Source organism: Ranitomeya imitator, chromosome 2, assembly GCF_032444005.1.
Source record: "Ranitomeya imitator isolate aRanImi1 chromosome 2, aRanImi1.pri, whole genome shotgun sequence".
Lineage (NCBI taxonomy): Eukaryota > Metazoa > Chordata > Amphibia > Anura > Dendrobatidae > Ranitomeya > Ranitomeya imitator.
In genome coordinates, this window is record NC_091283.1 from 36,891,752 (window position 1) to 36,963,840 (window position 72,089).

Here is a 72,089-nt window from a genome sequence, read left to right on the forward strand (position 1 = left end):
CAGGGCATCCGCCACCTTATCTGCCCTAGTTGACGACAGAGCTACTGCCTCTGGGTACCGGGTAGCGTAGTCTACCACAGTAAGGATGTATTGCTTTCCAGAGCTGCTGGGGACGGCCAGCGGGCCCACAATGTCCACCGCGATCCTCTGGAAAGGTTCCTCTATCACTGGCAAAGGGATCAGGGGAGCCTTAATAGCAGGCCCCGCTTTCCCCACCCTTTGACAGGTGACACAGGAGCGGCAGTAGTTTGACACATCTGTCCCCATCTTAGGCCAATAGAAGTGTTGAGACAGCCGGGCCTTAGTTTTGCTGATCCCCAAGTGTCCAGCTAGCGGGATCTCATGGGCAATCCGCAACAACTCACCCCGGAATTGCTGTGGACCGACCAGCTGTCTTTCCCTCAACCACTCCTTTTGTGATTCTCCGGGTACTGTCTCCCGGTACAACCTTCCTTGTTCCCAGAACACCTTCTCCTTATCAGTCTCGGAGAAGGGCGTCCCGGCAAGTTGTCTCAAACTCTCTAGGCTCGCATCTGTGTGCAGAGCGGCCTGAAACTCCTGGCTAGGGGAAGCCAGAAGCGACGTCAGGGTCCCTTCCCCACGGGAACCCTCTTGGACCTGCTCTGGGTCCACCTCTGGTTCAGTCACCGTGATGACTGAGGAGGGTCCGGAAGGCAGACAGTTATCTGCGTTCCGGGCACTCTGACTGCGGGTGACAGCAGCTACGTAGGCTGTCTCCCCGGGGGTTTCTACAGGCCCATCAGCCGGCGCTGCTATGGGCTCTACCTCCCCATCCACCCCCAACACTCCAGGGGCAGTGCTACTTATGGGCCAGTTACCTTCCTCGGTGGCACTGGTCACTTTCATGGCATCACCTTCCTCACGGTTCCCATGCATCTCCCCATTTCCTGTAGCACCGACACTTGCCCCTGTTAGGGGTTCCTCAGCCGTCTCACTCCACAGAGCGACGTGGCTGGGCACGCCTGTACCTATGGACACATTAACCTTCACAGAAAAATCATTATCAGGTTCCGCTGGCACAGGTACAACATTTTCACCATCAATCCTAGGGAAAAAAGGGTTATTAGATGCATCATTACAAGATAAAGCATGGTCAGGTAACACATGTGATTTCCCATCATCATCATCATCATCAGGGTTAACGTTACCCTTATTAGTAGATTGGGGAGGGGTGTCAGGGACGTAGTATGCAAACATCCTCCCCAAATCAGTTCCCAACAAAACATCAGTGGGCAAATTATCCGACAGCCCCACTTCCTTCACCCCGCTCCCAGCACCCCAATCAATAAAAACCCGGGCCATCGGTAAGGGACAGCTGATGCCCCCAATCCCAGTGACAGTTAGGGTTTTCCCCGGAATGATTTCTTCAGGGGCCGCCAGTTCGGGTCGGATGAGGGTTCGTTCAGCCCCGGTGTCCTTGAGGCCTGTAGCAACATGGCCCCCCACAGTGACGGGCTGTACATTGTCACACACCCTCCCAACCACACCACCCACCAAAAGAACTGCTGCATTAGGTCCTGGGGCCTTGGCTGGGGGGTTCTTCGGCCTGTCTGGACAGAAGGTACTGATATGCCCAGGCCGCTTGCAGGTGTAACACGCGCGAGGTTCGGTGGTAGGTCTGGTGCTGTTGGCCACAGGGCCAGGACCTCGGGTATGTTGGCTGGCAGGGGTACTGGCGTTGGTTGCAGGCTTACCCCCTCTCCAGCTGGTGGTGACTGGCTTCCGCACTTCCGATCTACGGTTGGCCTCATAGGCATCGGCAATCTGCGCTGCTTTCGTCACGTCTTTGGGTTCTCTGTCCATCACGAACTCTCGCACCTCAGCTGGGCAAAGATGAAAGAACTGGTCTTTGATCATCAGGTCTCGCAGCTGCGCAAAGGTGGTCACTGACAGTCCTTGGGTCCACTGGTCAAAGTGGGTCCCCAGTCCATGCACCACATCACTGTAACTGTCGTGTGGGCCACGTTGGAGGGTCCGGAACTTTCTACGGTACACCTCGGGTGTAAGCTGGTACTTGGCTATCAGAGCCTTTTTGATGGCCTCATAGTCATCATCTTGTTCTTGAGGGAGGGCAGCAAACGCCTCCAGAGCTTTACCTCTCAGCCCTGGTGTCAGGTATCGGGCCCATTCATCTGTAGGCAGCCGGTACTGTCTGCAGGCTTTCTCAAAGGCCCGCAGAAAAGTGTCCAAGTCTCCGTCCTTCTCCATAACAGGGAAGTGATCGGGCCGGGGTTTAGGCATCTGAGCGCTGCTGGGCTCACGGCTGGACTGGGACGACCCCTGCATTTGCAGTCGGGCCATCTGCAGCTGGTACTCCCGCTCCGCTTGCTGGGCCTGGGCCTCTCGCTCAGCTCGGGCCTCTCGCTCAGCTCGGGCCTCTTGCCGGTATTGCTGAATCAGCTGCCGACGTCCCTCATGGTCGTCAGTGGGGAATTCTTTCAAGGCCGCCTGCAGGTGGGGGTCCAATTCGCCCGGATTGCTAACAGGGCCAGCATTCAGTGGTTGGACCTCTGCTGCAGCACCATGTTCGCTGGTGCTGGCTTCTGCGGCCTCTGAGCTCTGAGATTGGTCTCGAGCGGCTTCCCATTGCACCAGATCTGCGACCAGTTGGGCTTTGTTTTTGCTTGCAAAGTCAATGTGCTGTGACTTGCATAAGGCGACAAGGGTGTCTCTGGTCTGCTGCTCATAGAAGGTTTCTCCCAGCACAACCATGGTTGCCAAATAAAAGATAGGATAGAAAAACGAAGAGAAAGGGAGGGGATAATTACCAGTACGCAATTGTCTCACCACTAAAAAGCACTGAGTTCGTTCTCCAAACTTATTTGCGCAGAGTCCTCGCAAGAACTTTCTGCAAGTTTTTAGTGAGAGGAATGATTACTCAAACCAAATCACTAATGCTCTAAGATATCCCACCGCCTTGCCACCAATTGTCACGATTCCCCCTGACCGCTGTCACCAATGGGTCAGGATTCACACCGTGACCGTCACCCCTACGTCACGGATTGAGGTGACTTTAGGCCAACAGACGGCTATCACATGTGCAGGGGGCTTATCTTAGTTATCCCTCCACTCCACGATGTGATGAAAAAAACCACACACAAGGCTATTGACCTCTTAGTTTACAGCAGGGGCTTATTCTAGGTATCCCACTGCTTTTCTATATACCACGAACTGCAGGGATTTATGTATATCCCGCTTACAGTTCCACTTAACACTTGCAGCTCTCTGGCGCCCCCTTACTCTCAGGTCAGATTAGGTACTGCACCCTGGGTAATTAGTCGCCAGAAAGGCTGCCTGCTATGTACTGGCTATTGGGCACGCTGCAGCGACGCGATAACTACTCCCACTCAGGCAGGAACAATAATTATTAACGTCGCAGCCGCTACAACATAACCCAAAAGTCTGCACACTTCTCGCTGCCACCAGCTTCGATTAAACGGGTCCGAAGCTAACCCAACACAACAGTAACAGTAGCGTATTTCACTTCAGAAGACAGGGTAAGTTTAGAGCATGGATGAACGAACTAATATATAATAGTATATTCCATTGAAATTAATTAGGCAGTGCTTTATGAAAAATATTTTATAAAGAAGTTACAAAGGAGACAATTGCCAATATGTACAAGGGTAATTATAACATAAAGGGAATAAATGAGAAAAAGCAACACTTACAAGTTCAAAGCATGACAGGCATCCAGGCTAGTGGAGTTTCCATATATCCCAGTCCATGGGATGCTGCTGGCTTCAGGAGAGGACAAGAAGTCAGGAAGAAATCTAGCAGAGACACAGCTGGGGATGTGTGCAGCCAGTTATACTTTCCAGGCTGTGACATCACAGAAAGGCTGGCTTATCCAGACCCTCCTCTCTCTACATTCTGCCTAAACTTTAAACTATTCTCTCTGATTTCTATAACTTCACTACAAAACATGTCAGAGTCAGACCAAACTCCTCATTCATCTCAGATTAACATGAGCATTCTAATGAGATCAAATATGTCCTAACTGGGATACATATTTACAGAGAAATCCCTACTTCTTTACCAGATGGAGTTAGAAACCCGAGTTTAAAGGGATGGGTACCTACACCGAGTGAGACTACAAATATATATTTTCGTATTTCTAGCTTAAATCGTTTGCCTAATATCTAACAAAAACTAAACAAAGAATCTTTCATGAATTTTTGGAGCCACTTTTCCTTATAGCTGAACAAGAGCTTACACAGGAAATGCTAGTCGTAAATTCCGTTCGGCAATAAAACCTCTCTTCCCCCATACTCTCAGAGAAGGAAAGCCAGGAATTTGCAGCTACAAACTGTTGCTCCAAGAAGGGGGGCTTAGCCCACACAGGCTAGAGAACTACTTATGATATTTCATACCATATCGTGACAGAGGACTATTCCGAATGCTCAGCAGGGTAGGACTACAACACACAGGCGCTAGTGGTAGGCAACGATTTCCATCTGCAAAGGAAACTCTGGAAGTGCTCATCGGACCGGCCGGTCTCTGGTAGCCCTGTTAAACGTGCTCTGGATTGAGGATCCTGAAGTCTTCAGTAAAGAGGTAAAGAGACTGCAACCTAGTGTCCTCATTATTGTCTGCACCTCACACCATCACCATCCACCTTACTGGGAAGCCCTGGGGACATACTTCACCTGTGGGAAGGTATACCATCCAGCTGCCATTCCATCACCCCAGCGGACCCCACAGCAGCGTCGGTCACCCTGACCGAACACCACAGGTGGCGTCACGAACCCCTTACAGACTGCACCAACTTTATTGGACGCCCCTTAGCAGGGTCGCGGACCGGGTCTAGCCACCGTGACAGCCTCAGAACCGAACCAGAGAGGCCCGGTACCGAGAACTTGTGGCCCTGTGTCTGGGGGTGCTCCAACTTGGCGTCACGAACAGGATCCTACTTAAGCCTGAGAAGCAGGTCATGTGTGCCTTGGAACTGTGACTGAAACGTGTTGGACTGTGATTTATTGCAAGGACTGTGTATTGCTATCTGCCGCAAGATTCCCGGCAAAACTGCCACCATTGCTGCGCCACGAGGAACGCAGGGGAAGAAGGAGGACGTGCCATGGGAGGAGACTATCAAAGTGGCGCCAGAAGTGCTGACCGCCCCCTCCGATTACTGTTGCGGGAGGACGATCTGCCCCAAAGCAGAGGAGAACCGCCCCCTGATTTGCAACGGTGGGAACCACGACAAGAAGGAGCCCCACCCCGAGAAAATGGAGGAGCAGCGTGTGAGTGCCATCGCAGATCCCGGAGTGGGGATCACGACCAGCGGGTGCTCGAACGACGAAGGAGTGATCCTGGCCTGTCCCCGCCGACCGGAGGAGGATCCGGACTCGAATCTGCCGCGGCTGGAGGACTCGGACTTCTTGGAGCCGCGGGCGGAGGAGCCGAGTCGGCCTATCCTGAGTGTGGAGCCAGGCGATGTGAAGCAATGGAGGTCGGAGCCGTCAGCGAGGGCCGCATCGGGAGAACCGCGGTTCGAGCCGCAGCCAACTCTAGTGTCCTCATCAATGGAACCGATCGGCATCGGTGGAACCACATCAGACGGAGGTATGGAAAACGCCCCTGCCCTCCTGACCGATCCGGCTCCCGTGACCGCCCCCCATCCTGAAAGTGACCGAGTCCCTGCTCCTGAACTGGTGGTTATAGCCCCCGGCACCATGGAGAAGCTGGTGCCTCCGCTACCGACGACTATGGGGATACCGCTGAATGTAAGCTCAGAGGGGGTAATCTTCCAGTGGGACACCCCAAGGATTGGGTCAGACAGAACCAGGCAGGAGGGCCTCAGCATCGCTGCGCTCACTTGGGAACAATATAAACAATGCCTAATTTTACACTGGAAAGACCGAAAAGAGACAGAACAAAGTGACCCACTGAAAGTACAAAGACCAAAGGCAGAACGCAGTAAAGGAAGTCTGGTAAAGCGGGGAACTGTGCTAGCCTTTCACCCGAAGCGGGGTTGAGGCTACATACAGGAACCGGGGCTACCGACGGAAATCTTCTTTACTAGCTACAATGTAAAGACCCCGCGCCACGATAGATGTGATGATCGGCTGTTATACAGAGGGGACCAGGTGACGTACACCCGCTATCGGAGTGCTGTTGTGAATTCTGTGATCAAGCTCCCTCCTGTGGTCACGAGTGGTACTGCGGCTTCTGAGTTTCCTTCCTCAGGTGGGAGGTTAAGTCGTTAGGTGCTGCTCTATTTAACTCCACCTAGTGCTTTGATCCTGGCCTCCAGTCAATGTTCTAGTATTGGTCTTGCTTCCTCCTGGATCGTTCCTGTGGCCTGTCTGCTCAGCATAAGCTAAGTTCTGCTTGTGTTACTTTTGTTGCTATATTTTCTGTCCAGCTTGCTTTTTTGGTTTTGCTTGCTTGCTGGAAGCTCTGAGACGCAGAGGGAGCACCTCCGTACCGTTAGTCGGTGCGGAGGGTCTTTTTGCCCCTCTGCGTGGTTGTTTGTAGGTTTTTGTGTTGACCGCAAAGCTATCTTTCCTATCCTCGGTCTATTCAGTAAGTCGGGCCTCACTTTGCTAAATCTATTTCATCTCTGTGTTTGTATTTTCATCTTAACTCACAGTCATTATATGTGGGGGGCTGCCTTTTCCTTTGGGGAATTTCTCTGAGGCAAGGTAGGCTTATTTTTCTATCTTCAGGCTAGCTAGTTTCTCAGGCTGTGCCGAGTTGCATAGGGAGCGTTAGGCGCAATCCACGGCTACCTCTAGTGTGGTTTGATAGGTTTAGGGATTGCGGTCAGCAGAGTTCCCACGTCTCAGAGCTCGTCCTATGTTTTGTGGTTTTTGTCAGGTCACTTGTGTGCTCTGAACTTCAAGGTCCACTGTGGTTCTGAATTACCTATTCATAAAAGAGTGCGCAAGGGTGGTGCGCTCGGAACGTCTACCGATGCGAGCCGGTAATGGCGCCACCTGCTGCCCTGACTACGACTAACCCTGATTTGATGAATTCCACCCCTGTCACCACAGTGTGCATTATCGCCGCTACTGAACTTGCAACCAAAGCTGACATTCTAATCCAGACACCGGGTGACCTGGCCGCACCTGAGAGACGAACCCATGATACTGACACTGCATCAGGCGAGAACACGGAACCAGAGCTTCCACGGCTGGGAAGTGTTCGCTACCGACTGATGCCTTGCAACCTACTATAGAACTAAACCTCGAAGACCCGAAAATGTAAATAGTTAACTGTTTCTTGCTGCTGCTTAAACCCGTAGGGGTTAGAGAGGGAGTCCTCCTGAGAACTGTAGAAAGATGGTCAGCACAATGACAGTAGGCCCAGCCAAGGAGCTAGGCAGTCCTGCATTGGGGAAGTTAGAACAGAAAGAAAAGTTGAGTTATTTATATAGTGTTTTATAGTAGGCCTTTAGTGGGTTCAGCTTATACGCCCTTAAAGGAAAAAGTTAAATTATTGTTCAAAGTTTGCACTTGGTAGAATACCCGGCTGGGTACTGAGAGTTATTTATAGTCAACCTGTTATTTAAAAATATATTTAATTTTGTTTGTAACGTTCAAGTGTCCTCACCTCCCATAAAGGGAAGCATTGTTCTATTTACATGTTTTAGCATTTCAAAATTTTGTATGTCTTTTGCTGCTATGTATTGTTGTTCTTCTTCCCAGTCCAGGAGTACTGGATTTAACCGGGGGGGGGGGGGGGGGGGGGAGTGCAGCGCCCCAGAGATCAGGTCGTTGCAGTATGACACTCTGCCACTAAGGGGAGTGATGGTACATCTGATGGCACTGAAGGAATTCTCCTGACCAGGTATCACCAGAACACATTACACTTCACACTCTGGCCACTAGGGGGAGAAAAAGGCTTTATTTATTGGGCCACTCCTCACACTGGTAAAACTAGGGGTTGGGGAGGAAGTTAGTCAGAAGCTGACTGGGTTGGATTCAGGCAACATCCCGTGTCAGGGGGTGTTGCAGGGAGAAGACACAGGGGGGTCCCTGTCAGGCGTGGGAACCTGGCAGGTGCCTAGCGTACAGAATGTTACGGAACCGCGCCTGCACTACCTTGCGGCGGTATCCTAAGAAAGAGATACGAAGGGAAGGATATTGTGGAACAGTGTAAACGAGATCAAGCAAAAAGGAGTACCAGTAGGAGTCGTGCCGTGAGACCGAGGCATCATCCTACTGAGGCGCGTAGCCGGTGGCTGGAACACCGCGGGAGTAACTGACTCTGGGCCTTACTTCGAATTCCGCAGGACAGTTAATTATAGGTTGGCTGTCTACCTTAAATTTCCTAAGAAGACATAGGGGGCAACAGTGGGAGAGGGGCGTCTCTAGGGTCCCAGAAGACCTCCAGGCCTTTCCGTCATACGGGTGCGTCCTAGCCAAAACATACTGGGGGACGAAAAACTAGCAACATCTGGAACTAAAGAGAGAGAGAGCTGTAGAGAACAATGAACGAGAACAGCAGTTGTGAGGACTATTCCGAATGCTCAGCAGGGTAGGACTACAACACACAGGCGCTAGTGGTAGGCAACGATTTCCATATGCGAAGGAAACTCTGGATGTGCCCATCAGGCCGGCCGGTCTCTGATAGCCCTGTTAAATGTGCTCTGGATTGAGGATCCTGAAGTCTACAGTAAAGAGGTAAAGAGACTGCAACCTTGTGTCCTCGTTATTGTCTGCACCTCACACCATCACCATCCACCTTACTGGGAAGCCCTGGGGACATACTTCACCTGTGGGAAGGTATACCATCCAGCTGCCATTCCATCACCCCAGCGGACCCCACAGCAGTGTCGGTCACCCTGACCGAACACCACAGGTGGCGTCACGAACCCCTGACAGACTGCACCAACTTTATTGGACGCCCCTTAGCAGGGTCACGGACCGGGTCTAGCCACCGTGACAGCCTCAGAACCGAACCAGAGAGGCACGGTACCGAGAACTCGTGGCCCTGTGTCTGGGGGCGCTCCAGAAACACTCCTCACCGTCTTTTTCCCATTTATTACTGTAATAATAAATAATGAAACACCATATTCCTCATCTGTCTGACGATAATCTATTTGCTCACGAAGAAACCAAATCTGCTTCATCTGGACTGCGTGGCTGAGCGGTGGCATGATGCAACCACTCAGCTGGTAATCCGGGAGATGCTGAGCGTCAGAGAGTAGCTTCAGTGACCTGGGGTGACGTCATTGAGGTTAGCGCAGGTCACAGTTGTTCCCATTGTCAGTTCAGGGTGAGCCGGCCGTTGAACTGCCATGTCACTGCTAGCAACGTGAGAAATATCATGGGTCATTTCAGAGCCACGTTCTTGAGATCATTTAGGATCCTAGTGGTTAGACCCCATTTCTTGTGAATAAGTGATGATAACTTGTTAATATGGGAACATCAATAGACTTGCACAACTGAAGAAAAAAAAAAGAAAAATAAATTGGTCAAGATGGTGTAAGATTCTGGTAAAGGAAGGAAAGAGTTACAAACTCAGAGGAAATTACAGGTTTAACTGACTCGGTTTCAACATTGTGCAAATTTGGGCCCCTTCTCCGAGCTCAACAACAGAGCACCGTCTCCTAGCCCCACAGAGTACAGTCTCCTAGCCCTACAGAGTACAGTCTCCTAGCCCCACAGAGTACAGTCTCCTAGCCCCACAGAGTACAGTCTACTAGCCCCACAGAGTACAGTCTCCTAGCCCCACAGAGTACAGTCTCCTAGCCCCACAGAGTACAGTCTCCTAGCCCCACAGAGTACAGTCTACTAGTCCCACAGAGTACAGTTTCCTAGCCCCACAGAGTACAGTCTCCTAGCCCCACAGAGTAGTCTACTAGCCCCACAGAGTACAGTTTCCTAGCCCCACAGAGTACAGTCTCCTAGCCCCACAGAGTACAGTCTCCTAGCCCCACAGAGTACAGTCTCCTAGCCCTACAGAGTACAGTCTCCTAGCCCCACAGAGTACAGTCTCCTAGCCCCACAGAGTACAGTCTCCTAGCCCCACAGAGTACAGTCACCTAGCCCCACAGAGTACAGTCTCCTAGCCCCACAGAGTACAGTCTCCTAGCCCCACAGAGTACAGTCTCCTAGCCCCACAGAGTACAGTCTCCTAGCCCCACAGAGTACAGTCTACTAGCCCCACAGAGTACAGTCTCCTAGCCCCACAGAGTACAGTCTCCTAGCCCCACAGAGTACAGTCTCCTAGCCCCACAGAGTACAGTCTACTAGTCCCACAGAGTACAGTTTCCTAGCCCCACAGAGTACAGTCTCCTAGCCCCACAGAGTACAGTCTACTAGCCCCACAGAGTACAGTTTCCTAGCCCCACAGAGTACAGTTTCCTAGCCCCACAGAGTACAGTTTCCTAGCCCCACAGAGTACAGTTTCCTAGCCCCACAGAGTACAGTCTCCTAGCCCCACAGAGTACAGTCTACTAGCCCCACAGAGTACAGTCTCCTAGCCTCACAGAGTACAGTTTCCAAGCCCCACAGAGTACAGTCTCCTAGCCCACAGAGTACAGTCTACTAGCCCCACAGAGTACAGTTTCCTAGCCCCACAGAGTACAGTCTCCAAGCCCCACAGAGTACAGTTTCCTAGCCCCACAGAGTACAGTCTCCTAGCCCCACAGAGTACAGTCTACTAGCCCCACAGAGTACAGTTTCCTAGCCCCACAGAGTACAGTCACCTAGCCCCACAGAGTACAGTCTCCTAGCCCCACAGAGTACAGTCTCCTAGCCCCACAGAGTACAGTCTCCTAGCCCCACAGAGTACAGTCTCCTAGCCCCACAGAGTACAGTCTCCTAGCCCCACAGAGTACAGTCTCCTAGCCCCACAGAGTACAGTCTCCTAGCCCCACAGAGTACAATCTACTAGCCCCACAGAGTACAGTCTCCTAGCCCCACAGAGTACAGTCTCCTAGCCCCACAGAGTACAGTCTCCTAGCCTCACAGAGTACAGTCACCTAGCCCCACAGAGTACAGTTTCCTAGCCCCACAGAGTACAGTCTCCTAGCCCCACAGAGTACAGTCTCCTAGCCCCACAGAGTACAGTCTCCTAGCCCCACAGAGTACAGTCTCCTAGCCCCACAGAGTACAGTCTCCTAGCCCCACAGAGTACAGTCTCCTAGCCCCACAGAGTACAGTCTCCTAGCCCCACAGAGTACAGTCTCCTAGCCTCACAGAGTACAGTCACCTAGCCCCACAGAGTACAGTTTCCTAGCCCCACAGAGTACAGTCTCCTAGCCCCACAGAGTACAGTCTCCTAGCCCCACAGAGTACAGTCTACTAGTCCCACAGAGTACAGTTTCCTAGCCCCACAGAGTACAGTCTCCTAGCCCCACAGAGTACAGTCTACTAGCCCCACAGAGTACAGTTTCCTAGCCCCACAGAGTACAGTTTCCTAGCCCCACAGAGTACAGTTTCCTAGCCCCACAGAGTACAGTTTCCTAGCCCCACAGAGTACAGTCTCCTAGCCCCACAGAGTACAGTCTACTAGCCCCACAGAGTACAGTCTCCTAGCCTCACAGAGTACAGTTTCCAAGCCCCACAGAGTACAGTCTCCTAGCCCACAGAGTACAGTCTACTAGCCCCACAGAGTACAGTTTCCTAGCCCCACAGAGTACAGTCTCCAAGCCCCACAGAGTACAGTTTCCTAGCCCCACAGAGTACAGTCTCCTAGCCCCACAGAGTACAGTCTACTAGCCCCACAGAGTACAGTTTCCTAGCCCCACAGAGTACAGTCACCTAGCCCCACAGAGTACAGTCTCCTAGCCCCACAGAGTACAGTCTCCTAGCCCCACAGAGTACAGTCTCCTAGCCCCACAGAGTACAGTCTCCTAGCCCCACAGAGTACAGTCTCCTAGCCCCACAGAGTACAGTCTCCTAGCCCCACAGAGTACAGTCTCCTAGCCCCACAGAGTACAATCTACTAGCCCCACAGAGTACAGTCTCCTAGCCCCACAGAGTACAGTCTCCTAGCCCCACAGAGTACAGTCTCCTAGCCTCACAGAGTACAGTCACCTAGCCCCACAGAGTACAGTTTCCTAGCCCCACAGAGTACAGTCTCCTAGCCCCACAGAGTACAGTCTCCTAGCCCCACAGAGTACAGTCTCCTAGCCCCACAGAGTACAGTCTCCTAGCCCCACAGAGTACAGTCTCCTAGCCCCACAGAGTACAGTCTCCTAGCCCCACAGAGTACAGTCTCCTAGCCCCACAGAGTACAGTCTCCTAGCCCCACAGAGTACAGTCTCCTAGCCCCACAGAGTACAGTCTACTTGCCCCACAGAGTACAGTTTCCTAGCCCCACAGAGTACAGTCTCCAAGCCCCACAGAGTACAGTTTCCTAGCCCCACAGAGTACAGTCTCCTAGCCCCACAGAGTACAGTCTACTAGCCCCACAGAGTACAGTTTCCTAGCCCCACAGAGTACAGTCACCTAGCCCCACAGAGTACAGTCTCCTAGCCCCACAGAGTACAGTCTCCTAGCCCCACAGAGTACAGTCTCCTAGCCCCACAGAGTACAGTCTCCTAGCCCCACAGAGTACAGTCTCCTAGCCCCACAGAGTACAGTCTCCTAGCCTCACAGAGTACAGTCACCTAGCCCCACAGAGTACAGTTTCCTAGCCCCACAGAGTACAGTCTCCTAGCCCCACAGAGTACAGTCTACTAGTCCCACAGAGTACAGTTTCCTAGCCCCACAGAGTACAGTCTCCTAGCCCCACAGAGTACAGTCTCCTAGCCCCACAGAGTACAGTCTCCTAGCCCCACAGAGTACAGTCTCCTAGCCCCACAGAGTACAGTCTCCTAGCCCCACAGAGTACAGTCTCCTAGCCCCACAGAGTACAGTCTACTAGCCCCACAGAGTACAGTCTCCTAGCCTCACAGAGTACAGTCTCCTAGCCCCACAGAGTACAGTCTCCTAGTCCCACAGAGTACAGTCTCCTAGCCCCACAGAGTACAGTCTACTAGCCCCACAGAGTACAGTTTCCTAGCCCCACAGAGTACAGTTTCCTAGCCCCACAGAGTACAGTCTCCCAGCCCCACAGAGTACAGTCTCCTAGCCCCACAGAGTACAGTTTCCTAGCCCCACAGAGTACAGTCTCCTAGCCCCACAGAGTAGTCTCCTAGCCCCACAGAGTACAGTCTCCTAGCCCCACAGAGTACAGTCTCCTAGCCCCACAGAGTACAGTCTCCTAGCTCCACAGAGTACAGTCTCCTAGCCCCACAGAGTACAGTCTCCAAGCCCCACAGAGTACAGTCTCCTAGCCCCACAGAGTACAGTCTCCTAGCCCCACAGAGTACAGTTTCCTAGCCCCATAGAGTACAGTCTCCTAGCCCCACAGAGTACAGTTTCCTAGCCCCACAGAGTACAGTCTCTGTAAAGCAGGATGGCACCATTGAAGCTCTAAAAAACTATAGGGAGAAAAATACTTTATCTAAAAAACTAATTAAAGCTGCCAAAAAGGAAACAGAGAAGCACATTGCTAAGGAGAGTAAAACTAATCCCAAACTGTTCTTCAACTATATCAATAGTAAAAGAATAAAAACTGAAAATGTAGGCCCCTTAAAAAATAGTGAGGAAAGAATGGTTGTAGATGACGAGGAAAAAGCTAACATATTAAACACCTTCTTCTCCACGGTATTCACGGTGGAAAATGAAATGCTAGGTGAAATCCCAAGAAACAATGAAAACCCTATATTAAGGGTCACCAATCTAACCCAAGAAGAGGTGCGAAACCGGCTAAATAAGATTAAAATAGATAAATCTCCGGGTCCGGATGGCATACACCCACGAGTACTAAGAGAACTAAGTAATGTAATAGATAAACCATTATTTCTTATTTTTAGGGACTCTATAGAGACAGGGTCTGTTCCGCAGGATTGGCGCATAGCAAATGTGGTGCCAATATTCAAAAAGGGCTCTAAAAGTGAACCTGGAAATTATAGGCCAGTAAGTCTAACCTCTATTGTTGGTAAAATATCTGAAGGGTTTCTGAGGGATGTTATTCTGGATTATCTCAATGAGAATAACTGTTTAACTCCATATCAGCATGGGTTTATGAGAAATCGCTCCTGTCAAACCAATCTAATCAGTTTTTATGAAGAGGTAAGCTATAGACTGGACCACGGTGAGTCATTGGACGTGGTATATCTCGATTTTTCCAAAGCGTTTGATACCGTGCCGCACAAGAGGTTGGTACACAAAATGAGAATGCTTGGTCTGGGGGAAAATGTGTGTAAATGGGTTAGTAACTGGCTTAGTGATAGAAAGCAGAGGGTGGTTATAAATGGTATAGTCTCTAACTGGGTCGCTGTGACCAGTGGGGTACCGCAGGGGTCAGTATTGGGACCTGTTCTCTTCAACATATTCATTAATGATCTGGTAGAAGGTTTACACAGTAAAATATCGATATTTGCAGATGATACAAAACTATGTAAAGCAGTTAATACAAGAGAAGATAGTATTCTGCTACAGATGGATCTGGATAAGTTGGAAACTTGGGCTGAAAGGTGGCAGATGAGGTTTAACAATGATAAATGTAAGGTTATACACATGGGAAGAGGGAATCAATATCACCATTACACACTGAACGGGAAACCACTGGGTAAATCTGACAGGGAGAAGGACTTGGGGATCCTAGTTAATGATAAACTTACCTGGAGCAGCCAGTGCCAGGCAGCAGCTGCCAAGGCAAACAGGATCATGGGGTGCATTAAAAGAGGTCTGGATACACATGATGAGAGCATTATACTGCCTCTGTACAAATCCCTAGTTAGACCGCACATGGAGTACTGTGTCCAGTTTTGGGCACCGGTGCTCAGGAAGGATATAATGGAACTAGAGAGAGTACAAAGGAGGGCAACAAAATTAATAAAGGGGATGGGAGAACTACAATACCCAGATAGATTAGCGAAATTAGGATTATTTAGTCTAGAAAAAAGACGACTGAGGGGCGATCTAATAACCATGTATAAGTATATAAGGGGACAATACAAATATCTCGCTGAGGATCTGTTTATACCAAGGAAGGTGAGGGGCACAAGGGGGCATTCTTTGCGTCTGGAGGAGAGAAGGTTTTTCCACCAACATAGAAGAGGATTCTTTACTGTTAGGGCAGTGAGAATCTGGAATTGCTTGCCTGAGGAGGTGGTGATGGCGAACTCAGTCGAGGGGTTCAAGAGAGGCCTGGATGTCTTCCTGGAGCAGAACAATATTGTATCATACAATTATTAGGTTCTGTAGAAGGACGTAGATCTGGGTATTTATTATGATGGAATATAGGCTGAACTGGATGGACAAATGTCTTTTTTCGGCCTTACTAACTATGTTACTATGTTACTATGTCTCCTAGCCTCACAGAGTACAGTTTCCAAGCCCCACAGAGTACAGTCTCCTAGCCCCACAGAGTACAGTTTCCTAGCCCCACAGAGTACAGTCTCCTAGCCCCACAGAGTACAGTCTCCTAGCCCCACAGAGTACAGTCTCCTAGCCCCACAGAGTACAGTCTCCTAGCCCCACAGAGTACAGTCTCCTAGCCCCACAGAGTACAGTCTACTAGTCCCACAGAGTACAGTTTCCTAGCCCCACAGAGTACAGTCTCCTAGCCCCACAGAGTACAGTCTCCTAGCCCCACAGAGTACAGTCTACTAGTCCCACAGAGTACAGTTTCCTAGCCCCACAGAGTACAGTCTCCTAGCCCCACAGAGTACAGTCTCCTAGCCCCACAGAGTACAGTCTCCAAGCCCCACAGAGTACAGTTTCCTAGCCCCACAGAGTACAGTCTCCTAGCCCCACAGAGTACAGTCTACTAGCCCCACAGAGTACAGTTTCCTAGCCCCACAGAGTACAGTCACCTAGCCCCACAGAGTACAGTCTCCTAGCCCCACAGAGTACAGTCTCCTAGCCCCACAGAGTACAGTCTCCTAGCCCCACAGAGTACAGTCTCCTAGCCCCACAGAGTACAGTCTCCTAGCCCCACAGAGTACAGTCTACTAGCCCCACAGAGTACAGTTTCCTAGCCCCACAGAGTACAGTCTCCTAGCCCCACAGAGTACAGTCACCTAGCCCCACAGACTACAGTCTCCTAGCCCCACAGAGTACAGTCTCCTAGCCCCACAGAGTAGTCTACTAGCCCCACAGAGTATAGTTTCCTAGCCCCACAGAGTACAGTCTACTAGCCCCACAGAGTACAGTCACCTAGCCCCACAGAGTACAGTCTCCTAGACCCACAGAGCACCGTCTCCTAGCCCCACAGAGTACAGTTTCCTAGCCCCACAGAGTACAGTCTCCTAGCCCCACAGAGTACAGTCTCCTAGCCCCACAGAGTACAGTCTCCTAGACCCACAGAGCACCGTCTCCTAGCCCCACAGAGTACAGTTTCCTAGCCCCACAGAGTACAGTCTCCTAGCCCCACAGAGTACAGTCTCCTAGCCCCACAGAGTACAGTCTCCTAGCCTCACAGAGTACAGTCTCCTAGCCCCACAGAGTACAGTTTCCTAGCCCCACAGAGTACAGTCTCCTAGCCCCACAGAGTACAGTCTCCTAGCCCCACAGAGTACAGTCTCCTAGCCTCACAGAGTACAGTCTCCTAGCCCCACAGAGTACAGTCTCCTAGCCTCACAGAGTACAGTCTCCTAGCCCCACAGAGTACAGTTTCCTAGCCCCACAGAGTACAGTCTCCTAGCCCCACAGAGTACAGTCTCCTAGCCCCACAGAGTACAGTCTCCTAGCCCCACAGAGTACAGTCTCCTAGCCCCACAGAGTACAGTCACCTAGCCCCACAGAGTACAGTCTACTAGCCCCACAGAGTACAGTCACCTAGCCCCACAGAGTACAGTCTCCTAGCCCCACAGAGTACAGTCTACTAGCCCCACAGAGTACAGTCTCCTAGCCTCACAGAGTACAGTCTCCTAGCCCCACAGAGTACAGTTTCCTAGCCCCACAGAGTACAGTCTCCTAGCCCCACAGAGTACAGTCTCCTAGCCCCACAGAGTACAGTCACCTAGCCCCACAGAGTACAGTCTCCTAGCCTCACAGAGTACAGTCTCCTAGCCCCACAGAGTACAGTCTCCTAGACCCACAGAGTAGTCTCCTAGCCTCACAGAGTACAGTCTCCTAGCCCCACAGAGTACAGTTTCCTAGCCCCACAGAGTACAGTCTCCTAGCCCCACAGAGTACAGTCTCCTAGCCTCACAGAGTACAGTCTCCTAGCCCCACAGAGTACAGTCTCCTAGCCCCACAGAGTACAGTCTCGTAGCCCCACAGAGTACAGTCACCTAGCCCCACAGAGTACAGTCTCCTAGCCTCACAGAGTACAGTCTCCTAGCCCCACAGAGTACAGTCTCCTAGCCCCACAGAGTACAGTCTACTAGCCCCACAGAGTACAGTCTCCTAGCCCCACAGAGTACAGTCTCCTAGCCCCACAGAGTACAGTCTCCTAGCCTCACAGAGCACCGTCTCCTAGCCCCACAGAGTACAGTTTCCTAGCCCCACAGAGTACAGTCTCCTAGCCCCACAGAGTACAGTCTCCTAGCCCCACAGAGTACAGTCTCCTAGCCTCACAGAGTACAGTCTCCTAGCCCCACAGAGTACAGTCTGCTAGCCCCACAGAGTACAGTCTCCTAGCCCCACAGAGTACAGTCTCCTAGCCCCACAGAGTACAGTCACCTAGCCCCACAGAGTACAGTCTCCTAGCCTCACAGAGTACAGTCTCCTAGCCCCACAGAGTACAGTCTCCTAGCCCCACAGAGTACAGTCACCTAGCCCCACAGAGTACAGTCTCCTAGCCTCACAGAGTACAGTCTCCTAGCCCCACAGAGTACAGTCTCTTAGCCCCACAGAGTACAGTCTCCTAGACCCACAGAGCACCGTCTCCTAGACCCACAGAGCACCGTCTCCTAGCCCCACAGAGTACAGTTTCCTAGCCCCACAGAGTACAGTCTCCTAGCCCCACAGAGTACAGTCTCCTAGCCCCACAGAGTACAGTCTCCTAGCCTCACAGAGTACAGTCTCCTAGCCCCACAGAGTACAGTTTCCTAGCCCCACAGAGTACAGTCTCCTAGCCCCACAGAGTACAGTCTCCTAGCCCCACAGAGTACAGTCTCCTAGCCTCACAGAGTACAGTCTCCTAGCCCCACAGAGTAGTCTCCTAGCCTCACAGAGTACAGTCTCCTAGCCCCACAGATTACAGTTTCCTAGCCCCACAGAGTAGTCTCCTAGCCTCACAGAGTACAGTCTCCTAGCCCCACAGAGTACAGTCTCCTAGCCCCACAGAGTAGTCTCCTAGCCTCACAGAGTACAGTCTCCTAGCCCCACAGATTACAGTTTCCTAGCCCCACAGAGTACAGTCTCCTAGCCCCACAGAGTACAGTCTCCTAGCCCCACAGAGTACAGTCTCCTAGCCCCACATATATACACATACAGCGGTATAATTTTTTGCACTGAGGCACTTTATTGTGTGTTTTTGCATACATTTTTATATTATATTTTCTCTGATGATTTTATATCACGTACATATGTATATTGTTACATTGTGTATATAAATTGTTAGTAATTTGCACTTGGTTTATATGCCCTGTAGTACATAGGTTTTATATTTCAGGCTTCCTCTGCATTTATATGCATGTGTGGGTCTTTACATACACCTTTGCATGCCATGAGGTCCAAGTAATGAAGCGGTCTTTTATTAGTATTTGAATTTTACCTTCTGTTGTGTCCGTTCACTGCTTTGTGCTATAGGTATCAGAATATTTTCCTTTTTATAGGCTATTTTTATAGCACATATTTATTGTGTCTCCAAGCACAGGCACATCTTTGTAGTGCCGCCTTGTTATGATTTAATAAAGATATAATTTGGTTATACCATATTTGCCTTTCTTCATTCTTGATATACAATAATATATATTTGATTTTCATTTTGGGGTCTTGTTTCTTATAGTTGATAATATGTATCTAGATAGTGATAGAATGTTAATAACGTACTTTAGATAAAAGTAAGGTTTTAGGAAGAAAAATGCAGTAGGCCCGTAGGGGTAGACAGATAGTCCTGCATGTTAAGAAGAAGAATAAAGAAAAGGTTAAAATTGCACCTTAAAGGGACACTGTCACCTGAATTTGGAGGGAACAATCTTCAGCCATGGAGGCGGGGTTTTGGGGTTTTTGATTCACCCTTTCCTTACCCGCTGGCTGCATGCTGGCTGCAATATTGGATTGAAGTTCATTCTCTGTCCTCCGTAGTACATGCCTGCACAGTGCAATCTTGCCTTGCGCAGGCGTGTACTATGGAGGACAGAGAATGAACTTCAATCCAATATTGCAGCCAGCATGCAGCCAGCGGGTAAGGAAAGGGTGAATCAAAAACCCCAAAACCCCGCCTCCATGGCTGAACATTGTTCCCTCCAAATTCAGGTGACAGTGTCCCTTTAAGGGTTAATGATAGTATTCCCTTAGAGGGTACTTGCACTTAGTAAGATAGAATACCTGTATTTCATAGTAAGTTAGTAATTGTTCTCTTTTATAATATGCATAATGTGAATATGTTTTTGTTTGCAACGTTCAAGTGTTCTCACCTCCCATAAATGGAAGCACTGTTAATTTATTTATTTAAAGCATTTCAAAAATTTTGCATGTCTTTTGCTAACCTGTAATTGTTGTGTTCTTTTCCCAGCCCGTGATTGCTTGATTTAACGGAGGGGGGGAGGGGGGAGGGGGGGGGGACAGCCTAGGATACTCCCCAATATATATAAAACAAAAATACGGAGTATATAGATTCCAACACACATATTTAAAAATATATAGAGCACCGTCTCCTTGTCCCACAGAGCACCGTCTCCTAGACCCATAGAGCACCTTCTCCTAGACCCACAGAGCACCATCTCCTAGACCCACAGAGCACCGTCTCCTAGACCCATAGAGCACCATCTCCTAGACCCACAGAGCACCATCTCCTAGACCCACAGAGCACCGTCTCCTTGTCCCACAGAGCACCGTCTCCTAGACCCACAGAGCACCATCTCCTTGTCCCACAGAGCACCGTCTCCTTGTCCCACAGCAGAGCACCATCTCCTAGACCCACAGAGCACCGTCTCCTAGACCCATAGAGCACCTTCTCCTAGACCCACAGAGCACCATCTCCTAGTCCCACAGAGCACCATCTCCTAGTCCCACAGAGCACCGTCTCCTTGTCCCACAGAGCACCGTCTCCTAGACCCACAGAGCACCGTCTCCTTGTCCCACAGCAGAGCACCATCTCCTAGACCCACAGAGCACCATCTCCTAGACCCACAGAGCACCGTCTCCTTGTCCCACAGAGCACCGTCTCCTTGTCCCACAGAGCACAGTCTCCTTGTCCCACAGAGCACCGTCTCCTAGACCCACAGAGCACCGTCTCCTTGTCCCACAGAGCACCGTCTCCTAGACCCACAGAGCACCGTCTCCTAGACCCACAGAGCACCGTCTCCTTGTCCCACAGAGCACCGTCTCCTTGTCCCACAGAGCACAGTCTCCTTGTCCCACAGAGCACCGTCTCCTAGACCCACAGAGCACCGTCTCCTAGACCCACAGAGCACCGTCTCCTTGTCCCACAGAGCACCGTCTCCTAGACCCACAGAGCACCGTCTCCTAGACCCACAGAGCACCATCTCCTTGTCCCACAGAGCACCGTCTCCTTGTCCCACAGAGCACCGTCTCCTTGTCCCACAGAGCACCGTCTCCTAGACCCACAGAGCACCGTCTCCTAGACCCACAGAGCACCGTCTCCTAGATCCACAGAGCACCGTCTCCTTGTCCCACAGAGCACCATCTCCAAGACCCACAGAGCACCGTCTCCTTGTCCCACAGAGCACCGTCTCCTAGACCCACAGAGCACCATCTCCTAGACCCACAGAGCACCGTCTCCTAGACCCACAGAGCACCGTCTCCTAGACCCACAGAGCACCATCTCCTAGACCCACAGAGCACCGTCTCCTTGTCCCACAGAGCACCGTCTCCTTGTCCCACAGAGCACCGTCTCCTTGTCCCACAGAGCTCCGTCTCCTAGACCCATAGAGCACCTTCTCCTAGACCCACAGAGCACCATCTCCTAGACACACAGAGCACCGTCTCCTTGTCCCACAGAGCACCGTCTCCTTGTCCCACAGAGCACCATCTCCTTGTCCCACAGAGCACCGTCTCCTAGACCCATAGAGCACCTTCTCCTAGACCCACAGAGCACCATCTCCTAGACCCACAGAGCACCGTCTCCTTGTCCCACAGAGCACCGTCTCCTTGTCCCACAGAGCACCGTCTCCTTGTCCCACAGAGCACCGTCTCCTTGTCCCACAGAGCACCATCTCCTTGTCCCACAGAGCACCGTCTCCTAGACCCATAGAGCACCTTCTCCTAGACCCACAGAGCACCATCTCCTAGACCCACAGAGCACCGTCTCCTTGTCCCACAGAGCACCGTCTCCTTGTCCCACAGAGCACCGTCTCCTTGTCCCACAGAGCACCGTCTCCTTGTCCCACAGAGCACCGTCTCCTAGACCCACAGAGCACCTTCTCCTAGACCCACAGAGCACAGTCTCATAGCCCCACAGCAGAACACTGTCTCTTAGCCATAAAGCTAAGCACCATCTTCTACCCCACAGAGCACAGCCTCACATTAGAGCACCATCTCCTAGCCCCACAGCAGAGTACAGTTTCCTATCCCTACAACCAGGGGTGGATTAAGGGTAGCCAGGGCCCCGGGCTGTTCAGACACTGTGGGCCCCCCCCGGTCATGTGACGGGGGTCATGTGACGGGGGTCATGTGACGGGGGTCATGTGACGGGGGTCATGTGACGGGGGTCATGTGACGGGGGTCATGATATACCCGAACCAGATTATTCCAGAAAAATGGCCGGGCCCTACTCTACTGTAACCTATTAAATATTTGTTAGAATCTGCAATACAATTTAGGTATATTTTGACCAATAATATCACATACAAGGAACAAATACCACCGCACCGTGACCAGACCACAAATTACAACCACAGTGATCGAATAATATCACATACAAGGATCAAATACCACCGCGCCATGACCAGACCACAAATTACAACCACAGTGATCGAATAATATCACATACAAGGATCAAATACCACCGCACCATGACCAGACCACAAATTACAACCACAGTGATCGAATAATATTACATACAAGGATCAAATACCACCGCGCCATGACCAGACCACAAATTACAACCACAGTGATCGAATAATATCACATACAAGGGACAAATACCACAACACCATTTCCAGACCACATATTACCACCACATAGTGACTGAATACTACAATACTGATCAGTAAAAAACAACAACACAATACTATCACCATAAGTGCCAGTATTCACAGGAGATCTGTACTGAGTATGCAGTGTCTGTGTAGAGGTAATACAGAGATCACTGGTGGTATTATACACAGGAGCTCAATATAGTATACATTGTATAGTGTCAGTGTATAGGTAACACTGACTCACCAGTGACGTCTCTAGGTGAAGTCCTTCATCTTTCAGCCAGCACAGACCGCCATCATTTCTTCCAGCCAGGACTCGTTTCTGCAGGAAATAACACAGTTATCTCGAGCTCCGCTTGCAGAACACATTACTTAATTTTCACAACTTCTACATTACACCACATGAAGAAAAAAAGGTGATATAGTGTCACTCTGCACAGTAACAGGACCGCCCCCCATTTAAAACAGTATACTCAAAAAATAAAATAAATACATCACTGCAGTAATAATATCCCTAAATTAGCCCCTATGGTAATAATATTCCACATCCTGGCCCCGTGTGTCTCATTCCTGGCTCCAGCCATATGTTCTCGCATCCTGCCCTCATGAGTATCCATTCTACCCCATATGATCTCCACATCCTGCCCCATATGTCTCCATCGTATCCATCCTGCCACATGATCCAATCCTGCCCCATGTCTTTAATTCTGCCCCGTGTCTCCAATCATGCCCCGTGTCTACATTCTGCCCATGCCTCCAGTCCTGCCCCCATTGTGTCCAGCAATCTGCCCCAGTATGTCCAGCATATTGCCCCAGTGTCCAGCAATCTGCCCCAGTGTCTCCAGCATATTGCCCCCAGTGTGTCCAGCATTGCCCCCAGACAGTGTGTCCAGCAATCTGCCCCAGTGCGTCCAGCATTGCCCCCAGACAGTGTGTCCAGAATATTACCACCAGTGTGTCCAGAAATCTGCCCCAGTAAGTCCAGCATTTCCCCCAGTGTCTCCAGCATTGCCCCAGTGTCCTCCAGCTCCAGCAATCTGCCCCAATGTCCTCCAGCATTGCCCCAGTGTCCTCCAGCATTGCCCCAGTGTCCTCCAGCATTGCCCCAGTGTCCTCCGGCAATCTGCCCCAGTGTCATCCAGCAATCTGTCCCAGTGTCATCCAGCAATCTGCCCCAGTGTCATCCAGCATTGCCCCAGTGTCATCCAGCCATCTGCCCGTGTCCTCCAGCATTGCCCCAGTGTCTTCCAGCATTGCCCCAGTGTCCTCCAACAATCTGCCCCAGTGTCTTCCAGCCATCTGCCCCAGTGTCCTCCAGCCATCTGCCCCAGTGTCCTCCAGCCATCTGCCCCAGTGTCCTCCAGCATTGCCCCAGTGTCCTCCAGCATTGCCCCAGTGTCCTCCAGCATTGCCCCAGTGACTGTCCTCCAGCAATCTGCCCCAGTGTCTTCCAGCCATCTGCCCCAGTGTCCTCCAGCATTGCCCCAGTGTCCTCCAGCCATCTGCCCCAGTGTCCTCCAGCCATCTGCCCCAGTGTCCTCCAGCCATCTGCCCCAGTGTCCTCCAGCATTGCCCCAGTGTCCTCCAGCATTGCCCCAGTGTCCTCCAGCCATCTGCCCCAGTGTCCTCCAGCCATCTGCCCCAGTGTCCTCCAGCATTGCCCCAGTGTCCTCCAGCATTGCCCCAGTGTCCTCCAGCATTGCCCCAGTGTCCTCCAGCCATCTGCCCCAGTGTCCTCCAGCATTGCCCCAGTGTCCTCCAGCATTGCCCCAGTGTCCTCCAGCCATCTGCCCCAGTGTCCTCCAGCATTGCCCCAGTGTCCTCCTGCCATCTGCCCCAGTGTCCTCCAGCTATCTGCCCCAGTGTCCTCCAGCCATCTGCCCCAGTGTCCTCCAGCATTGCCCTCAGTGTGTCCAGTCCACCGTTGTAAAAAAAAACAAAAAAAAAAACAAAGTCTCCTCACCTGTCCTCGCTCCAGCGCCGCGGTGAGCTCCCTCCAACAGAGCACACTCGCCGGCGACTGACAATGACGTCAGACGCCGGCGACGTGTGCACCTGCGGCCGACATCAGCCGCCAGCCTCCAATTGGCTGGCGGCTGGTGTTAACTATTGACGTGCGGGCGCGTGCCCGCACGTCAATAGGAAACCGCCGCAGGCAGCGCCGGAAGGGGCCCGGTGAGCAGATGAGAAGGGGCCCGATGCGGCCCCCTCTCTCTGCCCACCGGCTACGGCAGGGGGCCGGGGGCGGGCACATAAATGCCGGCGGCGGCCGCCGGCAGCGGCATTCGAATAACAGATGATCAGAGGGTCAACAGTGCGGTAGCCCAGGGCCCCCCCAGACCACTGGGCCCTGGGCTACCGCCCATATTGACCCTCTGATAATCCGCCCCTGCCTACAACAGAACACCATCTCTTAACCCCACAGACCTTTCCTAGCCCCTCCAATCTTACAAATATTTTACTGTCACAGCATTTGGTACCAAGGTTTATCCTGAACCTAAAATCTTAGGACAAACCCTTTACTTCTAGGTATATGTAGAGGATTTGGGGCTCATCATCAGAAAAACATGGAGCAGGGACAATTGTAAAGATCAAACCTTTATTGGCACAACCTTTCATTATGGCTTTGGGGTAAATTCACATGAAGAACTGTACATGCATCACTGCGGGTAACATCAATGGTGGATCTCAGCAGGTTTGCAGACAGGATGGTTTGTGGATATTCTGTACACAGGTCATGTGTCTGGATACACAGTGGAGACAATGGAGCAGTAAGACGAGTCAGTAATGATCTGTAGAGGGAAAAACCATCAGACACAGTTCGTGTATAATGCAGAAAGTTCTCAGACATGTTGTTACTATGGAGGAGAATTTCTCTGCCGTCTTCTTTATTTAATGGTCTCAACCACCCAGTCCCCACCAGACGAGGTCCCTGCTGCGGTATTAGTTAGTTAGGCACTGAATATGGCTATTATGTGGTTACTATATAATGCTATTAATAAGAAAAACAAAAAAACGGTGGTATTACATAGGCACTCCACGGTGCTGAAATCTATTTTGGTCACCTCGTAATCACATTTGATACTTAGTGGTGGTATTGTTTGGCCCCAACAGTCATTATGTGAGTTCTGTTCTGCACTATTATGTGGGCATTGTACATCATTCTATGTGGTGGTATTATATATGAACTGGATAGTGGCTCTTTGTGCTCTATATGCACTATTATGTGGTCACTATATATGATACTGTGTGGCGGTATCATTTAGGCTCTTTATAGTACAGCTATTTGGATTTTTGGACTCTACTGCAATATTATGTAGTCACTATATATGATACAGTTTGGCGAAATTATTTAGGCTGTGTATAGTGCTGTAATTTTGGCTCTATATTCACTATTATGTGGTCCCTATATATGATACTGCGGCGCCCCAGGGTCCTGGTTGTCGCGGAGGTATTGCTTTCCTCTCGGGGAGAGTGATGCTACGTTTGGAGGCAAAGAAGGATAACTGCATCCAGGTATCACAAACATGCAACACATTTCACACTCCAGACCACCAGGGGGAGCTTTTGCTCCTATTTATTAGGTCACGCCCGATATATATATATAGCTGGTAGTCTGTAGGGAAAGTTAGTCAGTTCCTGGCAGTGCTCCAGAAAGGAGTTCTGTTCGTCAGTTCCAGACAGTGGTCTGATGAGGATAGAGGGTCAACGGAGTTGTGCATGCCCTCAGAGCTGCAGCTCCCAGAAAGAGACACCGAAAGGCCGAATTGTATTGCAGCGAGCGTGAAGGAAGTCGAAGCAAAGGAGAGGATACCAGAAGGGGACCAGCCCCGCTCAAACTGTCTCCTTCTGAAGCGCAATATCCCGGTAGCCGGAACACAGAGGGAGTAAGGACGTCTACGCCTTATTTCATAGACCGGCAGGACAGCTAATTGCAGGTTACCAGTCCGCACCTACACCCAGGAGGCACGGTGACACCTACAGAGCCGAGTTATCTAAGAGACCCTATAAACAGGCTCAAGTCACCAGTCATACGGGTTTTGTCCTATCCTATATGGGAGACAGAGAGAACGAAACACCACATCTGTGAGACCCTTATGTGAAGCCACAGGCAGTAAGGGACTACACCACCGCAGCGCAAGGGAAGGCAACTGATTTCCACCTGGACAAGGGAACTCTGGACTTGCCTCCAAACCGGCCAGACTCTGCCTGCCCTGTGATCTGGTGCCCTGGACTGTGGATGCTGAAGTCTTCAGTAAAGGTAAAGAGACTGCAACCGTGTGTCCTCGTTCTTCTTTGCGCCTCTGACCATCCACCGTCTACACACCGGGAAGCCCTGGGGACATACTTCACCTCTGGGAAGGTATACCATCTAGCTGCCATAACATCACCCCAGCTGACCCCTTAAACCAGTGTCGGTCACCCTGACCGAATACCACAGGTGGCGTCACGAACATAAACTCTATCCCTTTAAAGACTTTTCCCCTTTAATATGGATGTCCAGGGCCATGGACCAAGTCAGCCACCGTGACATCCCCCTGTGAACCGCAGGACCCGGTACCGAGTATCCCACAGCCCTTGGGGGGCGATCCAATACTATGTGTGAGTATTATTTAGGCTCTATATAGTGTTGTTATTTTATGCTCTTTACTGCACTATTATGTAGTCACCGTATAAGATACTGTGTGGTGGTATTCTTTTGGCTATGTATAGTACAGCTATTTGGACTCTGTACTGCAATATTATGCAGTCTCTATATATGATACAGATATTATTTAGGCAGTGCATAGTGCTGTTATTTTGGCTCTATATTCGCTATTATGTGGTCTTTATATATGATACTATGTGTGAGTATTATTTAGGCTCTATATTTTATGCCCTTTACTGCACTATTATGTAGTCACTGTATATGATACTGTGTGGCGGTATTATTTAGGCTCTATATAGTGTCGTTATTTGGGCTCGTACTGCTCTATTATGTGATCACTGTATTGCATACTGTGTGGCGGCATTGTTTAGGTTTATTAAGTTTATCCGAGCTGTGTATTGCACTAATATGTGGTCACACTATTATAAGTACCGGTATATCTGTTACTGTCATTTAAGAAAACGATGCTGCTATTTATGGACACTTTATACCTAACAACCTCTGGTATGTTGTGATTTGAAAAGTGATTTTTTTTTTGTGGGTCCCCCAAAGTGATCACAAAAACTTACAGACAAAGCTGCCAACAATGAATCAGATGAAGAGATAAATGGCAAAAAGCATCAGCAGGACGGTTCCATTCAGAGGACCTGCGGAGAAGTAATAACTTTATAGTCTACAGTCTGCCGACTTCTCGTATCATTTCAGTTTTGCTCTCAGCTTTGTGTTTGGGTCTTCCGTTGGCGGGGAATTGAGTTCTCCACCCAGCCATGCTGTAGATAGAAATGTTCCAGGTACCAAGGTGGATAACATTGCCCTGCAGTGTTGGACTGGGGTTCCAAGGGCCCACCAGTAACACTGACTTTAGGGGCCCACCTGCATACAAATATTACACTACCCTCGCTCACAAATGTACCTATATCTCTATATAATAATAAACTGGGTAGTTTGTTTGATTAATGAATGATGAGATGCTGCTTTTTTCTATACAGAATCAATTGAATTATGCAAAGTACTGCTCATACAGTGGGGTTGGGGGACAGATTTGTACAGGGGCCCACCGGGGGATTCCACCGTTACCCTATGGGCCAGTCCGAGCCTGTTGCCCTGGACTGCCCCGTTCAATCTTACCAGTGACAATAATTCTGAATAATTTTCTGCCTCCATATGGCACGTGGTATTGTAGCACGTCGCCACCTAGTCACATAAATGTTCAGGACAGTCTGGATGAGACTTCGTATTTGTAGGAAAATATTCATTCAAAATCACCATATTTTATGAACATTCCTACAGAAAAAAAAGGAAATATCCTATTCACGGCTCTGTGAGAGACAGAGAATGAGGAAACATCATTGTTTTATTAATGGTAGCGTGGAAACACGTTTGGAATCTCTAACGAGGCACGTTATCAGTTCTCTCTCCCGGATACAATAACATAGATATCGCTTCCTTCCTGCTTTACAAAACTACCTGGCACCTTTCTGCTCTCGGCTCGTATCACAAGGAGCCTCGTTTGTACTTTTTTTTTAATTGCATTTCTAAAAATATTTCTAAAAATTATTAATTTTAAGGTTCCCAAACATCTAAGTCATCTGTACCGACTCCCCCATACACATACAAGGGAGGCTCAGCATGTGTTCTCCATAGGGAGAGTGGAGCATCATCCCCGGGGGGCAACTTATCTCCACGATTTACAAAAGGATCGCATGGTGATCCTCATTTATTGGGAAGAGTCGGCACTTGCCCCTATACATTAGCTGGTCGCCCATTCCTGACAAATCAGTGGCTTTGGTCAACTATCGTATTTGGGGGCCTTTAGACTCAAGACCACCATGCACCCTCCACACAAAAATTCCCACAAGGCTATGCAGTAAGTGGGATTATGTTATTTCCAGATCTGTACTTATTGGAAACATGCATGTGTCAATTGGTGCCAAAGGTAGATGCATTTTTTCAATTCGTAGAAAAAAAAAGGAAATTTAGGGCAGCGTTAATTTTTAAAAGGTTTGGTATTCTTGATTAGCCTGTTTTTGTTCAAAGAGTTATGATTTTATAGAACCTTGATGATCATAATCTCAGCGAGAAGCATTTAGGAAGAGTTCAATCTCCCTGCAGTGCCTCCGCAGGGGAAATTAGGTATTGCATGTTTCTCATTGACATCTGTGTTCAGGCTCTGTAATACATGGACAGGTTGGGTCCTCCAGGCAGACGACATATATTTTGTGGGCGCTTTTTCTGAATTGATTTGAGCGTGACTTGAAAGGGGCACCTCACCAATTAGCTCTAAAAGGGTACTACTTGGGTTTATATAGGCTTTTATGTTTTACTTACATAGACCAATCCGACCATTTATGGGGGAGGTGTTTTGGGACGATGTAGGTGTGAACGTAGCTTGCACGTTCATGAAAACGTTCGTAGAGTTGACCATCTTTTCGATGCGTTGAAAGCTTTTAAACATAAAGCTGAGATAAATTGTTGTGATCCCCATCCAGGGAGAATATGTGGGCACAACGACTAGCGTGTTCTCCATAGAAATTGTCAGCATTAGTGTCCCACTGGTGACATTTGTTGTGTAGGTGAAAGTTTTTTCATGGTTGACTACAGCAACCAATGTTACATGCAGTTCTGGCCCATTGTCCTGTGATTTGCAGGAGACGTTCGTTTCGTTGGGTTTGTCGCAGTTCTTGATCTCCTCAGCTATGATGGAGAAGAGGCATGGGTTCTCTCCAGACATGGTCAGATCTGAGGACACAATCTGCGCGCTCCCGTTCTCAGATGGAGGTATGGAGACCAAAGCGGTCAGATTAACAAAAATGGCCTCATTGGTGACAGATAATTCACTTTTTCCAGGTTTATTTGAAAACTTGAGATCCAACAGGTCATTTTTGATCAACTTACCGGACACAGAGTGAGCTGTTGGGGAAAAAATGGAACATCTGTGAGATCAATAAAGTATCATAGTCACCTTTATCTAGCATTACACTAATACTGAGTAGACCATAGAGTGACCCACTCAGGGTGGACCTTTGACCAATGGCCGAAGAACTTGTAGAAATAGCCTTTTCCGAAAGCCATACCATTGACAAAAAAATTGGAGCTCTTCTCCATTGAAGGATTTGTATAATACCAAGCTTAAAGATTTTCCCTATTGATAGGTAAGGGGATGATCTATTGCCCGCTTGGGGGTCCGACTACCATCTATCCTGAGAATGAGCGCCCCATCAGAATGGAGCATAGGTCGAGCATACTCATCTCCGCTCCAATAAATCTCTCGGGTTCCGTTCTCGGAATCGATGAAGGTTCCGGCAGTCGGACTCCCAGTGATTAATTATTTAGCCCTTATCGATACAAGATCATTTATTAACTTGGTACAAACATTTCAAAGTATTGATTCGCCATCAGGAGAGTGGAGACAAATTTTAATTTCTCTGATAAAAAAAAAATGTTTATGGTATTTTTTTTCTATGCAGATTTACTAAAATATCTTTATTGTGATCTGAGAATTATTTTTTTTTAAAGAGAATCTATCATCAAAATTTTGATATGAGAGAAGCATGATGTAGGGGCAGAGACCCTGATTCCAGCTAAGTATACCTTACTAGGCCGTGTGCTGCAGTTTTGATAAAATCACTGTTTTATCTTCTGAAGATATAGCAGTTCCCTGAATGCTGAGCCCTGGATAACCCCGTCCACACCACTGATTAACAGCTTTCTGTGTACACTGTGCATAGGCACAAAGCTGCCAATCAGTGGAGGCGTCAGGTTATACAGAAATTATGAATATGGAGGACTATCTGGTAGCAGGTTTACTAGTCCACTAGTGATTTTATCAAAACTGTAGAAAGCAGCCAGTAAGTGACACAGCACTGGAATCAGTATCTCTCCCCCTACATTAGGTGGCAAAAACCTGGTGACAGATTCTCTTTAGTACAGAACTCCAGACCTCTACCAATAATTAACATTCAGTGAGATTAGTAATAAGCAGGTCCCGTGACAACCTTGTGACAACAAGCTGGTAAATATCCGTCAGTACAAGAAGCTGATGCCAATAAAAGCCAAACAAAGCAAGCGGGATATGTTGGCTAAGAGAAACCAAGGGCAAAACAATAATGTAACTGGAGAAGAAAGTGCTTTGGCAAAGTTGGCCGATTACAGTAACGGGGTCACTCCCTGATGAAGTGACGCACTAAATGCACATCGTGGTGCGTGGCACAGAAACAAAAAACTGTCACTCAATATGACAGCAGAGAGTCAGTGCTGCCCTTTCTGGGGTACTATGAAGTTTTGTTGCCACTAGGATCCTGCTGATTATTAACAATGAGAGTCAGTGCTGCCCTTTCTGTGGTACTATGAAGTTTTGTTGCCACTAGGATCCTGCTGATTCAATCATTGGTCTATCCTCTCTTTGTCTTTGTTCCTCATTCATTTTGGTCTTTTTCTCTAATAAACTTTTGTTTGTTTTTTTGCAGTTGGCATGGTGTCCATGTATAGATTATACTTTTATGCATTTATTTTTATTTTTTATATTTAATTTGTTTGTTAATACATTATTATTTTTCATTCTTTACGTTTTTTTTTTTTGTTTTTTTTTCTTTTTTTTGTATAGTTTATAGTACTTTTTCATCTGTGGCACTTATTGTGCATTATGCTGTCTTACCCTCTCTTTTATGGTTTATTTTGTCACCATATTCTTTTTGTGTTTGTTGTTATTTTATTTATTCTCTCTTGTGTGTGACTCATATCTGTGTGTGTCTGTAGCCTTTATGTCTGGTTTGTTTATGTCCCGGTATAATCTCATTACAAGGGGTCTCTTTTCTGCTGCCCTCAGATACCTGCCCCCTTCCTGTACATCCATGGTATATTACACACAATGCGCTGCGCTGAAACACTCGGGCGCATGCGCATTGTGTAGTTCTGGCAGAGACGTCTGCCGTACATTCCTTTCCGCCCTCATACGCGTCATTTCCGGTTCCGGCCCTCGGCGTGTTGCGCTCTTGTCCTGACCTGATATGAAGGTATTTAAACTGGTTTTGATGATGTGCACATCACCCTTCCCCTGACGAAGCCGTCCTTGTAACGGCGATACGCGTGGGGTCTGTCCCCACTCTGATCCTAGCCTCCCCGCTGTCTGTCCTTCTTACGGCTCGGCTTTTGTTGCTCCATATGGCTGGACCTGGTACCTGTCTATATGCCTTGGGTTCATAAGCATTGCAGCTCCATATGTTAGAGCGCTGGGTATATCCGTATTTGTGTTTTCATCTTTACCCGGCGCTGTCCCAGATAGGTGACCATATTGCTTCAGGTACTGATCAGTGTCGATAGCCTCTGTTTCCACCTTGGTATTAGGTTTGTTCCTTTACATACATTAGTTATTTGGCGGCAGTGTGTGTATATGTAGGAGGCATTGCCATACGTGGCTACCTTGATGTGTTGTATTCTATGTATGGTTACTATATTTTCTTACCATTATATGCATTCTTCATAGGATACATGCAGGGGCTGACTGGCAAATTTTGGCCTGGGGGGCAAGCACACAGCAGTGGCCCATGAGGAGCGGCTCATCCTTAAAGGGGTTGTCGGATATAATGCTACATGTCTACAGTCACTATGTGTGAATCCTCATATCGTGCGCACTGTGCGTTATGAGGATTCTCTGGTGCCGGCAACAGGTGGTCTTGTGACCACAATCATGCAATATATATATTCCCAGCCACATTTCGACTAGACGGTTTTGGGCCTTGTTCAATACAGTTGCATTCGCCATGCAAGTCTTGTCGGCATGTGACCGCATGTATGCCAATCACAAACTTGCAGCCAGACACATGCCAAATAACCACAGCTCTGCGAGCAATGTGAGATGCACAAGTCTACAGTCACATAGAATGACACAGAGTGAATGCACCAATGACACATACACACACAGCCCCACTGTATAATGACACATACGCACAGCCATAATGTATGACACGCACGGCACCACTGTAAAATGACACACACACACACACACAGCCCCACTATATAATGACATACACGCACGCAGCTCACACACACGCATGCAGCTCACACACACGCAACTGACACAAATGCATCACACACATGCAGCCATCACACACACAGGCAGCCAGGGGTGGATTAACGGTAGCCAGGGCCCCGGGCTGTTCAGACACTGTGGGCCCCCTCGGTCATGTGACGGGGGTCATGTGACGGGGGTCACGATATACCTGAACCAGATTATTCCAGAAAAAGGGCCGGGCCCTACTCTACTGTAACCTATTAAATTTTTGTTAAAATATGCAATACAATTTAGGAATATTTTGACCAATATCACATACAAGGAACAAATACCACTGCACCATGACCAGACCACAAATTACAACCACAGTGATCGAATAATATCACATACAATGAACAAATACCACCGCACCATGTCAAGACCACATATTACCACCACTTGGTGACCAAATAGCACACACAAGGGACAAATACCACAACACCATTTCCAGACCACATATTACCACCACATAGTGACTGAATAGTACAATACTGATCAGTAATAAAAAAAACAAAAAAACATAATACTATCACCATAAGTGCCAGTATTCACAGGAGATCTGTACTTAGTATGCAGTGTCTGTGTAGAGGTAATACAGAGATCATTGGTGACATTGTACACAGGACCTCTGTATATAATTTATAGGTAATACAGTGATCACTGGTGGTATTATACACAGGAGCTCTGTATATAATGTATAGGTAATACAGTGATCACTGGTGACATTATACACAGGAGCTCTGTATATAATGTATAGGTAATACAGTGATCACTGGTGACATTATACACAGGAGCTCTGTATATAATGTGTAGGTTATACAGTGATCACTGGTGACATTGTACACAGGACCTCTGTATATAGTATACAGTGTATAGTGTCAGTGTATAGGTAACACTGACTCACCAGTGATGTCTCTAGGTGAACTCCTTCATCTTTCATCCAGCACAGACTGCCATCATTTCTTCCAGCCAGGACTCGTTTCTGCAAGAAATAACACAGTTATCTCGAGCTCCGCTTGCAGAACACATTACTTAATTTTTCACAACTTCTACACAACACCACATGAAGAAAAAAAGGCGACATAGTGTCACTCTGCACAGTAACAGGCCTGCCTCCCCCCCCATTTAAAACAGTATACTAAAAAAAAAAAAATAAATACATCACTGCAGTAATAATATCCCTTAATTAGCCCCTATGGTAATAATCCCCATCCTGGCCCCGTATATCTAATTCCTGGCTCCAGCCATATGTTCTCGCATCCTGCCCTCATGAGTATCCATTCTACTCCATATGATCTCCCCATCCTGCCCTATAATCCAATCCTGCCCCATGTCTTTCATTCTGCCCCATGTCTCCAATCATGCCCCGTATCTACATTCTGCCCATGCCTCCAGTCCTGCCCCCAGTGTGTCCAGCATATTACCCCCAGTGTGTCCAGCATATTAACCCCAGTGTGTCCAGCATATTGCCCCAGTGTCCAGCAATATGCCCCAGTGTGTCCAGCAATATGCCCCAGTGTGTCCAGCAATCTGCCCCAGTGTGTCCAGCATATTACCCCCAGTGTGTCCAGCATATTACCCCCAGTCTGTCCAGCATATTACCCCCAGTGTGTCCAGCATATTACCCCCAGTGTGTCCAGCATATTACCCCCAGTGTGTCCAGCATATTACCCCCAGTGTGTCCAGCAATCTGCCCCAGTGTGTCCAGCAATCTGCCCCAGTATGTCCAGCATATTGCCCCAGTGTGTCCAGCAATCTGCCCCAGTGTGTCCAGCAATCTGCCCCAGTGTGTCCAGCAATCAGCCCCAGTGTGTCCAGCATATTACCCCCAGTGTGTCCAGCAATCAGCCCCAGTGTGTCCAGCAATCAGCCCCAGTGTGTCCAGCAATCTGCCCCAGTATGTCCAGCATATTGCCCCAGTGTGTCCAGCAATCTGCCCCAGTGTGTCCAGCAATCTGCCCCAGTGTGTCCAGCAATCTGCCCCAGTGTGTCCAGCATATTACCCCCAGTGTGTCCAGCAATCTGCCCCAGCGTGTCCAGCATATTACCCCAGTGTGTCCAGCAATCTGCCCCAGCGTGTCCAGCATATTACCCCCAGTGTGTCCAGCAATCTGCCCCAGTATGTCCATCATATTGCCCCAGTGTCCAGCAATCTGCCCCAGTGTCCAGCAATCTTCCCCAGTGTCCAGCAATCTGCCCCAGTGTGTCCAGCAATCTGCCCCAGTGTGTCCAGCATATTACCCCCAGTGTGTCCAGCAATCTGCCCCAGCGTGTCCAGCATATTACCCCCAGTGTGTCCAGCAATCTGCCCCAGTATGTCCATCATATTGCCCCAGTGTCCAGCAATCTGCCCCAGTGTCCAGCAATCTGCCCCAGTGTGTCCAGCAATCTGCCCCAGTGTGTCCAGCAATCTGCCCCAGTGTGTCCAGCAATCTGCCCCAGTATGTCCAGCAATCTGCCCCAGTGTGTCCAGCATATTACCCCCAGTGTGTCCAGCAATCTGCCCCAGTATGTCCAGCAATCTGCCCCAGTGTGTCCAGCAATCTGCCCCAGTGTCCAGCATTGCCCCCAGTGTGTCCAGCAATCTGCCCCAGTGTGTCCAGCATATTACCCCCAGTGTGTCCAGCAATCTGCTCCAGTGTGTCCAGCAATCTGCCCCAGTGTGTCCAGCAATCTGCTCCAGTGTGTCCAGCATATTACCCCCAGTGTGTCCAGCAATCTGCCCCAGTATGTCCATCATATTGCCCCAGTGTCCAGCAATCTGCCCCAGTGTCCAGCATTGCCCCGAGTGTGTCCAGCAATCTGCCCCAGTATGTCTAGCAATCTGCCCCAGTGTGTCCAGCATATTACCCCCAGTGTGTCCAGCAATCTGCTCCAGTGTGTCCAGCATTGCCCCAGTGTGTCCAGCAATCAACAAACTGAGTTCTCACCTTACCAGCGCTCCAGGCGGCGAGCTCCCTCCAGCAGCGCGCATTCGCCGGCGACTCACAATGACGTCAGACGCCAGCGACGTGTGCGCTGCGCGTGCGCCTGCGGCCGACTTCAGCTGCCAGCCTCCAATTGGCTGGCGGCTGTTGTTGTTAACTATTGACGTGCGGGCTCGCGCCCGCACGTCAATAGGAAACCGCCACAGCGCCGGTAGGGGCCCGGTGAGCAGATGAGACGGGGCCCGATGCGGGCCCCCTCTCTCTGCCAACCGGGCCCATATATGATACGCCAGTCAGGGCACAGGCAGTAATGCCCTGATGGTGGCGGGCAATCTGTGCGGTAGCCCAGGCCCCCCCCCCACCACCACTTGGCCCTGGGCTACCGCCTATATTGACCCTCTTATAATCCGCCCCTGTTCACGCAGACATCACACGCATGCATGCAGCCATCACACACATAAATGCAGCCATCACACACATGCATGCAGCCATCACACACATGCATGCAGCCATCACACACACATGCATGCATGCAACCATCACACACATGCAGCCATCACACACATGCAGCCATCACACACATGCATGCAACCATCACACACATGCAACCATCACACACATGCATGCAGCCATCACATACACAACACACCAGATACCAGGCTCATACACACATCACACACTCTCCTCTGTGGTGCAGGGGCGGCTGATGTCCATGTGCAGCTCTTCAGTTTCTCCTGCTCACAGCTCTGCACTGTCCGGCACCTCCCCCGTCTCTCCTTCTCTGCCGGGATAACAGATAAGAGCAGGAGAAGCTGGAGCTCCGTGCACACACAGGCCGGTATGCTGAGTCTGACCTTTCATCTTGATTGCTGCTGGCTCTCTCCCTCAGAGTGGCAGCGCCGCACAGGAGCCTGCTCCTCACATACCCCTGCAGCCTACATGTCGGCTGCTGGCGGGATGACGCCACCGCGCACTACAGGTGGCGCTATGTCTTGCAATCACTGCTACTGCTAATCCTCCAGCGGCCCTGTGCAGCTGCTTAGGCACCGGCCCGGGGGGCATATGCATTCCTGCCACCTGGGCCAGTCCGCGCCTGGATACATGCCTCTGCTTGGCTATTAATACCTTTATGGATCATTGTGGGGTTCTTTGATGTTTTCATTGTTGATTTTAAATGTTTTTATTTATACATCAATAAAGTTTGCCTTGTTATATTTTTGATTACGTATTGTGGTGTGCAGTGTTTTGGAGTGGCTCTTTCTCTTTTTTGTGGTCATTATATTATGCCACTCCTCTGCACCCCTTTTACTCCATATAATATTCAGTAGTGCGCTGGTATTTTCCTCGTTTGACTATTGTTGTTTGGGCATTTCTTTGGTGCCTTTTCTAGCTAGCAGCACACAGCTTATTATAGCTTTTTGTACTTGATATTCTTTGTACCTAGATTTTATTATTGGTAGGATTTGTTTGGAACTCGCTCAGGGCCCATGGATTGGGACGCACGGGAGGCGGCATGGAGGGCCACTTCCTCACAGGCTTTCATGGAGACCAGTAATCTGTCGGGAGACTCCGATTTTTCGGGTCTCACTACAGAATTGATTGCCTCACAAAAACATGGCATCAGGCTTCTCTGGAACATTCGATGTTTGGAGGAGTATTTGAAATTGAACATTATACCCAGGGGACTTAGGATTTCTATTTTTCCTGCGTGGGAACCATCCCCCACTTTTCGCACTGTATGGGAACAGGGTCTAATACATTGTTCAAGTATTCTAATTAATTTGCTCATCACGCACGACAGAGAATTATTAACTACCGTCAAAGCTGATATCAAGAGCCTTGAAACCAAATTGAGTAAATTTGATGAGGCTTCTCAGGTTCAGCCCTTTAGAGTTACACTTAAGGACTTGCTGGACAAGTATGACAAGGAAATTATGTCCAAAAAGCGCTCTAAATTTGCAAGGGACAAAAAAGACTTTGATGATAAGATAGCATTTTCCTGGACACATCATGGGAACAGACGTCGAGGTCGTTATCGTGGGGAAAGAACTATCAGTACCGAGCGACCAGTACCATCTACAGATGCACATTCCTCTAGTGATTTTTTGTCATCGGGAGGAAGCGATATCGACCCAGGACCAGGAGGGGACGTAGGAGGCGCATTTACTCGGACAATCAGCAGTCACAACTACAGACCTCCGCGTCGCAACCCACGGAGACAGTTCCGCAAGTGACTCTTTTGGATTCAGAAAAGACCTGTGAGTATATTCAGGAGGATGCCCTCCAGATTGTTAATCTTTCCACACATGTTCTTTCTATACATGAGACTTCTGTCCTGTCTAAAGGCCTAACCTTTTCGCCAGTTCACCAGATGGACAAATTCACTTTGATTAAAGATTTGTTCTTATTCTGTAGAAAAATTGTTCTACAGGTCCTACATAACAAACCTCAAGTTACCCCCCTTTTGGACCAGACTGAACAGAATGTATTTCAAGATCTCATGGATCTGCTTAATGAAGGACAGGACACTGCAGGTAGGTCCAGATTTCCACACAGGAACAAATCTCATGTATCGCCACCTTTCTCTATTGTTCCTGCGGTCAGGATATTTTTTGAAATGGCCAAAAGGGACATTGAAGCTTTGCCCATCAAGATCCCTGTTACTCATAATTTGACACTGCTTGAGAAACGGGCCTTGTCTGACCTCAAAAACAACAACGAATTTATTATTCGTGAGGCAGATAAGGGGGGTAACATTGTCCTTTGGCCTCACGATCTTTATGTGGAAGAAGCACATAGACAATTGGATAATGTCAGATACTATCAGAGACTTCCATCAGACCCCACGGGTGTTTACTCTACGAAATTGAGAACATTAATTGACAGAGCCCTGGAACTAGGGATTATCAACACAGGTGAACGGGATTTCATTTGGGTAAAACATCCTACTACGTCCACTTTCTACATGCTACCCAAATTGCTTAAAAATATTTGCAAGCCACCCGGACGTCCAATCGTCTCTAGTATAGGTAGTTTATGCGAGAAAGCATGTACCTATATTGATTTTTTCTTGCAGCCCCTGGTTCTGGAGCTTCCGTCGCATATCAGGGACACGTCACATTTTATTACATCCTTACAAGGTGTTACCCTGGCCCAAGGTGAGATCATGGTTACATGTGATGTGGAGTCCTTGTACTCAAACATTGCCCATGATCATGGTCTACAAGCTGTCTTATATTTTCTGGACTTACAACATGACTCAGATAGGCTACATGACTCTTTTATCGTGGATTTGCTTAATTTCATTCTCAAGCATAATTTCTTCCTATTTGACAGGAATTTTTACCTTCAAGTCTCCGGCGTGGCAATGGGGGCCCGCTGTGCCCCTGCTTTGGCAAACCTTTTTCTAGGATGGTGGGAATCGACTATCGTCTATAATTCCACATGGTTTAAATCTAAGGTACGTTGTTGGTCCAGATATATTGATGACATCTTTTTCATTTGGGCAGGCTCCCAGGAGGAGGTCGGGATCTTTATAAATTCACTTAATGAGAATCTGTACAACATCTTTCTGACCTTTTCGTTCTCTCCCACTTCGGTGAGCTTTCTGGATCTCAACGTTATGTGCTGTGATGGTAATTTATCAACTTGCCTATATCGCAAACCTACTGCCACTAATAACATCTTGGAATTCCGCAGCTTCCATCCGTTTCACACGAAAAAGGGGGTCCCTATTGGACAGTTCCTCAGATCCAGGAGGAACTGCACGCTGGATGATGACTTTCAAAAGGAAGCGCACGACCTGACTAGAAGGTTCAAAAAAAGGACCTATCCTAACAGATGTATCTCTCAAGCATACCAGAGAGCTAATTGCTTGTCGCAGGTTTCCTTGTTGGAACCAAAGAAGAAACCGCCAGATAAATCTGTTCGCTTTATCACTGGGTATAATACCCATTGGTCCAAGGTAAGAGACATTTTGCAGAAACACTGGGGCATTCTTACTATGGACTTGGCAACATCGCAAGTTGTCAGTGAACGGCCTTTGATCACTGCGAGGAGGGCGCCCAATCTAAGGGATATTCTTACAAAAAGTCATTATAACAAACTAGAGAACATGGAGTACAAAAAGCACCAACTGATTGTAAAAGTAAAACAATCATTTTATTAATACATTAAAAACATACAAAAGCAGCCCAATCTGAGGGCAAAATACCATAAAGAGGAAAAATAATATACATATGTATAGGGAACCTACTAATACAGCAGACTCAATGGACCAATACTACAATATATGTACGGGTGGGTACAGTTAATCCTGAGTATAGTGAGAAGGGGGGAGAGATACACTCTATATAGGTCTAACATCCAGACTCCATGTGTAACTATATACGGATGCTACCTTAATTACAAAGTCCCCATATTCACCACACCTCTAGATCGGATACCATCACTCACCCATAATAACAAGTGTCCTAGGTCCTCCTGCTGACCCCTTGACGCGCGTTTCGCACGAGTGCTTCTTCAAGAAGGGGAGTAGCGTGTGTTGTGTCCCCTGAGTTTATATAGCACTACCATAAATTGCCAAAAGCTGCGGCGCATGCGCCCCGAGGAGCGCAAAGCGGAAGTGTCCATCCAAATCTGTGACCGTCAATGCGGTGTGCGCCTGCGGCGAAATCTCGCCGGATGACGTCACAGAGCAAGCGCACATCGCATCGGGAGAAGACCACTGGGATGAATCAGCAATGCGCTGATCAGGATACGCATGCGCACTATGGCATACCTAACTGTAAGGAACCCGGCATCGGCCATGTTTGTGAGGTGAAGAGTGCTACGTGCCACGGATGTAGGGAAGAAAGGGGAAGTGGTGAATAAGTAACGCCCACAGAGAGGGGCGGATTCAGCCCACTTACGTTGTTGAACGGGGATGCACAGGTCTAAATGTACTCCCCGCACCCCGGCATAATGGATGGATACTAAATTGCTCAGAACCGCGCCTGCGCTCCATGGCGTCCATAATGTTGGAGACCATGGTAGCAGCCATGTTTGGGGATGCAAATATGCTAAAAGATAAAAAGCAAACGTGGGCATAAAAAATAATAAATAATAAATAATAAATAAATAATGTTGTGTGAATGAAATCCAACACTAACAGAAAACGTGCGCTATCAGCTAAATGCTGTGAAAAAGACGTCCACAGGTCTATCACAAAGCTCCCTACTCAGCAGGTGATATTCCTGGTGTATTAGGTGAGATTTAGTAAGAGTCTTAATATATACTGAATATGCAAATAGACTTTAATGTTAACTAAAACCCTATCATAAAGTGAGAGGGGAAAATTCACCTTAGTGTTATAAATAGGTCCATATACTAATTATGGACGTAATAAGGAACACAATAACTATCTGTATACATAAAGTGACATAGTGCATGACATAATACTTAAAGACATTAAATAATAATCATAGATATTTTGTCCATTCAATCGTGATATGCCAATAGGTTGGAATGGTCCCGATGCGACTCACAACGTAGATCATCTTCCGAACTGCGCGACAGGTCAACGTTGGGATATAGACACAAGTACAGCGTCGCCGTCAACGTAGATCCCAAACGGCACAGATTCAACGAGGAGCATGCGCATAGCGCCAAAGGCAATAAGGTAAGTGAACACTACAAATTAAAAACAAAACATGACACAACATTAATAAAACGCTAATTTAAAAAATAAGGTGGAAAGATATCAGAACGAGATATATATTTATTTATATATATAGTAAGATATCTGCTGAACAGCGAACATAGGCAAAGGTGGATACAGGCACCTACTTTATCACAATCAAAGAAAAAGGTGGTATAAATCACAGAAAGGAAGCAAAGGATAACTTCTCGTTAAGGCCCTTCGGAGCCATGGTGTCCAAGGTGGCAATCCACCGACACTCATGTTGTGCTAAAATTCGATTTAAATTTCCACCCCGAATACCCCCATGAATGCGGTCTATGCCCCGCACCTTAAGTCCGCTGGGGTCAGATCCATGGAAGGATCTAAAATGTTTAGGAAGTGTCTTAAGAGACGCCAAAGCCTCGGCGTCTACAATGTCCAGAGCTGCCCTAATTAACTGTACCCACCCGTACATATATTGTAGTATTGGTCCATTGAGTCTGCTGTATTAGTAGGTTCCCTATACATATGTATATTATTTTTCCTCTTTATGGTATTTTGCCCTCAGATTGGGCTGCTTTTGTATGTTTTTAATGTATTAATAAAATGATTGTTTTACTTTTACAATCAGTTGGTGCTTTTTGTACTCCATGTTCTCTAGTTTGTTACATGCTTTAGGAGTAGTACACCTATGATTATTTTGGTTTCATCCATGTACGTACGGAGAGAGCAGGGCCTTTGCCCCTCTCAGTCTGGTTACTTCGCTAGATTTGTTGTGATTTTTGTTCTAAAAAGTCATTATACTAGGCCCACTACAAGATTGAATCGTGGTATTACATTGAAAGGCTCCTTTCCATGTGGAGAGTGCAACATCTGCCAGTATATGCATCCTGTCAGGGATTGTTTCTCTAACCCGACTGACTGTACCAAACATGGGCTTAAATCTTACATCAACTGTAAGACTACCAATGTAGTCTACGCTATCATCTGCCCGTGCCCACTTATATATGTGGGGCAAACGTCCCAAGAACTGCGCCGACGCATTCAGAAACATCTTTCCACCATCAATACTGCGTCGGTGGATGCCCGTAGGGAGAAGCTTCTCACCACAGTGGCATCCCATTTTTTATTACATCATGCGGGCAGGCATACAGGCACTAAGATTGTAGGTCTGGAGCATATCAGAAGTTCGGGTAGGGGGGAGTCCCTTACTCGTAAACTCTTACAAGCGGAAGCCCGCTGGATTTTTTTGTTACACTCTACTGCGCCTTCGGGCATCAACGAGGATCTTCTTTTTATGGGCTTTCTAGGTTGAACAACCTGTTTATTATCATTTTTGTATCTCTCCAACCAGGCTGGTTCGACGTCACGGTTCCACTCCTCAACTTTTGTGTCCGGACATTATACAGCAGTTTGGAGGCAAGGACTCAAGCATTATCCAGTTTTTCTTCTGTTTTCTTCTCCTCGTCGCATGGGATTTAACATCAAGTTCCTCAGCAATTCTGTTTGCTTTTTGATTTCTTCTCCTGGGGTTTTACATCAAGCTTTTTAGCTTGGAAGATGGTCCGTTTAAATTTAGATGTCTATATAGATCTGCACTTTGTATTTCACATTTATTGGTATGCATTATGGTTTGTACCTTTGTCGGATTTCATATGTCTACGCTTGTCTTATTTAGCCTTTGCTAGCTCAGTGTTAGGGCTAGATGAACAAAAGTATGTGGTAGTAGCGGCCTTAGTACGTATCTATATACTGTAGATGGGACTCCAACTGGATTTTGTCCACTCATCTCCTATATAGGTCTATTAACAATGAGAGTCAGTGCTGCCCTTTCTGGGGTACTATGAAGTTTTGTTGCCACTAGGATCCTGCTGATTCAATCATTGGTCTATCCTCTCTTTGTCTTTGTTCCTCATTCATTTTGGTCTTTTTCTCTAATAAACTTTTGTTTGTTTTTTGCAGTTGGCATGGTGTCCATGTATAGATTATACTTTTATGCATTTATTTTTATTTTTTATATTTAATTTGTTTGTTAATACATTATTATTTTTCATTCTTTACGTTTTTTCTTTTTTTTTTTTTTTTTTCTTTTTTTTGTATAGTTTATAGTACTTTTTCATCTGTGGCACTTATTGTGCATTATGCTGTCTTACCCTCTCTTTTATGGTTTATTTTGTCACCATATTCTTTTTGTGTTTGTTGTTATTTTATTTATTCTCTCTTGTGTGTGACTCATATCTGTGTGTGTCTGTAGCCTTTATGTCTGGTTTGTTTATGTCCCGGTATAATCTCATTACAAGGGGTCTCTTTTCTGCTGCCCTCAGATACCTGCCCCCTTCCTGTACATCCATGGTATATTACACACAATGCGCTGCGCTGAAACACTCGGGCGCATGCGCATTGTGTAGTTCTGGCAGAGACGTCTGCCGTACATTCCTTTCCGCCCTCATACGCGTCATTTCCGGTTCCGGCCCTCGGCGTGTTGCGCTCTTGTCCTGACCTGATATGAAGGTATTTAAACTGGTTTTGATGATGTGCACATCACCCTTCCCCTGACGAAGCCGTCCTTGTAACGGCGATACGCGTGGGGTCTGTCCCCACTCTGATCCTAGCCTCCCCGCTGTCTGTCCTTCTTACGGCTCGGCTTTTGTTGCTCCATATGGCTGGACCTGGTACCTGTCTATATGCCTTGGGTTCATAAGCATTGCAGCTCCATATGTTAGAGCGCTGGGTATATCCGTATTTGTGTTTTCATCTTTACCCGGCGCTGTCCCAGATAGGTAACCATATTGCTTCAGGTACTGATCAGTGTCGATAGCCTCTGTTTCCACCTTGGTATTAGGTTTGTTCCTTTACATACATTAGTTATTTGGCGGCAGTGTGTGTATATGTAGGAGGCATTGCCATACGTGGCTACCTTGATGTGTTGTATTCTATGTATGGTTACTATATTTTCTTACCATTATATGCATTCTTCATAGGATACATGCCTCTGCTTGGCTATTAATACCTTTATGGATCATTGTGGGGTTCTTTGATGTTTTCATTGTTGATTTTAAATGTTTTTATTTATACATCAATAAAGTTTGCCTTGTTATATTTTTGATTACGTATTGTGGTGTGCAGTGTTTTGGAGTGGCTCTTTCTCTTTTTTGTGGTCAATATGACAGCAGGTCAGCGCGGTGAAAGCAATCACAGGGGCCCACTGCAAAGTCCTAATTACACCCCCCTCCAAAAAAACCAAAACAGTATTCGGAAGTTCAGAGGAGTAATCAGGGTCATATCTCCCAACTTTTAATAACAGGAAGAGGGGCATGTGATTGTGCCCCTTCTGAAGACCCTTTGTGTTCTCACTCACTACGATAATCTTTTCATGGCCCCAACAGAATATGAGGTCCCCAAAAATGTCCTTTCACCACACAGTATGATACAAGCACAGTAAATTCCTTCACAGTACCCCGACATGCACAGCATGGTGCCTCCACAGCGACTCCCCCACACATTATGATGCTGCCACAATGCCTCCCGGAGTATGAGGGCTCCCACACAGTATGATGACCCTGACAGCCATCCACACACAGTATGATGACCCTGACCGTCCTCCATACACAGTATGATGACTCTGACAGCCCTCCACACACAGTATGATGACTCTGACAGCCCTCCACACACAGTATGATGACTCTGACAGCCCTCCACACACAGTATGATGACTCTGACAGCCCTCCACACACAGTATGATGACCCTGACCGTCCTCCACACACAGTATGATGACTCTGACAGCCCTCCACACACAGTATGATGACCCTGACCGTCCTCCACACACAGTATGATGACTCTGACAGCCCTCCACACACAGTATGATGACTCTGACAGCCCTCCACCACACAGTATGATGACTCTGACAGCCCTCCACACACAGTATGATGACCCTGACAGCCCTCCACACACAGTATGATGACTCTGACAGCCCTCCACACACAGTATGATGACTCTGACAGCCCTCCACCACACAGTATGATGACTCTGACAGCCCTCCACACACAGTATGATGACCCTGACAGCCCTCCACACACAGTATGATGACTCTGACAGCCCTCCACACACAGTATGATGACCCTGACAGCCCTCCACACACAGTATGGTGACTCTGACAGCCCTCCACACACAGTATGATGACTCTGACAGCCCTCCACGTGCAGTATGATGACCCTGACAGCCCTCCACACACAGTATGATGACTCTGACAGCCCTCCACACACAGTATGATGACTCTGACAGCCCTCCACACACAGTATGATGACCCTGACAGCCCTCCACACACAGTATGATGACTCTGACAGCCCTCCACGTGCAGTATGATGACCCTGACAGCCCTCCACACACAGTATGATGACCCTGACAGCCCTCCACGTGCAGTATGATGACCCTGACAGCCCTCCACACACAGTATGATGACCCTGACAGCCCTCCACACACAGTATGATGACCCTGACAGCCCTCCACACACAGTATGATGACTCTGACAGCCCTCCACACACAGTATGATGATTTTGACAGCCCTCCACCACACAGTATGATGACTCTGACAGCCCTCCACGTGCAGTATGATGACTCTGACAGCCCTCCAGCACACAGTATGGTAACCCTGACAGCCCTCCACACACAGTATGATGACCCTGACCGTCCTCCACATGCAGTATGATGATCTGACAGCCCCCCACATGACCCTGACAGCCCTCCATGCTCAGTATGATGACCCTGACAGCCCTCCACACACAGTATGATGACCCTGACAGTCCTCTACGTGCAGTATGATGACCCTGACAGCCCTCCACGTGCAGTATGATGACCCTGACAGCCCTCCACTTGCAGTATGATGACCCTGACAGCCCTCCACATGATCCTGACAGCTCTCCATGCTCAGTATGATGACCCTGACAGTCTTCCACATGCAGTATGATGACCCTGACAGCCCTCCACGTGCAGTATGATGACCCTGACAGCCCTCCATGTGCAGTATGATGACCCTGACAGCCCTCTACATGACCCTGACAGCCCTCCATGCTCAGTATGATGACCCTGACAGCCCTCCACACACAGTATGATGACCCTGACAGTCCTCCACGTGCAGTATGATGACCCTGACAGCCCTCCACGTGCAGTATGATGACCCTGACCATCCTCCACATGCAGTATGATGACCTGACAGCCCTACACATGCAGTATGATGACCCTGACAGCCCTCCACATGACCCTGACAGCCCTCCATGCTCAGTATGATGACCCTGACAGCCCTCCACATGCAGTATGATGACCCTGACAGCCCTTCATGTGCAGTATGATGACCCTGACAGCCCTCCACATGCAGTACAATGACCCTGACAGCCCTTTACGTGCAGTATAATGACCCTGACAGCCCTTTACGTGCAGAATGATGACCTTAACAGCCCTCCACACACAGCATGATGACTGACAGCCCTCCATGCCCAGTATGATGACCCTGACAGCCTTCCACGTGCAGTATGATGACCCTAACAGCCCTCCACATGCAGGGGAGGGGGCAAATGCCGCTCGGCCGCTATGGATGGTACCCACCTGTTACAGGTCTGCATTTATTTAGATTTATCTTTTCGTGTGCTTTTAAGCCTGACTGAGTTTTTGTTGCGCCAGGTCTATCACTTCTGGCTCAAGAAACACGTCAGTGGAGGTGGCTCGTATGCTTCGTAATAGTGAGATCACATACGTCCAGATCTCAACCCAATCCAACACTTGTGGGTAGTGCTGAAGAAAAACTAGTATACTGTACATACCCAAGAGAGGCAACCAGTATGCACCAACTTTGCAAATGTGTAGAAGAGACATGGGATCAAATTTTTAGGTTTAGACATGCTTGAATCTGATCGAGAGCAGCCCAGAGGGATTCAGGCAGTGGTGAAAGCCAAGAAGGATTTACAAAACACTAACAAAATACTAAAAATTATAATTTAGACTTTTAGGAGTAAAACAGAAACAATGCAGTGACATGACAAGAATCTGCATATCTAATCATATGCTAAATAGCAAGTTAAAGTTATGCATGAGATATCCAAGATGATTGTCTATAAAATGATGGTAGTCTGACAATCCTAGCAGTAGTGGACGGTGAGATGTGGAGCCTGAAAGTCAAAAGTTCAAAACATTGTTACCCTTTTGCTCCTCAGTGTAAAATGTTACCCAATGTTCTAGATCTATGACCCCCAGCTCCAAAATTGTATGTAATAAAGAATCATCTTCATTCATTGTGTGTAATGAGTCATTAATTCATGTAACGCGTTTCGAAGTCGGGTTGACGCCTTCATCTGGTAGAGTCACACATTGTATGAAGGGATAAAGGTCCAGAGAACATACACCTTTGTCTTCACTCTGTGGCATTGCCCGGGAATCACCGCTCTTTTTCCTGTTAGGTTTGAATACGTTTCTTCCCCCCGGCGTGTGTGTCAGTGGTCAGAGCCGCAGCCCTTCATTCTTATTGAGTTGTGCTTGGTCACAATCCAAGCATATACAATCCTTTGCTCACTGTGTCCTATACTGAGGGTAACACACTTGGAGTGCCTTTTTTTTCTCTTTTCCTTGATACTAAATAGGAATATATTTTTGTACTATTATTACCTCTCACTGGAAAACGTGACGACCAGGTTAGATACAGATGTATTCCTCCTAGAACAGATATGTTCTTTATGATCTGAAATCTTTTTGGTCCTATTTAAAGAGGATCTGCCACCTGATCAATTTACTTAAATGAATTGTAAGAATCCCTGAGCTCCCCTGATTCTGCTATTTTTTTTCCATTTTGCGTTGCGTCACTCGATTACAGAGATAATCACATTTGTTGCTTTTTGAGCACAGTATGTGAAATCTCTGCTTGTAGTGCAACTGGGCGTTTCCTTTGAATTTTGTCTGGGGGTGTACACTTTCAAACCTCCCTCCCAGACCAATCAGCATCTGATCTAGCAGTTTGAGACTTCTAGTAGTGTGATTAGCAGTGTCTCGGAGGGAGGTTGAAAATGCATGACCCACACAGAAAACTATGGAGAAACAACCAGTTAATATGCAAGCAGAGATTTCACATACTGCACTCCAAAAGCAACAAATGTGATTATCTCTGCATTGGAGCGACGCAATGAAAAACAGAAAAAAAGTAGCAGAATAAGGGGAGCTCAATGATTTTTCCAAGGAATATAATTAATTTTTTTGGAGCAAGTGATAGGTACTCTTTAAGCACCCATGTTGAAAAGCAAAAACCCATAGGGCAACCCTTTATCTGAAAATAAAACCTGTAACCAATCAGTGTCAAACTATTGCTCTAGTCTTCCCTTACCGATTGTACAGAGGACCAGCACCATGAAGGCTTCCAGTCTACAACTCCTCATTCCACTCTTTGTCCGGGATCACTTCTTGAAGAACGTCTGAACAACAAGGTGATTTAAATGAAATCAGCTCCTAGTCATTCACAACTTTATATCAAGAACTCCGGGTCTTATCAATGCAAATTTCACTGATAAGTTCTGGTTGCCAACATATTGTTTCTCCAGGAAACAAGAGCATAATAGAATATCGTCTACTGATTTTTAACTTAGTTTGATGAACAATAAAAAATAAGATTGTGGTACCTTGTTAGCCAGAAAAATCGATTTTTAAAATGACAAAAAAAATCACCTTCATACGGTAACTGAATAATACCGCCATACCATGATCATACAATACCTCTGTACAGTGACTGAACAATAGTACCATAAAGTGGCTAAATTGTACCACTATATTTGATTCTGATTGTATCCGATCAGTCATGTCCGACCCTTGGATAGTCTGCAGGCCAGTTTTCGCCGAGCTTCCTTGTTTTCATGGCTTCTTTCAATTGCTTGATGTTTATTACTGCATCATTCTTGATGGTATCCATCAGGCCTTCAATCTCCCGTTGCCTTTTACCACTGACCACTCTGAGTAGCAGTTCACTTTCTAGTGAATTTTCCCTCATCAAGTGTCCAAAGAAGGTTAGTCTCTGTCTGGTGATCTCGCTTTCTGGGGACATCTCTGGGTTTAGAAGATCAAGAACATCTTTGTTGGTGATCCTCACTGATCGCGGAATTTGTGGAAGTTTTCTCCAACACTACAGCTCATAGGCATCAACTATTTTTCCATCTGCTTTTGTGAGTATCCACATCTTGCAGCCATAGTTGGGAAGTCTTTGATGATGATTGAGACGTTCTTTCGCTTCGATACCTGGTCCATGCTCACCATGGCTGCACACCCCAGAGCTATTTTACACTTGATCTTTGCTGTCATACCGCCATTATGATTATAGAGGGACACAAAAAAATGAAGCTGGCGACCACCTCTATTACTACAGCATTGATCTTTATATGGACTTCCTCGTTGGTGGTGGGCATGATTTTGGTCTTCTTGATGTTCAGATAAAGTCCCATGTTCTTGTTTTCTTCTTTCAACTTCAAGACCAGCTTTTCCAAGAATTTCTCACTCTCTGTCAGCAGGATTATACGAGTTGCACTTCTTAGATTGCTGAGTATTTTTGTGCCTGTTTTTGCCCTAACACTCGAAACATCAAAATCCAAATTACTTGGGATTTCTTCCTCAGAGTTTGAAAAGAAAACGAAAGTACACATATCCATGTCTTGTGCCCTTTTATATAAATAGCACTATATGGAGACTGTAAAATACTACCACACAATTACTAAATAATACATCCGTATAATGACAGAATAAAATTACCATACAATGATTAAATAATACCTCTATACAGCGCCTGCAGCCTGCATAATACTACTATGTGGAGAATGAATAATATTGTCATATTACTAAATGATACCTGTACAGGAAGAGTGAATAATTCTACGATAATGCGACAGTATGATACCAATAATACCACTATATAGAGACTGAATAATACTGCCATAAATTTATTTAATAATGCCTATGTGTGGTGACTGAATAATTGCCACAAAGGTGCCATGTCCCCCTGGAAGACCTGGAATTAGATGGTCACGTCGGGTAATGAATTGCAGGTAGTGTGATTTTGTGTCCCATATCAAATAGATTTAGTTTCTTCTGGTGCTGAAGAGGTTAACAACCCTTTCTATGCTGGTCAGAAACGTGCAGTACCATTTCAGCTGCTTCTGATCTGGTCATTACCTCTTATATAAACTGGTTAGTTCTTCTTGTCCCTGCCAGTAAAAGATTTGTCTTCCTGTGCTGTGAGCTAAAGCTAAGTGGTTGGAATAGAGTTGTTGTAGAGGTGTTCTGTGATTTGCTTTAATACATGGGTACTTATCTCCTGGTCCTTGTTTATTCCTCCTTGTCCCTCTCCTCCCTATTGTTGGTTAGTGCTTTTGTAAGATAGAGGGTTTCTGTTATCCCTCTTCTGCCTTCATATCTTGTTTACATTACATGTCTGTCCCATGTCTCATGGGGTTGGGGAGGTTTTTTTTTAAGCTCTAGGCCTTGTGTATGATGTTGTGTCTACCTTGCTGAATCTAAGCTAAGTAAGCTCCAGCAGGGAGACCAGCCGGCAGAGGAATTCTACTCAGAGTTTCGTAGATTGGCCACTGACACCCGGTGGAACTATTCTGCTCTTTGGAGTCAGTTTTGTCAAGGCCTGTCTGAAAGATTAAAAGACGCACTAGCGTTTTACAAACTCCTGAGTCGTTGGAAGCCACCATGGCTTTGGCCATACACATAGATAGACGTCTCAGGGATAGACCAGTTATGACTCCACTTCCCATGGTAGTCCCTAAAACAAGTGAAAAGGGGGTAACGGATCGAGAAATTGAAGGAACTGTCACAATCAGTGGAGGAAGTCTGATGATATGGGGTTGTTTCGCAGCCAAATACATTGAATTTTGGTGGTCTCAATGCTGAGATGTATGTGAGTATTCTACAAGATGAGTTATTTCATACACTGAAGTACTATGGGTATGAAAAGGACAACAAAGTGCTCCAGCAGGACAATGACCCAAAGCATATGTTGAGATTGACGAAGAAATGGTTAAATGACGATGAAGCAGAGGTGCTAGATTGGCCCCAAAATGTCCCCGGATCTCAACCCAATTAACTACTTGTGGGTAGAGTTGAAGAAAAAGCTGTTTATACACCAACTTTGGGAACGTGTAGAAGAGACCTTGGATCACATTTCGATCGAGACATATTTGAATCTGATTGAGAACAGCCCAGAAGGATTCAGGCAGTGGTGAAAGCCAAAGATGGATTTACAAAATACTAACAAAATAATAAAAAGTAAAATTTAGATTTTTTAAAAGCAAAACAGTAACAAAGCAGTGATATGACAAGAATCTGCATAACTAATCATATGCAAAATATGATTGAAAGTCAAGTCTATGTATGAAATAGCCAAGATGATTGTCTTTAAAATTATGGTAGTCTCACGTTTGAAGCAGTAGTGGATGATGAGATATGGAGCTTGAAAGTTAAAAATATTGTTACCCTTTTGCTTGTCAGTGTAAAATGTTACCCAATGTTCTAGATCTATGGGCCGCAAACCTGACCCCCAACTCCAAAATTCTATGTAATGAGTAATTCAGTCACACAACATGTTTTGAAGTTGGGTTGACGCTTTCATCTGGTATAGTCAAGTATTGTATGAAAGGGTAACGATCCACAGAACATACACCCTTGTCTTCACTCTGTGGCAGTGACTGGTAATAACTACTCTATTACCTGTTAGGTTTGAATTCGTTTCTTCCCACTCGCGTGTGGGACAACGGTTGGAGCAGCATCACTTCTATCACAGGTGTGTCAGAGGCTACACACAGTAGCACTGCAGAAGGTCTCAGTGGTTGGCCTCGCAGACTAGTGGCCACCACCCTCAGCCTTAATGGTGTCACTTGGATCTGGGTGTTTATAACTCCCAACTTCCTGTTGGGAGTTGCGGTATTATTTTCTATTTGAACTTCACTGTTGAGGCTTGAGCTGCAGCAGTTGGCTAGCGTCCTCTTTGGAGTTTAAGGATGACTGTGTTTCTCTTTGAGTCTACTCAAGCTAAGTGTTCCCCTTGTTTTGTGTAACCTAGCTGTCTTTAGTGTTAGTGGGGTTCGACCAACGTTTACCCCTTCCTTCCCTAAGCAGGGCTTACCGCTAGGGTCTGACAGGGACTAGGTATCCTGCTCAATGATAGGTGCGGAACCTATTTAGGGTCTCTTAGGGCAGACAGGGTGACGTTAGATCTACCTAGGGGTCTCCACTCCCCGCTTTCATTGTGTAGGGCCCCTTCCCCTTATCCCTTTGTGTTGCACTTAGTCTGTTCTACACTGTGCGTGATACCTTTATTCTTACAAACACGGAGTTGTGTCAGGTCAGAATCCAGGCAGGGGAACATATACAATCCTTTGCTCACTGTGTCCTATATTTAGGGTAACACACTTGGAGGGCCTTTTCTCTTTTCCTTGAAACTAAATAGGAATATATTTTCTCATTATTATTATTACCGATCACTGATTAGTTTGTAGTAGACAGGGTAGAAAAAGTGACAACCAGGTTAGATACAAATGTATTCCTCATAGAACAGATATGTTCTTTACAATCTGAAATCTTTTTGGTCCTATTTAAAGAGGATCTGTCAACTGATCAATTTAGTCAAATGCATTGTAAGAATCCCTAACCTCCCCTGATTCTGCAATTGCTTTCCATTTTGCATTGTGTCGTTTTATTACAGAGATAATCACATTTATTGCTTTTTGAGCACAGTATAAACTTGGTCCCAAGGGTCTAGTGGCCCCTCATAGAAGGGAGGGAACTGTCACCAGGGTGTCATGTCCACTTGGAAGACCTGGAGTGACAGTCACGTCGGGTAATGAATCACAGGTCTTTAGAGATGGTGTGATTTGTTTCCCATATTAAATGGATTTACTTTCTTCTGGTGCTGAAGAGGTTAACAACTCTTTCTATACTGGTCAGAATCATGCAGATCCATTTCAGTTGCTTCTGATCTGGTCATTACCTTTTGCTATAAAAACTGGTCAGACCTTCTTGTCCTGCTGGTGAAAGATTTGTCTTCCTGTGCTGTGTGCTAAAGCTAAGTGGTTGGAGTAGAGTTGTTATAGAGGTGTTCTGTGGTTTGCTGTAGTACATGTGTGTTTATCTCCTGGTCACCCATTCCCATTTAGTTTATTCTTCCCTGTCCCTATCCTCCTCTGTATTGTTGGTTAGTGCTTTTATATGATAGAGGATTTCTGTTATCACTGTTTAGTCTTTGGGTCTTGTTTTCCTTTTCTGTCCCATGCCTCATGGGGTTGGGGAGGGGACAGATCATGGTTTAACAGGAGCATAGTAAGGTCAGAGACTCGAGCGTCTCTACTTTTAAGAGTACCCCCGGGACAGGGATAGTTTGGGTCCCAGTTCCATGGACAGTTTGCGGCTTGACAATAATACTACAACTGAATAGTTCCACTGTATAGAGACTGAATAATTTCAACATACAAAGAATGACTATTACCACCATACATTAATTTTATAATACTACCATACAATGAGTGAATAATACCCCTTGTGAGGCAGTGACTGGTGTTACATGTGAGGGTCACTGTATGTTCCCCCCAAGATGCGTACGGAGGCGTACTGAGGCCATGAGAGCGCATTGCAGTCACAGGTGTAGCTGTGGTTGCAATGCAGACTAAAGTGAGTATAGTGTTGTGAATTCTGCTTTTGGGTTCCCTCCAGTGGTTGTAGGTGGGAATGCAGTTGTCCCAGAGTTGCAGTCCTGGCCAGGTGTATCTGCTGATTGCAGTTCTGACTGGGATATTTAGGTGTGCAGGATTCATTAGTCCTTGCCAGTTGTCCATGGTTCTGGGAGGTTTTGGATCTTTGTCTGGTTCCTCCTGCCTTGCTGCCAATTCAGCAAAGATAAGTGTCTGGTTTTTGTTTCTGTGGCACACATGCTGTGTGCTTAATAATTCTGTGCTATTCATTTGTTTTCTCTTGTCCAGCTTAGATTGTGTCAGTGTTTTCTCAGTCTTGTTGGATTCTCTGGAGTTGCGGATATACACTCCACATCTTTAGTTAGATGGTGGAATTTTTTGTATTTTCTGCTGTGGATATTTTTGGAAGGGTTTTAATACTGACCGCTTAGTATTCTGTCCTATCCTTTCCTATTTTAGCTAGAGTGGCCTCTTTTGCTAAATCCTGTTTCCTGCCTGCATGTGTCTTTTCCTCTACTACTCACAGTCAATATTTGTGGGGGGCTGCCTATCCTTTGGGGTTCTGCTCTGAGGCAAGGTAGATTTCCTATTTCCATCTATAGGGGTATTTAGTCCTCCGGCTGTGTCGAGGTGTCTAGGATTTGTTAGGCACACCCCACGGCTACTTCTAGTTGCGGTGTTAAGTTCAGGATTTGCGGTCAGTACAGGTTCCACCAACTCAGAGAAAGTTCCATGCGGCTCCAAGGTCACCGGATCATAACAGTACAACTGGCCTATAATGAGTTAAATGCATCTCAGAAGAAGGGAAGAAAGGTGTTGAGCCATTTTTTTTCTCTGCACTCTGCTTTCTCTTCTCTTCCCTCTTTATCTCTGGGTGGCTGATGAGTCTTGTGCTAGCATGGATATTCAGAAATTAGCTTCTCGTGTGGACCAGCTTGCTGCTAGGGTACAGGGTATTTCTGATTATATTGTTCAGACTCCTGTTTTAGAGCCGAAGATTCCTACTCCTGATTTGTTTTTTGGTGACAGGTCAAAATTTTTGAGTTTTAAAAACAACTGTAAACTGTTTTTTGCTCTGAGACCTCGATCCTCTGGTGATTCCATTCAGCGGGTTAAAATCATCATCTCCTTGCTGCGTGGCGATCCGCAGGATTGCGCGTTTTCCCTGGAATCTGGGAATCCGGCCCTGCTTAATGTAGACTCCTTTTTTCAGGCTTTGGGATTATTATATGATGAACCTAATTCTGTGGATCAAGCGGAGAAGACCTTGTTGGCCCTGTCTCAGGGTCAAGAGGCGGCAGAATTGTATTGTCAGAAATTTAGAAAATGGTCTGTGTTGACTAAATGGAATGATGATGCTTTGGCGGCAATTTTCAGAAAGGGTCTTTCTGAATCCGTTAAAGATGTTATGGTGGGGTTTCCCACGCCTTTCGGTCTGAGTGATTCTATGTCTCTGGCCATTCAGATTGACCGGCGCTTGCGGGAGCGCAGAACTTTGCGCGCTGTGGCGTTGTCCTCAGAGCAAATTCCTGAGCCAATGGAGTGTGATAGGATTCTGTCTAGAACGGAACGACAAGGTTTCAGACGTCAGAATAGGTTGTGTTATTATTGTGGCGATGCTTCTCATGTCATTTCTGTCTGTCCTAAGCGGACAAAGAGGATCGCCAGTTCATTTACCATCAGTACTGTACAACCTAAATTTCTGTTATCTGTGTCCTTGATCTGCTCATTGTCATCATTTTCTGTCATGGCGTTTGTGGATTCAGGCGCCGCCTTGAACTTAATGGACTTTGAGTTTGCCAGGCGTTGTGGTTTTCCCTTGCAGCCTTTGCAGAACCCTATTCCTTTAAGGGGCATTGATGCTACACCTTTGGCTAAAAATAAGCCCCAGTTTTGGACACAGGTGACCATGCGCATGGCGCCAGCCCATCAGGAAGATTGTCGATTTCTGGTGTTGCATAATTTGCATGATGCTATCGTGCTGGGTTTTCCGTGGTTGCAGGTACATAATCCTGTGTTGGACTGGAAGTCTATGTCTGTGACTAGTTGGGGTTGTCAGGGGATTCATAATGATGTTCCTTTGATGTCAATCTCCTCTTCTTCCTCTTCTAAAATTCCTAAGTTTTTGTCTGATTTTCAGGATGAGCCCAAGTCCAGTTCCCTTCCACCGCACAGGAACTGTGATTGTGCTATTGACTTGATTCCAGGCTGTAAGTTTCCTAAAGGCCGACTTTTCAACCTGTCTGTGCCTGAACATACCGCCATGCAGAATTATATTAAGGAGTCTTTGGCGAAAGGGCATAATCGGCCATCTTCTTCACCGTTGGGAGCGGGATTTTTTTTTTTGTTGCTAAGAAGGATGGCTCCTTGAGACCCTGTATTGATTATCGCCTCTTGAATAAGATCACGGTCAAGTTTCAATACCCTTTACCTTTGCTTTCTGATTTGTTTGCTAGGATTAAGGGGGCTAGTTGGTTTACTAAGATTGACCTTCGGGGGCATATAATCTTGTTCGTATTAAGCAGGGTGATGAATGGAAAACTGCGTTTAATACGCCCGAAGGTCATTTTGAATATCTTGTGATGCCATTTGGGCTCACTAATGCTCCATCTGTTTTTCAGTCCTTCATGCATGATATCTTTCGGACTTATCTTGATAAATTCTTGATTGTATATTTGGACGATATTTTAATTTTTTCCGATGATTGGGAGTCTCATGTGCAACAGGTCAGGATGGTTTTTCAGCTCCTTCGTAACAATGCTTTGTTTGTGAAGGGGTCTAAGTGTCTCTTTGGGGTGCAGAAGGTTTATTTTTTGGGCTTTATTTTTTTCTCCCTCATCTATGGAGATGGATCCGGCTAAGGTTCAGGCCATTCATGATTGGATTCAACCCACATCCGTGAAGAGCCTTCAGAAATTTTTGGGTTTTGCAAATTTTTATCGCCGTTTCATTGCTAACTTCTCTAGCGCGGTTAAACCCTTGACCGATTTGACGAAGAAAGGCGCTAATGTGGCGAATTGGTCCTCTGCGGCTGTCTCTGCCTTTCAGGAGCTTAAACGTCGATTTACTTCTGCTCCGGTGTTGCGCCAACCGGATGTTTCTCTTCCGTTTCAGGTTGAGATTGACGCTTCTGAGATTGGGGCAGAGGCCGTTTTGTCTCAGAGGGATCCTGTTGGTTCCTTGATGAAACCGTGTGCCTTCTTTACTCGTAAGTTTTCACCTGCTGAACGCAAATATGATGTCGGCAATCGGGAGTTGTTGGCTATGAAGTGGGCGTTTGAGGAGTGGCGACATTGGCTTGAGGGAGCTAAGCACCGTATTGTGGTCTTGACCGATCATAAGAATCTGATTTACCTCGAGTCTGCCAAACGGCTGAATCCCAGACAGGCTTGATGGTCCTTGTTTTTTTCCCGTTTTTACTTCGTAGTTTCGTATCTTCCGGGTTCTAAGAATATTAAGGCTGATGCCCTCTCTAGGAGTTTTTTGCCTGATTCTCCTGAGGTCCTTGAACCGGTCGGCATTCTGAAAGAAGGGGTGGTCCTTTCTGCCATTTCCCCTGATTTACGACAGGTTCTTCAGGAATTTCAGGCTGACAGACCTGACCGCTGTCCAGTGGGGAAACTGTTTGTTCCTGACAGATGGACTAGTAAAGTGATTTCTGAGGTTCACTGTTCTGTGTTGGCTGGTCATCCTGGTATTTTTGGTACCAGAGATTTGGTTGGTAGGTCCTTTTGGTGGCCTTCTTTGTCATGTGATGTGCGTTCTTTTGTGCAGTCCTGTAGGACTTGTGCGCGGGCCAAGCCTTGTTGTTCCCGTGCTAGTGGGTTGCTTTTGCCATTGCCAGTCCCTGAGAGGCCCTGGACGCATATTTCTATGGATTTTATTTCGGATCTTCCGGTTTCCCAGAAGATGTCTGTTATCTGGGTTGTTTGTGACCGGTTCTCTAAGATGGTTCATTTGGTGCCTTTACCTAAATTGCCTTCCTCTTCAGATTTGGTTCCGTTGTTTTTTCAGCATGTGGTTCGTTTGCATGGTATTCCGGAGAATATTGTGTCCGACAGAGGTTCCCAGTTTGTTGCTAGGTTTTGGCGGGCCTTTTGTGCTAGGCTGGGCATTGATTTGTCTTTTTCTTCTGCATTTCATCCTCAGACAAATGGCCAGACCGAGCGAACTAATCAGACTTTGGAGACTTATTTGAGATGCTTTGTGTCTGCTGATCAGGGTGATTGGGTGGCCTTCTTGCCATTGGCCGAGTTTGCCCTTAATAATCGGGCTAGTTCGGCTACTTTGGTTTCGCCTTTCTTTTGTCATTTTGGTTTTCATCCTCGTTTTTCTTCTGGGTAGGTTGAGCCTTCTGACTGTCCTGGTGTGGATTCTATGGTTGACAGGTTGCAGCAGATTTGGGCTCATGTGGTGGACGATTTGGTGTTGTCTCAGGAGGAGGCTCAACGTTTTGCTAACCGTCGTCGGTGTGTTGGTTCCCAGCTTCGGGTTGGGGACCTGGTCTGGTTGTCTTCCCGTCATGTTCCTATGAAGGTTTCTTCCCCTAAGTTTAAGCCTCGGTTTATTGGTCCTTATAAGATTTTTGAGATTATTAATCCGGTGTCTTTTCGATTGGCGCTTCCTGCCTCTTTTGCTATCCATAATGTCTTCCATAGATCTTTATTGCGGAAATATGTGGTGCCCGTTGTTCCCTCTGTTGATCTTCCGGCCCCTGTGTTGGTTGATGGAGAGTTGGAGTATGTGGTTGAGAAGATTTTGGATTCTCGTTTTTCGAAGCGGAGGCTTCAGTACCTTGTCAAATGGAAGGGTTATGGCCAGGAGGATAATTCTTGGGTTTTTGCCTCTGATGTCCATGCTGCTGATTTGGTCCATGCCTTTCATCTGGCTCGTCCTGATCGTCCTGGGGGTCGTGGTGAGGGTTCGGTGACCCCTCCTCAAGGGGGGGGGTACTGTTGTGAATTCTGCTTTTGGGTTCCCTCCAGTGGTTGTAGGTGGGAATGCAGTTGTCCCTGAGTTGCAGTCCTGGCCAGGTGTATTTGCTGATTGCAGTTCTGACTGGGATATTTAGGTGTGCAGGATTCATTAGTCCTTGCCAGTTGTCCATGGTTCTGGGAGGTTTTGGATCTTTGTCTGGTTCCTCCTGCCTTGCTGCCAATTCAGCAAAGATAAGTTTCTGGTTTTTGTTTCTGTGGCACACATGCTGTGTGCTTAATAATTCTGTGCTATTCATTTGTTTTCTCTTGTCCAGCTTAGATTGTGTCAGTGTTTTCTCAGTCTTGTTGGATTCTCTGGAGTTGCAGATATACGCTCCACATCTTTAGTTAGATGGTGGAATTTTTTGTATTTTCTGCTGTGGATATTTTTGGAAGGGTTTTAATACTGACCGCTTAGTATTCTGTCCTATCCTTTCCTATTTTAGCTAGAGTGGCCTCTTTTGCTAAATCCTGTTTCCTGCCTGCGTGTGTCTTTTCCTCTACTACTCACAGTCAATATTTGTGGGGGGCTGCCTATCCTTTGGGGTTCTGCTCTGAGGCAAGGTAGATTTCCGATTTCCATCTATAGGGGTATTTAGTCCTCCGGCAGTGTCGAGGTGTCTAGGATTTGTTAGGCACACCCCACGGCTACTTCTAGTTGCGGTGTTAAGTTCAGGATTTGCGGTCAGTACAGGTTCCACCAACTCAGAGAAAGTTCCATGCGGCTCCAAGGTCACCGGATCATAACAGTATAGGTCTTGGACATGCTGGTTGTCCAAGGCAGATTTAAGAAAACCTGCCCTGGGCATTAAGTTTTGAAACGGACTACAGGATGGTAGTGGTGCAGTCTGTTTCATTCCAGGCTGGGTTTTCCATGTGGCTGAAGGCCACAGATTCAAGTTAAAAACCCCGCAGTATGGGGTTTGGGTGTGTCAGGATCAGTGCCATTGTCTGTCTGGAGTTTGCTGGAGTGCAGAGAACAGTCAGCTCTGCAGAGCTCCACCTGTGTGAGGCAACACAGGCAAGTGGAGCTTAATGGCCAAGGCAGCTGAAGAGTGTGGCACCCACAGCGGTGCAACAGGTCTAAGAAGGTGGACTGGCGTGTTTAGTGACTGTAAACTGGAGGATATGTATCCCGGCTGTGATCCGGAGGATATTGTGTACTGTGTAATGCAGTGAGTAGAACATTAACATAGTGGTGCAGTCGCCCAGAGCAATGGGTCAGTGGTGGGCTGGCGTGTTTAGGGACTGTAATCCAGAAGATATGGTTCCCGGCTGCGACCCAGAGGATATCGTGTGCTGTGTTTTTTTGAGCTGAACATTAAAGAGATGTGTTGTTTTGAACTTTGCTGGGACACTGCCTCATCACTGCACAGGGTGCTACCACGGCACAACACCCTGTACAGCAACTTAATAAAACCACTGTAGAATGCCTAAATAATATCACCATACAATGACTGAATAATTCTCCCATGCAGTGCCTGAATAATTCCATTACAATGCTGCCTGAATAACACCACCATACAGTGACTGAATAATACCGCCTGAATAGCACCACCATACAGTGACTGAATAACGCTGAGTATGTCAGTATTTTGTTTGCAAGCTGCAGAGCAGGAGGCACTGTGCGACACGGGCATGTGTGAGGTTAACACAGAGCCAAGGAAAACAAAGCTTCTGACGCACCCAAGAGGGATTCGGCGGTGCAGCCGCCTGCGGCAACGGCTTTTGAAACGGACGGCTTGGATGACCCGGCTGTGATCCAGAGGACAACGTTTACCTTATTTTGTGAGTTTTTGGAGAAAAAAAAAGTTTTATGTTGAACTGTCATGGGTCACAGGTCCAAACTGTCAATCATCAGGAGCATACCCGCTCCCGGGAGGATGGAAGCCGGAGAAGCAGGGGAGCGCTGTGCTCTTGAAAATCGAAGTTGAAAATAACTTTAGAAGTAATACCATAGATGAACAGTATAGACTGAGTGTGCACTGCCCCATGTCTCATTGCACCCACAAGTGTTCTTGCAGCAGTAAGTCATGATGTTACCAAATAAAGGGAGTGCGTTCCCGTTCAAACAGTTCCAGTCAGGGGTTATTTCAATAAACAATGTCAGAACACATTCCAAAGCAGTTTGCATGCCAAGCACCAAGCGGGAAGTGGGAGACAAATGCCCTGTGTGGTCGCAGGTGAGGCCATTGATATTTCAGTGAATAAACAGAGTATGCTTGTAAAATAATTGTTCCAAACTATTTTTCTTTTTTTTTGTTGCACTGTGTATAGTAACCTAGATTATATATATATGTCATCAGAAGCTTTACAGGTGAATACGCTGGTAACTCCAAAAGCCCCGTAAGTAAATCAGCTCAGAATTTCCTGGTTGCACAATATTTCTTCTTCATCCCTCGTTACTCTAATACTAATAAAGATGGTGAAAGAGAACTCGCGAACAAAGGGAGAGGAGTTAGAGAATACGAAACATTTGTACACAATAGTAACTCAATCAGGTGTAGTGGAAGGAGGCCCAGCAGCAATTGCATGGATATCAATAGGAACAAGCTGGCAAGAAGCGTATGTTTCTGAAACAATAGCTTTGTGAGGAGGGAGAAGCAACAGGTCGTTTATTAGCTAAATTGGCAATGGTGCAATGAGATATTGCATTTATATATGAGTCGCCCGCCAGGGCTGTGGGGTACTCGGTACCGGGTCCTGCCTTCACAGGGGGATGTCATGGTGGTTGCGACCCGGTCTGTGGCCCTGGGCACCCATGTAAAAGGGGAAAGGTCTTTAAAGGGAATAAAGTTTATGTTCATGACGCCACCTGTGGTATTCGGTCAGTGGGGACCGACGCTGCTTTAAGGGCTCCTCTGGGGTGATGTTATGGCAGCTAGATGGTATAAGTTCCCACAGGTGAAGTACAGTATATCCCCAGGGCTCCCGGTGTGTAGATGGAGGATGGTGAATGGCGCAGTAAAGAACGAGGACACCAATTTGCAGTCTCTTTACCTTGTTTACTGTTGACTTCAGGCAGCCACAGCCCAGGGCACCAGATCACAGGGCAGGCAGGGTCCGGCCGATTTGGAGGCAAGTTAGGAGTCCCCTTATCCAGGTGGAAATCAAAGCCTTCTTCTAGTGCCGTGGTGTTGTAGTCCTTTACTGCCTATGGCTTCAGATAAGATCCTTACTCATGTTCTCTCTCTCTGTCCCTTGTATAGGCTAGGACATAACCCGTATGACTGGTGACTTGAGTCTGTTTCTAGGGACTCTAGCACGCCCCAGGCTCTATAGGTGTCACCGTGTCTCCTGGGTATTAAGGCAGACAGGTAACTTGGAGTTCAGCTGTCCTGCCGGTCTCTGATGTAAGTTGTAGAGGCCCTTACCACCTCGGTGTTCCGGCTACCGGTCTCTGCACCTCAGAAGGAGGCAGCCTGCTCGTGGCTGGTCTCCCACTGGTATCCTCTCCTGTGCTTTGCTCTCCTGCACGCTATCTGCAATCAATTCGGCTTTCTATATATCTCTTTCCAGGAACTGCTGCACTGTCGCTACACAGCTCCGTAAACCCTCTTCTGCCTCAGTCTGATCCAGTCTGTTTCCTGACAAGAACTGTTCTGACCTTTCCCTCCAAAACTACCATATACTGTATATGGGGTGTCACCTAGTGAAAAGGATCAACAGCTCCCCCTGGTGGCTTGGAGTGTGAATGTGTTGCATGCTTGTGTTTACCTGGTTACAGTTACCCCTTCTTGCCTTCAAGTGTAACATCACTCTCCCCGTGAGGAAAGCAATGTTACTGTGACGACCAGGACCCTTGGGAATGGAATGGAGGACACAGGTTTGTAGTCTCTTTACCTGGTTTACTGGAGACTTCAGGTATCCACAGTCCAGGGCACCAGATCACAGGTACAGGCAGGGCCCAGCCGGCTTGGAAGCAAATTCAGAGTCCCCTTTACCAGGTGGAGATGAAAGGCTTCCTAACAGTGCTTTGGTGTAGTCCCTTGCTGCCTGTGGCTTCGATCAAGGTCCTCACAGTTCTTTCTGTCCTCCATAAAGGTGGGACACAAACCCGTATGACAGGTGGCTTGAGCCTTTTTACAGGGTCTCTATCATGACCCGGGCTCCATGCGCCACTGTGTCTCCTGGGTATTAGGGCAGACAGGTAATGTGTAATAATCCAGCTGTCCTGACGGTTTCTGCTGTAAGCCTTAGAGTCCCTCACAGCCTTGGTCTTCCTGCTACTGGTGTCTGCGCTCTGTCAGGGAGGTAGCCCAGTCGCTGCTATCCTCCCCAATTGTCACTCTCCTGTGCTTCGCTCTCCTGCACACTCAGCTCACTACACCCTGTGCTTCCTTCTGTATTCTTTCAATCTTGGAGCTGCAGACTCACACGTCTGCTCAGTTATTCTCCTCTCTTACCAGCAACACCTAGTTGAAGTTCTGTGACAAGCTCCTCTCTGGCTTTCTTGGACTCACTGACTTTCCAGGAGCTGCAGCACTTTCTCATGGCTGTGGAGCGCCCCCAGACGCAGGGCCACGGGTTACTCGGTACTCGTCCTCTGCTGGCTCAGTTCTGGGGATGTCACGGTGGCTGGACCCGGTCCGTGACCCTGCTAAGGGGCGTCCAATGAAAGTTGATACGAGTCTGTCAAGGTTTCGTGACGCCACCTGTGGTATTCGGTCAGGGTGACCAACGCTGCTTGGGGGTCCACTGGGGTGATGTTATGGCAGCTAGATGGTTTACCTTCCCACAGGTGAAGTGAGTCCCCAGGGCTTCCCAGTAGTGTAGGTGGTGATGGTGTGAGGTGCAGACAATAACGAGGACACAGTATAAACCCAAAAAGAATAGGAGCACAGATGAACCTATCAAATAATTTCCAAAACAAAACCCAAGCGGACAACTAAACATAACGAGGACACAGGGTTGCAGTCTCTTTACCTCTTTACTGGTGACTTCAGGATCCTCAATCCAGAGCACAGTTAACAGGGCTGTCCGAGACCGGCCGGTCCGAAGGCACATCCAGAGTTCCCTTTGCAGGTGGAAATCGTTGCCTACCAACGTGTGTTGTAGTCCTTCCCTGCTGAGCATTCGGGATAGTCCTCACAACTTCTGTTCTCGTTCTTTCTAGTTCTTTCTCGTTTCTTTCTAGTTCATTCTATTCTCCGTCCCCCAAGTTGGTAATGGCTAGGACTTACCCATTTGACGGGTAGGCTCTGAGCTCTTCCGGGACCCTAGAGACGCCCCTTGTTATGAAAGGCAATTCAGTACTACAATGGACATAGCGGTCAGAGCACATACAGTGATCTGACAATAACCCAAAATCATAGAACGAGCTCTGAGACGTGGGAACTTTGCAGACCGCAATCCCTAATCCTCTCCAAACAACACTAGAGGCAGCCGTGGATTGCGCCTAACTCTGCCTATGCAACTCGGCACAGCCTGAGAAACTAACTAGCCTGAAGATAGAAAATAAGCCTACCTTGCCTCAGAGAAATGCCCCAAAGGAAAAGGCAGCCCCCCACATATAATGACTGTGAGTTAAGATGAAAATACAAACGTAGAGATGAAATAGATTCAGCAAAGTGAGGCCCGACTTTCTTAACAGATCGAGGATAGAAAAGGTAACTTTGCGGTCTACACAAAACCCTAAAGAAAACCACGCAAAGGGGGCAAAAAGACCCTCCGTACCGAACTAACGGCACGGAGGTACACCCTTTGCGTCCCAGAGCTTCCAGCAACAAATAAGACAAGCTGGACAGAAAAAATAGCAAAGAAATAGCAAAGAAGAACTTAGCTATGCAGAGCAGCAGGCCACAGGAATGATCCAGGGAAAAGCAAGTCCAACACTGGAACATTGACAGGAAGCCAGGATCAAAGCATTAGGTGGAGTTAAGTAGAGAAGCACCTAACGACCTCACCAGATCCCCTGAGGGAGGAAACTCAGAAGCCGCAGTACCACTTCCCTCCACCAACAGAAGCTCACAGAGAGAACCAGCCGAAGTACCACTTGTGACCACAGGAGGGAGCTCTGCCACAGAATTCACAACAGTACCCCCCCCTTGAGGAGGGGTCACCGAACCCTCACCAGAGCCCCCAGGCCAACCAGGATGAGCCACATCAAAGGCACGAACAAGATCGGGAGCATGGACATCAGAGGCAAAAACCCAGGAATTATCTTCCTGAGCATAACCCTTCCATTTAACCAGATACTGGAGTTTCCGTCTAGAAACACGAGAATCCAAAATCTTCTCCACAATATACTCCAATTCCCCCTCCACCAAAACCGGGGCAGGAGGATCAACAGATGGAACCATAGGTGCCACGTATCTCCGCAACAATGACCTATGGAATACGTTATGTATGGAAAAAGAATCTGGAAGGGTCAGATGAAAAGACACAGGATTAAGAACCTCAGAAATCCTATACGGACCAATGAAACGAGGTTTAAACTTAGGAGAGGAAACCTTCATGGGAATATGACGAGAAGATAACCAAACCAGATCCCCAACACGAAGTCGGGGACCCACACGGCGTCTGCGATTAGCGAAACGTTGAGCCTTCTCCTGGGACAAGGTCAAATTGTCCACTACATGAGTCCAAATCTGCTGCGACCTGTCCACCACAGTATCCACACCAGGACAGTCCGAAGACTCAACCTGTCCTGAAGAGAAACGAGGATGGAACCCAGAATTGCAGAAAAATGGCGAAACCAAGGTAGCCGAGCTGGCCCGATTATTAAGGGCGAACTCAGCCAAAGGCAAAAAGGACACCCAGTCATCCTGATCGGCAGAAACAAAGCATCTCAGATATGTTTCCAAGGTCTGATTGGTTCGTTCGGTCTGGCCATTAGTTTGAGGATGGAAAGCCGAGGAAAAAGACAAGTCAATGCCCATCCTAGCACAAAAGGCTCGCCAAAACCTCGAAACAAACTGGGAACCTCTGTCAGAAACGATATTCTCTGGAATGCCATGTAAACGAACCACATGCTGGAAGAACAATGGCACCAAATCAGAGGAGGAAGGCAATTTAGACAAGGGTACCAGATGAACCATCTTAGAAAAGCGATCACAGACCACCCAAATGACTGACATCTTTTGAGAAACGGGAAGATCAGAAATAAAATCCATAGAGATATGTGTCCAAGGTCTCTTCGGGACCGGCAAGGGCAAAAGCAACCCACTGGCACGAGAACAGCAGGGCTTAGCCCGAGCACAAATCCCACAGGACTGCACAAAAGAATGCACATCCCGCGGCAGAGACGGCCACCAAAAGGATCTAGCCACTAACTCTCTGGTACCAAAGATTCCAGGATGACCAGCCAACACCGAACAATGAACCTCAGAGATAACTTTATTGGTCCACCTATCAGGGACAAACAGTCTCTCCGCTGGACAACGATCAGGTCTATTAGCTTGAAATTTTTGCAGCACCCGCCGCAAATCAGGGGAGATGGCAGACACAATTACTCCTTCCTTGAGGATACCCGCCGGCTCAGACAAACCCGGAGAGTCGGGCACAAAACTCCTAGACAGAGCATCCACCTTCACATTTTTAGAGCCCGGAAGGTACGAAATCACAAAGTCAAAACGGGCAAAAAACAGCGACCAACGAGCCTGTCTAGGATTCAACCGCTTAGCAGACTCAAGATAAGTCAAGTTCTTATGATCAGTCAATACCACCACGCGATGCTTAGCTCCTTCAAGCCAATGACGCCACTCCTCGAATGCCCACTTCATGGCCAGCAACTCTCGGTTGCCCACATCATAATTTCGCTCAGCAGGCGAAAACTTCCTGGGAAAAAAAGCGCATGGTTTCATCACTGAGCAATCAGAACCTCTCTGCGACAAAACAGCCCCTGCTCCAATCTCAGAAGCATCAACCTCGACCTGGAACGGAAGAGAAACATCTGGTTGACACAACACAGGGGCAGAAGAAAAACGACGCTTCAAGTCTTGAAAAGCTTCCACAGCAGCAGAAGACCAATTGACCAAATCAGCACCCTTCTTGGTCAAATCGGTCAATGGTTTGGCAATACTAGAAAAATTGCAGATGAAGCGACGATAAAAATTAGCAAAGCCCAGGAACTTTTGCAGACTTTTCAGAGATATCGGCTGAGTCCAATCATGGATGGCTTGGACCTTAACAGGATCCATCTCGATAGTAGAAGGGGAAAAGATGAACCCCAAAAATGAAACCTTCTGCACACCAAAGAGACACTTTGATCCCTTCACAAACAAAGAATTAGCACGCAGGACCTGAAAAACTGTTCTGACCTGCTTCACATGAGACTCCCAATCATCCGAGAAGATCAAAATGTCATCCAAGTACACAATCAGGAATTTATCCAGGTACTCTCGGAAGATGTCATGCATAAAGGACTGAAACACTGATGGAGCATTGGCAAGTCCGAATGGCATCACTAGATACTCAAAATGACCCTCGGGCGTATTAAATGCAGTTTTCCATTCATATCCTCGCCTGATTCGCACCAGATTATACGTACCACGAAGATCTATCTTGGTGAACCAACTAGCCCCCTTAATCCGAGCAAACAAATCAGATAACAATGGCAAGGGGTACTGAAATTTAACCGTGATCTTATTTAGAAGGCGGTAATCTATACAAGGTCTCAGCGAACCATCCTTCTTGGCTACAAAAAAGAACCCTGCTCCTAATGGTGACGATGACGGGCGAATATGCCCCTTCTCCAGGGATTCCTTCACATAACTGCGCATAGCGGCGTGCTCAGGCACGGATAAATTAAACAGTCGACCTTTTGGGAATTTACTACCAGGAATCAAATTGATAGCACAATCACAATCCCTATGCGGAGGTAGGGCATCGGACTTGGGCTCATCAAATACATCCCGGTAATCAGACAAGAACTCTGGAACCTCAGAAGGGGTGGATGACGAAATTGACAGAAATGGAACATCACCATGTACCCCCTGACAACCCCAGCTGGACACCGACATGGATTTCCAATCTAATACTGGATTATGGGCTTGTAGCCATGGCAACCCCAACACGACCACATCATGCAGATTATGCAACACCAGAAAGCGAATAACCTCCTGATGTGCAGGAGCCATGCACATGGTCAGCTGGGCCCAGTATTGAGGCTTATTCTTGGCCAAAGGCGTGGCATCAATTCCTCTCAATGGAATAGGACACTGCAAGGGCTCTAAGAGAAACCCACAACGCTTAGCAAACTCCAAGTCCATCAAATTCAGGGCAGCGCCTGAATCCACAAATGCCATGACAGAATACGATGACAAAGAACAGATCAAGGCAACGGACAGAAGAAATTTTGACTGTACCGTACCAATGGTGGCAGACCTAGCGAACCGCTTAGTGCGCTTAGGACAATCAGAGATAGCATGAGTGGAATCACCACAGTAGAAACACAGCCCATTCAGACGTCTGTGTTCTTGCCGTTCAACTCTGGTCAAAGTCCTATCGCACTGCATAGGCTCAGGTCTAAGCTCAGGTAATACCGCCAAATGGTGCACAGATTTACGCTCACGCAAGCGTCGACCGATCTGAATGGCCAAAGACATAGACTCATTCAAACCAGCAGGCATAGGAAATCCCACCATGACATCCTTAAGGGCTTCAGAGAGACCCTTTCTGAAGATAGCTGCCAGCGCAGATTCATTCCATTGAGTGAGCACGGACCACTTTCTAAATTTCTGACAATATACCTCTATCTCATCCTGACCCTGACAAAGAGCCAGCAAATTTTTCTCTGCCTGATCCACTGAATTAGGTTCATCGTACAGCAATCCGAGCGCCAGGAAAAACGCATCGATATTACTCAATGCAGGATCTCCTGGCGCAAGAGAAAATGCCCAGTCCTGAGGGTCGCCGCGCAAAAAAGAAATAACAATCAAAACCTGTTGAACTGGATCACCAGAGGAGCGAGGTTTCAAGGCCAGAAATATTTTACAATTATTTTTGAAACTCAGAAACTTAGTTCTATCTCCAAAAAACAAATCAGGAATAGGAATTCTTGGTTCTAACATAGATTTCTGATCAATAGTGTCTTGAATCTTTTGTACTCTTGCCGAGAGCTGATCCACAAATGAAGACAGACTTCTAATGTCCATCTCTACACCTGTGTACTGAACCACCCAAATGTCTAGGGGAAAAAAAAGGCAAAACACAGTGCAAATTAAAAAAAATGGTCTCAGAACTTCTTTTTTCCCTCTATTGAGAATCATTAGTACTTTTGGCTTCCTGTACTGTTGTGATAGGCAATTCAGTATCACAATGGACATAGCGGTCAGAGCACATACAGTGATCTGACAATAACCCAAAATAATAGAACGAGCTCTGAGACGTGGGAACTCTTCAGACCGCAATCCCTAATCCTCTCCAAACAACACTAGAGGCAGCCGTGGATTGCGCCTAACTCTGCCTATGCAACTCGGCACAGCCTGAGAAACTAACTAGCCTGAAGATAGAAAATAAGCCTACCTTGCCTCAGAGAAATACCCCAAAGGAAAAGGCAGCCCCCCACATATAATGACTGTGAGTTAAGATGAAAAGACAAGCGTAGAGATGAAATAGATTCAGCAAAGTGAGGCCCGACTTTCTTAACAGATCGAGGATAGAAAAGGTAACTTTGCGGTCTACACAAAACCCTAAAGAAAACCACGCAAAGGGGGCAAAAAGACCCTCCGTACCGAACTAACGGCACGGAGGTACACCCTTTGCGTCCCAGAGCTTCCAGCAACAAATAAGACAAGCTGGACAGAAAAAATAGCAAAGAAATAGCAAAGAAGAACTTAGCTATGCAGAGCAGCAGGCCACAGGAATGATCCAGGGAAAAGCAAGTCCAACACTGGAACATTGACAGGAAGCCAGGATCAAAGCATTAGGTGGAGTTAAGTAGAGAAGCACCTAACGACCTCACCAGATCCCCTGAGGGAGGAAACTCAGAAGCCGCAGTACCACTTCCCTCCACCAACAGAAGCTCACAGAGAGAACCAGCCGAAGTACCACTTGTGACCACAGGAGGGAGCTCTGCCACAGAATTCACAACAGCCCCTCTCCACGGTTGCCCCCTATGTCTGCTTAGGTGATGTAAGGTAGACAGCCAACCTATAATTAACTGTCCTGCGGTATTTGAAGTAAGGCATAAAGTCAGTTACTTCCTCGGTGTTCCGGGCACCGGCTACGCGCCTCAGTAGGATGTTGCCGTTCTCGGGGCATGACTCCTACTGGCTCTCCTTTGTGCTTGATCTCGTTTCTCACTGTCCACAATATCCTTCGCTTCGTGTCCTTTCTTAGGATACCACCGCAAGGTAGTGCAGGCGCGGTTCCATAACGTTCTGCCTTGTCGCTAGGTACCTGCCAGGTTCCCACGCCTGACAGGGACCCCCCTGAATCTTCCCCGCAACACCCCCTGCCACAGGATGTTGCCTGGACAAACCACAGACAGCTTCTGATCTAACTTCCTATCCAACCCCTAGTTTTACCAGTGTGAGGAGTGGCCTAATAAATAAAACCTTTTGCTCCCCCTAGTGGCCGGAGTGTGAAGCGTAATGTGTGCTGGTGATACCTGATCAGATGAACTCCTTTAGTGCCATCAGACGTACCATCACTCCCCTTAGTGGCAGAGCGACATTACTGCAACGACCAGGTCTCTGGGGCACTGCAGCTGCACGGCCTCTCTGCTTCCTTCTCCTCTGTCTCTCTGACAGGAACTTACTCTCAGACTGACTTTCCCTCCAGACCAGAATATATATATAGGGGAGCCACCCACAAGCTGGATCAGAGCTCCCCCTTCTGGCCTGGAGTGTGAACATGTTGTATGCTTGTGTTTACCTGATGAAAGAGATCTTCCTTTGCTTCCAAGCGTAACATCACTCTCCCCATGAGGAAAGCAACGCCACTGTGACAACTAGGACCCTGGGGTGTCACAGTTATATTTGGGCTGTGCTAAAAGAGATGGGCTTTGGCCTCAACTTTATTGAGTGGATTATGCTTTTATATAAATCTCTGTCCCTTAGAGTGACAGCAAATGTGGACGATCTGACAGCTTTGATCTTTATAGGTGAACGAGGCAGAGATGCTCGCTGTCTCCATTATTGTTTGCCCTTTCTATAGAATCTATAGCTTGCATTATTCGGAGGCACCCCGGTCTAGAGAGCTTTAAATATGGTAGTAAGGAAAAAAGGATGGCCCTAAACGCAGATGACCTGTTATCGTTTATTAATTCTTCTTATTATTTATTTATATAGCACCATTAATTCTATGGTGCTGTACATGTGAAAAGGGGTTACATACAGGGTTATAGATATCGTTAGCAGTAAACAAATTTACAATGACAGACTGGTACAGAGGGGAGAGGACCCTGTCCTTGCGGACTTACATTCTTCGGGATTAAGGGGAAGAGACAGGAGGTCGGTGTGCTGCAGCACTGGTGATGGTGAGGCGGCAGCTCTGGTGGTGGTGAGGCGGCAGCTCTGGTGGCGGTGAGGCGGCAGCTCGAGTGGTTGGTGAGGCGGCTGCTCGGGAGGTTGGTGAGGCGGCAGCTCGGGTGGTTGGTGATGTGGCAGGGGCTCGGGTGGTTGCTGGGGTGGCAGCTCGGGTGGTTGGTGAGGCGGCAGCTCAGGTGGTTGGTGAAGCTGCAGCTCGGGTGGTTGGTGAGGTGGCAGCTCGGGTGGTTGGTGAGGCGGTAGAATGGTTATTGCAGGCTGTAGGGTTTCCTGAAGAGATGGGTTTTCAGGTTCCATCTGAAGGATCCGAGGATGGTGGATAATTGGACGTGTTGAGGCATGGAATTCCAGAGGATGGAGGATATTCGGGAGAAATCTTGGAGGTGGTGAGGAACGAATAAGTGTGGAGGAGAGTAGGAGGTCTTGGAAGGATCGAAGATTA

At 47.6% G+C, this 72,089-nt stretch overlaps 1 protein-coding gene across 1 annotated transcript; it reads right to left on the reverse strand.

The window, feature by feature from the left end:
* Nucleotides 1–27,485: 27,485 nt before the first annotated feature.
* On the reverse strand, nt 27,486–49,002 carry LOC138666208 (uncharacterized). Its single transcript, XM_069754448.1, has 3 exons — nt 48,891–49,002; nt 29,223–29,804; nt 27,486–27,541 (listed from the first exon to the last, which is right to left on the reverse strand). The coding sequence occupies exons 1-3, from the start codon at nt 48,940–48,942 to the stop codon at nt 27,486–27,488; spliced, it is 690 nt and encodes a 229-aa protein (XP_069610549.1). The 5' UTR covers nt 48,943–49,002.
* Between the last annotated feature and the right edge of the window lie 23,087 nt (nt 49,003–72,089).

Bases quoted from the DNA above. Each gene is read 5' to 3' on its own strand.
- LOC138666208 (XM_069754448.1), bottom strand. From the start codon at position 48,942: ATGAGGAGTTGTAGACTGGAAGCCTTCATGGTGCTGGTCCTCTGTACA. The intron at 29,805-48,890 runs GTAAGGGAAGAC...TTTCCCCAACAG, and splicing joins GCTGGTCCTCTGTACAATCG to CTCACTCTGTGTCCGGTAAG. The intron at 27,542-29,222 runs GTAAGTAAAACA...ACTTCTCCGCAG, and splicing joins AAATGGTCGGATTGGTCTAT to GTCCTCTGAATGGAACCGTC.